Source organism: Chanodichthys erythropterus, chromosome 16 (assembly GCF_024489055.1).
Source record: "Chanodichthys erythropterus isolate Z2021 chromosome 16, ASM2448905v1, whole genome shotgun sequence".
Taxonomy (NCBI): Eukaryota; Metazoa; Chordata; class Actinopteri; order Cypriniformes; family Xenocyprididae; genus Chanodichthys; species Chanodichthys erythropterus.
In genome coordinates this window covers 36,119,033-36,186,268 of record NC_090236.1, presented here as the reverse complement: position 1 = coordinate 36,186,268, position 67,236 = coordinate 36,119,033, and the positions used below count along the sequence as shown (strand labels likewise).

The window sequence follows — 67,236 nt, the reverse complement described above, 5'->3', positions numbered from 1 at the left end:
TTCCACTCAAAAATGGGCATTTACAACATAGTATAATAAATTATCTGTAAGGTATTTTGAGCTGGAACTTCACAGACACATTCTTGGGACACCAGAGACTTAAATTACATCTTATAAAAAGGGGCATAATTGGTCCCCTTTAAGTTTACACTTAAAAAAAAAAAAAAAATTGCATAAACATGCAAATTGGCCTGCAGGGGTTTGACACTGGTTGAGTCTGATAGAGAAGAGAATACATGTAATTTGAAAGATGAAGTCATTGAATGTATTTTGTGCCACAACAATGGAAAATAATCCACATTTTAGCCCACATAGACTGCTGTTGTGCTCACAGTGTGATAAAAAGGTATTGAGAAATGAATGGGTCCTAGCAATTATAAAAACTGTAAAATAATATATGCTAATTTAGATCACCTATTCACAAGACACCAATAGTTTTACTGTGTAATTGTTTGTACAATCATTAAATATTGTATTATGCAATACGCAATGTTTCATTATGATACATGTGCATCACTGTAAAAGGACTAGAGAGAAAGTGATTGTTAAAAACTGTAATTGGACAAGAATCCCTCCACCATAGTTGTTATATAATCAGCTCAAGATTTCTGACCCATATAATGCTGGTCATGTCCTCCACATTTTGGTTTCATATGAATAGTATGTCTGATGCAATTCCAGGTTAATCTGTACTTTTTGATGGAAGTTCAGCAGAAATCTTGGTAACACTGTGGTAGTTTCATTGAAGTTGTCTCAGTATCCCTCACCTGCTAGTGTGAAATTGAGGTATTGATTACTGAGGATAAAATCGGTGTGAATTTAAAGCCTGGAAATTGTGTTCTTGCTTGCTTCTGCATAATCTTTACAAGATTCGATATGTGTTCTGTGTTTGTGATTCTGATGGATATGGTCTCTTTCTTGGGTAAATTATTCATGAGAACGCTAAATTGCACATATAAAAGCTTATTTAAAAAAATCTAAAACCCGTTTTACGCTCAGACGGATACATAGTGCTACCATCTGAATGCTAGTGTGCTCGGGAGCAGAAAACTGTTTAGAATGATTGTTTTGGCTCTAAGGCAATAAATAATGCACTGTTATAAACTGCAGTGAAAGCAAGAGAGTGTCTAAGGGCAACGCAGATACATTATGATGAGATGCATTGTGATTTCATAATAGCATGATGGATGACAAGGCTTATGTCTTTTGCTTCAGAAAAGCCACTTGAGTCCTGTCTAGAAGCAAAACATGTCTAAATGCGCTTGTGTGTCATACCTGTAACTTTGAATTAGTAAAGATAAATACCCAGTAAATAAATTATGATCATGTTAAATGTTTAAAGCATGACAGATTTAAATAGGACTTACAGTGTGTGCTGAATATGTGTGATGTGTTTCCAGTCACTAGCAATTTTTCTGTATACACTGAGCACGCTGTGTGACGAACCATACAGCCTTCCTAAAATCATCTGCGTGTCAAGTCAAGTCGGTGTCATGACAAATCGGTTCCTCTCTAGAAATCGGGTTTCCGCAAACTGTCAGTTAATGATTATCCTAAGTATATATGAATTACCCCTGCGTTCAATTCAGAAGGGCTCATCCCTATGCCCTAATCCCTTCAAAGGGTTTACCCTCCGGAGTGAGAGCTTTGAGGGGATGAAGGGTGTAGGGGTCAAAATAACTCTTTTTTTGGAACGCACTTCTGCGTCATCTTAACGGGACAATCAAGGAGGCTCCTTCGTCCCACATTTTTTTGTACGCTGATTGCCTCCCAAAAATGCTCTGAATGATGAGTAGATTGTGCAAGATGCTCCTTTTGTTTAACATTTATTTATTTATTTATTTTTGGTTCATCTCACCAAGGTGTTTTACGTTAAATATGTAAAATGTATATTGTATTTATGTATTTTAAACATTTGAATAGACTAATAAGCTGTAAAGTATTTTTGTTGAAGTACAATGTTGTTTTGACCATAATAATGTAACTCGTATAAATATTACAGTAGTAAAGAAAAATACTTTACATACATTTATAGGTGAAATCAAACTCCGAGCCTCCTGTACCCATTCTGTGACGCCTTCCCTTTGCAAAAGTTAATGGGGGCCCGAAGTGTCCATCAATTCCGAAGGACGCTTTGAAGTGGCCAGTTTTGAGCACTTTGGTTTGGAACGACCCTTCAATATGGCGGCCATGATTGTTTTCACTCCAAGTGCCCTTCGGAGGGCAATATATCCCATTTGGAAGGCACCGTACATCGGAAAGATCATATTTACGAGTTGAACGGACATGAACGCCACCACAATGTCGGTAATACGAGTGGGATGCTCAGGATTTTCTTTAAGCCCCGATGTTTGCAAGTTAGGAGCGTGCGAGTGAGAAACATGGTGGAATGCCACATTAGCAGTGATATTGTTGGGTTATTTACAATGAAGTAAGCTAATTGCCTGCATATAATATGATAGCATTGTAATATAACAATATAATATATTACAATTAATTTTACAGTGGCTTCATAAATTAATAAAAAAAAAAGAAAAAGCAAAACACACCTGATGCACATTCCTTGTTCTTTATTTTATAGAAGCATAGAGTTACAAACCTTGCTGTATTTTTGTGTAGTTAATTAAAAGAAGGTATACCATCATTCATAAAAATGACTTGAACGCACCTGACGTCATAAAAACAAACTTCCCAGGTGGACTTGAACGTACCATAACAACGTCCTTAAGGCTGCCTCTGAAATCACATTCTCTCTTGAGTAGGTACTTATTTTGAATAAGTACTTACTTAATGAGCACTTAAAAAGTATGTTCTAAATCAGGGATCTCCAAACTTGGTCATGGAGGTCCAATGTCCTGCAGAGTTTAGCTCCAACCCCAATTAAACACACCTGAACCAGCAAATCAAGGTCTAGTGAGGCATACTACAAACTTCCAGGCAGGTGTATTGAGGCAAGCTGGAGCTAAACTCTGCAGGAGAGTGGCCCTTCAGGACCAAGTTTGGAGACCCCTGTTCTAAATAGTATGAATATAGTCTGGATGTACTACATTCACCATGTTGTCATTATCATGAGACCTACCAGCGTCTGTTGCGTCACATCACCGCCATTCACAAATCCTCTCCCGTGGCCTCATGGGATAGTAAAGTGTCCATCGTATGCACACTTTAGGATCTCGCCAGAAGTAGTAGGTCATCCAAGTACTGGGAATTTGGACCTATTTTTTATTTTTTTTTGTCACATACTGTTTTTCCCCTACTATATAGTAGGGAAGTGGATGCAGCCTTAGTATTTTACAACGTGATTTCAGGGGCCGGGGCCACAAGAGTGTGCTAGAGGAATTGCGAAAAAGGATTTGTGAAAAAAATCACGAAATTAATTTTTAGGGTTTTCAAAATCAACATATTTACTTAAGATATTAATTAAAAATGGTTAATAACACATATACTTTGTTCATAAATCATGAGATTAATCAATATTTTATTCTGTTGACAGCATTATTTATTTATTTTTTTATAAATAAGAATTAAAAAAATATGCATGTAGTATTATGAAAAAGTCTTTATTTGTCCCCTTTATTAGCTAATGGGAAAATGTGAATATTTTTCAATAAATAATATTTTTCATATATTTAAATAATTAGCTTTGACAATATAATACTTTTGTCACAACAAGCTCTCAGAGAAGAGTGAATGCAGGATCCAAGTGCAGAGGAATTTATTAGAATATTAACAAACAAAATAAACCAAACACATACAGTGGGTACGGAAAGTATTCAGACCCCCTTAATTTTTTCACTCTTTGCTATATTGCAGCCATTTTCTAAAATCATTTAAGTTCATTTTTTTTCCTCATTAATGTACACACAGCATCCCATATTGACAGAAAAACACAGAATTGTTGACATTTTTGCAGATTTATTAAAAAAGAAAAACTGAAATATCACATGGTCCTAAGTATTCAGACTCTTTGCTGTGACACACATATATTTAACTTAGTTGCTGTCCATTTCTTCTGATCATCCTTGAGATGGTTCTACACCTTCATTTGAGTCCAGCTGTGTTTGATTAAACTGATTCGGACTTGATTAGGAAAGCCACACACCTGTCTATATAAGACCTTACAGCTCACAGTGCATGTCAGAGCAAATGAGAATCATGAGGTCAAAGGAACTGCCTGAAGAGCTCAGAGACAGAATTGTGGCAAGGCACAGATCTGGCCAAGGTTTCAAAAAAAAATTCTGCATGGAGAAAAGCCCGCATGGAGTTTGTCAACAATGTCAACAATTCTGTGTTTTTCTGTCAATATGGGGTGCTGTGTGTACATTAATGAGGAAGAAAAATGAACTTAAATGATTTTAGCAAATGGCTGCAATATAACAAAGAGTGAAAAAAGGGAGTCTGAATACTTTCTGTACCCACTGTATACACACAGGGTAATAGTCTAACAAGACGCACCTAATTGAGGGAACTAATCAAGCAAGAAATGACTACAAAAATGGCACACAGGACAGGAAACAGGAACAGAACCAGGGCAAAACGCAAATGAAAAGAACACATAACAAAAACACAAAACCAGAGAATACATAACAACAGTACTATTTTTGTATTTAAATTAATCAAATGAATTTATCTTAATATAAATGGGTACATGTAAATATATAACTGGTTTTGTTTTTAGGAAGAGGATCATATTTGGTGGTCAAAAAGTTTGAAAACCCAGGCTATACAAAACACAATCATCTAAATGTTTCTTTTCTCTCTATTAGGTCTAAAAAGCGAGCGGCTCAAGTGAAGGCTCAAGATGCCCGAGCAGAGCAACGACTACCGTGTGGTGGTGTTTGGAGCAGGCGGTGTGGGGAAGAGCTCACTGGTGCTCCGTTTTGTCAAAGGCACTTTCCGGGACACCTACATCCCGACGGTGGAGGACACGTATCGGCAGGTGATCAGCTGTGACAAGAGCGTCTGCACCCTGCAGATCACAGACACAACTGGCAGCCACCAGTTTCCTGCCATGCAGCGTCTGTCCATCTCCAAGGGTCACGCCTTCATCCTGGTCTACTCCATCACCAGTAAGCAGTCCCTGGAAGAATTAAAGCCCATATACCAGCAGATTCTCGCCATCAAAGGCAACATAGAGAACATCCCCATCATGCTCGTGGGGAACAAGAGCGATGAGACTCAACGGGAAGTCAAGACCGAGGATGGAGAGGCGCAGTCCAAGACCTGGAAGTGTGCGTTCATGGAGACCTCGGCTAAGACTAACCACAATGTCACCGAGCTATTCCAGGAGCTTCTCAACTTGGAGAAGAAGAGGAACATGAGTTTGAACATCGACGGCAAGCATTCTGGGAAGCAAAGCAGGGCTGACAAGCTGAAGGGGAAATGCAGCATCATGTAGAGGCGGAACCGGAACATAGCGGAGAGATAGATTAATAAAATGTCAGAGGAAAGTAACTGAACGAGGAGAAAAAAAACGAATGGAGATGGTGTTATTTGACATTTTATGCTCATTTTCACTCTGACTTCATAGATTTCATCCTTCACCATCAGTCTTCGGCCTTAACAAGCATGGGCCCATTCGTATTATTGCCTTGTCTGTTTCTATTACAGAGCATCAGCACCATCTCTCACATCTGAGGATTATTCAGACAGCAATCGGTTGCTAAACAAGTGAGTTCATAATGCAAATATTTTAATTGAATGTTTGCAGCTGTATTGCTAAAGCAGATACAGGCTTTATATGGGTGATGAGATGTTATCCAAACATAAGACTTTCCATATAACTTTTGTTTTTTCTTCAAAAGTTCTCGTCAGATTGAGGAAATAATGTCATTATATAACAATAATAGTCATGCCTCACTTTAATCCTTTGTTTTGGGTTGTGTAGAATCCACTTTTATTAGTTATTCTCATAACATTTTGATGATTGTGTCCTTATATCTTAAATAATGCCAATCAATATTTAAGACAATCATTTTAAAATGTTAAACACCAGAGAACTGTTCAATGCTTTATAAAATTATTACCTTCAGTGACATCAAGGCAGTTGTAAACTCTGAAAGCATATATAGACACTTCATTGTTCATGCAGATGCACTCATGCTTATCTAAAGCAGCAAGCACTCTTCATCATCATCATCATCATCATCATCATCATCATCATCATTGGCATTCAGCTGCTCAAAATTGAGACACTTATGGCTTCCCTATTAATTTGAAGTGAGCCAGAATCTCCATCTTCTTTTTCTATATTTCTCAAGATGAACTGCTCATATTTTCAAGTATAATTGAGACAATAACAAATGTAGCTCTCTTAAAGTCGATCATGAAATGAATGCATTTTCAGGTGGTGCGTTTTGGCAGCAAAACTAAATTGAGGCTTTACTAACACAAGCAAGTCGTCTCACCCTATTTATCAGAGACTAATGTTAAAATTGTATAATATGAAGAGTTTGTGAGAGTTGAAAAGTTTTAAGGTAAAGAAAAATTAATGAACCATTTTATTTGCATCACAGTCAGAAAAAAATAAGTTTTCGTGTCCTTCATTGCAAATCAGCCTTTGACAAAGAAACCTCTGGTTTCAAAAAGGGCCTTGATTGTGTATAGCATTTTATTTTTATTTAACCAGCCGATTGTCTTGTACAAATGATGCATGAAAGAGCCCCTTTAATATGTTTTCAGGTCATGCATTACAGCTCTAAGTATAAAGGCAGACAACATTATTTTATCCATGTTATGTAAAAAGCAAGTTTTTGAACAGGGTTCACCAGAAGTGAGTAGAGGTTTTTGAGGTTTATTTTGTTTGAACTGTACTGTAAATTAAGTTTTTTGGATGACACATATTATTATAATAACAGACCTGTATGAAAAAGTAACCTACTAAAAATAAGTATATACAATATATGAAACATTATATGCACCTACCTAAATTCAAATGTTAATTATATCTACATCTCAGAACCTGATTTCATCAAGTGCAACATGTTCCTGGATAAACAATTTGTTGATCCAGGAACAACATTCCAATTAAACAATCAGATTTGAGGGACAGTTTATGCTTGCAACCTGCTTCTACATCAGTAATTTTAACCTAGGCTATCATTTACCTCTTAACTTATGATAACTTATGGGTAGGGTTAGGATTAGATTAGATTTTGGGATAATAATGTTGTTCCAGGATCAACAAAATATGTCAACATATGTGACCCATGCTGGCAAAATGAGTATGCGCATGTACTGGCTAATTATGAGCTACAGGCAAAACCAGTATAAATGTCAGTTTTGAGGATTTCACAAAAAATAGTTCATTATGCCCTCGTCTATAGCGATCCCAATGCTGCAAATAGCAATTAAACATCTAAAAGTATCTTTATTTGTCGTTTACCGAGAGGAGATATAATTCCTTTGTCCATGAAAAGCCAATTTTTTCCAGTAGCCCCTCACTGCAGAACACACAAGATCCAGAGGGCGGAGACGGGTAGGCTACGGGATATGTAAAGTGGGAGGAGTTGGATCTAGATCCAGGACGTGGAGATGGGTAGGTTTAGGGATATGTAAAGTGGGAGGAGTTGGATCTAGATCCAGGGGGCGTGGAGACGGGTAGGTTAAGGGATATGTAATGTGGGAGGAGTTGGATCTAGATCCAGGATGTGGAGATGGGTAAGTTTAGATCAAGTGGGCAGAGATGGGTAGGTTTAGGGATAAGTAAAGTGGGAGGAGTTGTATCAAGATCCAGGACGTGGAGATGGGTAGGTTTAGGGATATGTAAAGTGGGAGGAGTTGGATCTAGATCCAGGACGTGGAGACGGGTACGTTTAGGGATATGTAAAGTGGGAGGAGTTGGATCTAGATCCAGGGGGCGTGGAGACGGGTAGGTTAAGGGATATGTAATGTGGGAGGAGATGGATCTAGATGTGGAGATGTGGAGATGTGGAGATGGGTAGGTTTAGATCAAGTGGGCAGAGATGGGTAGGTTTAGGGATATGTAAAGTGGGAGGAGTTGGATCTAGATCCAGGGGGCGTGGAGACGGGTTGGTTGAGGGATATGTAATGTGGGAGGAGATGGGTAGGTTTAGGGATATGTAAAGTGGGAGGAGTTGGATCTAGATCCAGGGGGCGTGGAGACGGGTAGGTTTAGGGATATGTAAAGTGGGAGGAGTTGGATCTAGATCCAGGGGGCGTGGAGACGGGTAGGTTAAGGGATATGTAAAGTGGGAGGAGCTGGATCTAGATCCAGGGGGCGTGGAGACGGGTAGGTTTAGGGATATGTAAAGTGGGAGGAGTTGGATCTAGATCCAGGGGGCGTGGAGACGGGTAGGTTTAGATCAAGTTGGCAGAGATGGGTTGGTTTATGGATATGTAAAGTGGGAGGAGTTGGATCTAGATCCAGGGGGCATGGAGACGGGTAGGTTTAGGGATATGTAAAGTGGGAGGAGTTGGATCTAGATCCAGGGGGCATGGAGACGGGTAGGTTTAGGGATATGTAAAGTGGGAGGAGTTGGATCTAGATCCAGGACGTGGAGACGGGTAGGTTAAGGGATATGTAATGTGGGAGGAGATGGATCTAGATCCAGGATGTGGAGATGGTAAGGTTTAGATCAAGGGGGTGGAGATGGGTAGGTTTATGGATATGTAAAGTGGGAGGAGTTGGATCTAGATCCAGGACGTGGAGACGGGTAGGTTAAGGGATATGTAATGTGGGAGGAGTTGGATCTAGATCCAGGATGTGGAGATGGGTAGGTTTAGATCAAGTGGGCAGAGATGGGTAGGTTTAGGGATATGTAAAGTGGGAGGAGTTGGATCCCACCCCCTGGATCTCGTGTTCTGCAGTGAGGACCATCTCTTTTTTTCTGCTTGCTTCTCGATGACTGAAGTTTGTTATAGTTCAAGTTCCAACTTTGTGACTATTCATAGCGAATTCTCGATGGCATGAGTCTGAACCAATGAAATGTGATTTTCAAACTCATGCTGATGTAAACAAAATGATCTTCTGACTGACACATCTGAAGCCGCGCACAAAGACGCCTCAGACAGCGCATGATCCCGATATAAACAGAATTACAATATTTCAAAATATCTGTGGTGAGTATTCACGCAAACATTATCTGTTATGTCTGAACGTTTGGCTAACTGTGGGGAAAAACATCTGATGTGTAACATCATATTAGATCCGTGCGGTACAGTAGCTCTTAATATATATGCTGTCTGTTTCATTAATGTTAATCAAACAATTGTGGTATCATGGGGAAAAAGTTGAATATACAGGCTTTTTTTCCTATAGATAATTGGTTTTGTCTTGGTTTGTGCCACATTTGGTGTTATTAACAGGGATTTTAAGGTATGGTTGCTTGGTGATTTTGTTTTGCAACCTTCTGAAAACTCGATTTTACTCAAAATTGACTTTGCTGACTCTATTGACTAAGAGCTCGTTCATTTTTTGACTGATTCCAACACATCATCCATCATTTTGAAGGTTTTTTAATAGGGAATGTGAAAATAACAATAGACTCACTGCAACTCATTTTCCAGCACAGGTCACATATTTTATTGACCCTGGAACAACATTCCTGTCCAAACATGTAGTCCCTACCCCTAATCCTACCCATAACCTATTCCTAAAATCAGAGGGAATAACACTAATGTACAAGCACCTAACCTTGCTACTAAGTCTAATTTCACATAAACTGTAAACTTGTCCCTCAAATCTGATTGGTTGATTGGAATGTTATTCCAGGATCAACATCTTTGTACTTTATATGACATTCATTGTTGCAACAGAACTGAAAACATCCTTCATTTATAGTTTCCGGTTTACTGTCAGTTAATATTAAGACAGCTCGTTTCCTCTGACTGATGTATATGATTAAAGTTTTAATATTAGTTCCCTGGATGCCCCACCAGCACATTCATCCTAAAAATGGTGCTATAATTTACCATCTCCCTACTGGTGACAGTAGTTCTGCTCTGCATGGTTTATATCATCATGGTAAAAAAAAAGAAAAAGAAATCCCTCTTCATCACCTCTTTGCAGAGTTTTGCTGATTTTTCTAAATTGGGGACAACGCCTCATCCATCTTGTGTTTGAAGTTCAGACTGTATTCAGTGCCACTATAACTGAATCTACGTGTCCAATCTCTATAAAGCCCACTCAGCTGGCGCATGAGTCACACTGCTGATACCATCAAGCTGCACGAGAAGAAAACTGCAGAGCTTCTTGCATTTTACATGCACGAGAAGTCTGAGTGTCAGCTACCTGCGATCCTTTTGGTTGGCTTGACAACATGGACTTGCCTACGCAATGCCAAAGCCCACCAGTTCTGTGTATAAAATAATTTTGTGAACCACATCATGCACTTTTTATTGTAAATACTTGTAAATTGTATGTAAGAAGAATCTAACACTACGTAAAGAAAACATCACTGAATCTCATCGGATGAGCCATGGACACAATTCTGTTTTAACCTCTTCATTCACTGTTCATGTGTTTGGCTGGAATCGCAGGGGACTTTCTGTAAATCTGTCTGGATTCTCATTCATGCATTTTTCCGCTGGTATCCTAAATCTGGTTTACGCATAGTGAGCACTTTAAATGCCTAAGGGTAATGGAATGTACTGTGAAACGTATGTAAATGATGACCTCCATTTCATAGTTCAGATACGCATGGTCCCACTTGATGTTAGCCAGCATGAGGGCGAGCAACAAAACTGTGAAGTGACTTTTCAACTTAAATTCTTTGCATTTGATTGACTTTTCAACTTAAATCCTTTGCATTTGTTTTGTACAATATTTTACAAAAGTTCTTTTTAATTATAGCTATTAGCAACTACTATGTATGATATGTCCTTTAGCAATAGTCTTCCTAAGACATGGTATGCTGTGCTCACGCATCCCAAATGAAGGAAAATACTGCGTACATGTACTAATATATGAATAGATATATAGCTGCAAATATTCTCTAATAAATCTGCAAATTGATTTTCATAATAAAAACATTTAAATCAAAACTATTGTTCTCCCTAAACCAGGTTTAGTCATCTGAATGTGCTAAACCTGGTTTCCATGGCAACATCATGAGGAGCGCTACACTTTCAGCTGACCCAGGTGTGGATACTCAAATTTACAAAGCAGTAATGCATAAAGCCACATTCAGTAAAGCCTAAACTGTGCTGCATGCAGTCAAGGGTTTTATGGGACAAAGAAGACTGAAAAGTCAGTGTAAAGCTATCTGAAAGAATCCTAAAAAAGTCTAAAATAAAAGTCTAAAGAGTCCTTTCTAAGTGTAAGTGCTGCAGAAAAGCGTGAAATGGATGCTATTAAGACAAATGTTGGCTAATTTAAGGAATCTAAAACGATTCCTATAATCATTCAATATAGGTTCCAGAAATCCAATGCTTACAAATACATTTCATATAACTAATATTATATATATATTTATATATTATTATCTCTATATATATATAGATAGATAGATAGATAGATAGATATATAGATAGATAGATAGATAGATAGATAGATAGATAGATAGATAGATAGATAGATAGATAGATAGATAGATAGATAGATAGATATTTGGGCAATGTAATTCTATTACTGTAGTAATTACTCTCTCTAAAAAGTATTGCATTACTTTTTAATAATTGAAGGTGCACTGTGTACATTTTAGGAGGATCTACTGACAGAAATGCAATATAATATACATAACTATGTTTTCAGTGGTGTATAAAGACCTTACATAATGAACTGTTATGTTTTTGTAACCTTTGAATGAGTCATTTCTATCTCATACACCGCGGGTCCCCTTAAATTTCAAGTTGGCATTTTGCGCCGGCATGTTTCTACAGTAGCCCTAAACGGACAAACTGCTCTACAGAGTGCATTTGCTTGTCTGGTTACTATCTGCTGTCTCAGATGACGACATCTTCGTCCTGTGTTGGCCACTGTAGGTTCTCTATATTGCAATTCCCAACCTCACAGCTAGATGCTGCTAAAATTTACACACTGCACCTTTAAATCCTATATCAACCTCAACCAGTTGAACAATACAATGACAGACATGAAACTGCTCTTTTAATTCTTTTAAATAGATAATATAAAACTGTATAGATTATTCTTGAACTGACCAAAGTATTTAAAGATAGAAGGTTACATTAATAACATAATCTTTAACATTAGATGTTAAATTTCAATGTTAAATCCACTATTGTTTTATATAGAATTGTTAGCCTATACAGTATTTCATGCAAATACATCAGAAGTAACTGTAATTCAATTACAGAAGCATTAAGAGATATTCCTTACTTTACTGTTTCAAGGGAAAAGGTAATAAAAAATGATTATCATTTAATAATTAAAGGGTTAGTTCACCCAAAAATGAAAATTCGAGAGGTATATGACTCTTCCATAGACAGCAATTTAACCACCACTTTCAAGGTTCATAAAGGGACGAGAATACTTTTTGTGCTCAAAAACAAAACAAAAATAATGACTTTATTCAACAATATCTTCTGTGTCATTTTCATACGCTGTACATTCAGTGCTTCCAGATTCTCCGTCAGACTCATTATTGGCAGAGGCTGATCACATGAGCAGCATGATGCATACGTGTGGAGCCGGCCAATAATGAGTCGGCGTTCTGGCGTAGAACCTGGAAGCACTGGACGTAAACAGCATATGAGAATGACACAGAAAAGAAGATATTGTTGAATAAAGTCGTTATTTTTGTTTTTGCCGACAAAAAGTATTCTCGTCGCTTCATAACATTAAAGTTGAACCACTGCAGTCACGTCGACCGTTTTAATGATGTACCTTTCTGGACCTTGAAAGTGTTGATTATATTGCTGTCTATGGGCAAGTCATCTACCTCTCGGTTTTCATCAAAAATATCTTAATTTGTGTTCTGAAGATGAACAAAGGACTTACAGGTATGGAATGACATGGAGGTGAGTAATTAATGACAAAATTTTCATTTTTTGGGTGAACTAACGCTTTAATAGTACATGACAATCTGATGTAGAATATGAAGGGGGAAAAACACATAAGCAACAAACAATTACTGTCTCATATACTGTATGCATATGGGCTTTGGGTGCAAACCCTACACTAATGCAAAATGTAAACTGAGTTGTCAGTTTCTTACCAATTGCAAAGATTTGAATGATCTACTGACTGTGTCAGTATCTCATGCAGGCAACCTGCAAGGAGGGAGCAGAAACATGGCAAGTTGAATCAGGAACTTCACTATATGTTTTGAGAATGAAACCAGCAGCACAGAACGAAAAAATATCTGCCAGGGAACCTGCATGAATCAAATCTCCTGTGACTGTGATCCACTGCTTCATTCTCTTTTCTCTCTCTCTCTATTTGCCCTCCGCCTCCCAACAGCTGCATCGCCTCATTCCTTTCTCAGCAGTATTGCAGTTTCTGTGAGATGGACTGCTGCTATCTGAGAGAGAGGAGAGAGAACTGCATGACTTAAAAGCATGAGAAAATGATATAGAAAATATACTGCCATCAGCAAAATTTCATGTTCCAGAGGACATAACGCCAATGCAGTAAAGTATTTTCCATCCCTATTTACTATTAATACATCCCACTATAAAAATACAGCAACTATGCTGTGCCAAGTCAAATGTTAGCACAAGTCATTTGGGACCTTTGAGAATCCAAAGGCACAATGAGAATCCTGGGGCTCCTAAGGGAGGCTGTGAAGTGAAGCAGAAAGAAGAGACAAATCGTCTGCGCAGTCCTTGAATAAAACAGTAGAGCGTCTCAAAGCAAACAGATAAAGCTAAACATCATTAACATTTACTAGCACAAAACTAGTGGATGGATATGCATGGGGCAGATTTTATGTGTTTCATAATTAAAAAGGCCTGAAATATTTTTTTCAGATTTCAAATCTGAAAGACTTCCTGTTTATCGGACAGTGAATGTAAACTCCCATTGGACACTCTTTCAATATTCTGTGCTTAAAAAGGTATTATGTTAGATTAACAATCCACCACACTATATTAGCTGCCTCACTAAATAATAATGTCTTTTTTAACTGCCACGGGGACCAGTCTACTCTTAAACTGCCCAGTCTGCATTTTTAAAGCTTTGAAAGGCCTAGTTCAGATGAGAACCGCAGGGCTTTAAGGCTGGCTCACTCTGATCCGATGCCAAGTGCCAAATTTGCCTGGAGGTGCAGATCCACCTACAGTATCAAACACATACCTAGGGCTTACTCGAAGAAGCAGAACACATCCCACTGAAGCCTGTATTTGCAGTTGTGTACGCAACAATAATACCAATGGAATAGCAATACACAAGGGAACTGCATTGAGAGGAGTATTTTAAAGGGATAGTTCACCCATCATTTACATCATTCCAAAGCTGAATGACTTGAAATAACATGTTTTGATAAATGCGTCAGTGTTTCTGTCCATACAATGGTTAGTCAGTGGCAACTAACAAGGTTTCTTCAAAATATCTTCTTTTATTCCACGGAAGAAAGTCATAGAGGTTTGGAACAAAATGAGGGTGAGTAAATGAGTTTTGGGTGAACTAACTTTTTATTTACTGCCACCAAGTGCAATTTTTTAGCTAGCATCTATTTTTGTTACTAAACGTCTTCTATAGTATCATTTAACTACAAAGATGGCCTACTAAAGTAGGCTACTTATTCCAATAGCAACAATTCTGAGTATTCAATTCTCAAGTATCTAATCAAAAGTACTAGTATATGGTGAAAAACGTAGAAATAAATGATTTCTAAAACAGTTACAAGTATTGGAAATTGGTACCAGCAACAACTAAAAAAACTAGATTGAATTCAACGAACATTCAAACATTTTTTGAATTCTAGCAATGGAATAATGACTAGTTGGTAAGGAACTGCTAGTATCTAATTAATAAATTCTGCACTCTAGAAAATGATGGGTTAAAAACAACCCAAGTTGGGTTGAAAATGGACAAACCCAACGATTGGGTTAAATGTTTGCTGCTGGGCAGTTTTATTTAACCCAACTATGGTTTAAAAATTACTGGCAGTCATAAAATGAACTCAAAATAGGTTGGAAATTAAAAATCAGACACATAATTACTAGAGGCAACAATAATTATCAAAAGGTGAACATTTATTAAGAAGCAATTTAATAAATGTTCATTTATTAAATATGTATTATTAAATGTTAATTTCCAACATACTTTGGGTTCATTTGAAGCATGCAATACAGTCATTTTTAAATAATAGTTAAGTTAAAGGGTTAGTTCACTCAAAAATGAAAATAATGTCATTTATTACTCACCCTCATGCTGTTCCACACTCGAAAGACCTTTGTTAATCTTCAGAAAACAAATTGAGATATTTTAGTTGAAATCCGATGGCTCTGTGAGGTCTGCATAGGGAGCAATAAACTTTCCTCCCTCAAGATCCATTAATGTACTAAAAACATATTTAAATCAGTTCATGTGAGTGCAGTGGTTCAATATTAATATTATAAAGTGACGAGAATATTTTGGTGCGCCAAAAAAACCCCAAATAACAACTTATTTAGTGATGGCCGATTTCAAAACACTGCTTCATGAAGCTTCGGAGCGTTATGAATCTTGTGTCGAATCATGATTCGGATCGCGTGTCAAACCGTCAAACTGCTGAAGTCACGTGACTTTGCCGCTCCGAACAGCTGATTCGACACACTGATTCATAACCCTCTGAAGCTTCCTGAAACAGTGTTTTGAAATCCGCCATCACTATATAAGTCTTTATTTTGTTTTTTGGTGCACCAAAAATATTCCCGTCGCTTTATAATATTAATATTGAACCACTGTACTCACATGAACTGATTTAAATATGTTTTTAGTACATTAATGGATCTTGAGAGAGGAAATGTCATTGCTCCCTGGAGCCATCGGATTTCAACTAAAATGTCTCAATTTGTGTCCTGAAGATTAATGAAGGTCTTACGGGTGTGGAACAGCTTGAGGGTGAGTAATAAATGACATTATTTTTAATTTTTGGGTGAACTAACCCTTTAAATAAACTACCCAGCAGGTTTGGTGAACATTTAACCCAATTGCTTGGTTAATACAACCCAAATTTGTCCATTTTCAACCCAACAGTTTTTAGAGTGTGGCTTAGCTAACAGCTAAGCTGTTCAAAAACTTAAAATGTCTTACAAAATAGATGCTATACTTTTGGAAAAACATTTTGTAGTCTAATAGTATTGCTACTATATGTTAGTTAATGTTAGTTGATATATATCAATAGTTAGGCTTACTAGTGAAATTAAAAAAGATACTAGCAGCAGTTACTTACTAGCATTAAAACAACAACAACCAAGTACTATAGTGACATAAAGAAAGGAGTGTTATTATAATTTTTTTGAGGACAAAATTGAAAGTGGCTCTACAACACAGGAAGGAAATATCAGAAAGAAAATATCAAAGAAAAAAGATCAGTGTAGGAGATATCTTAAGTAAATTGGTAATAATCTTAAAAAAAAGTCAGTAAGCATAACATATATAACTGGTTTCAGATCTGAGAAGAAGATTATTGAATATATTTTGTTTTCCTGTTGTCGCTCTTCCTCCATGTGTGAACAGACTTTGTGCACTAGCGCCCTCTTGGGCCAGTAGGCGTTACTGCATTCTGCGGTGCAAGACGGGCTCGAGTTCGGTGCGCCCAAATGTGTTGGCTAATGAAGACTGGGTCGATGAACCGCTGTGTAAAGTGTACTTCTTAAACCGCTCGGCTGCTCAAAACCCGAACAACCCCATCGAGCAGCGAAACAGTTCACCGACGGACGCAACCAAACCCGTTGGCACTCGATGAGGGTGGAGAGGGCGAAACTGATTGGTTTTCGATTATAACGAAGAGCCGCCTTATTTGACTCAGAACCGACTCAGCTTTTTCCCAGGAGAGAAAAGCAAGTTTGTGTGCGAGAACGCTGTCACCAGTGGTGGGGGGACTGACTGGGTGGACACTGGTGCACGGAGGGGGTGGTGTTTGTTTGGTAGGGGGGGTAACAATCTGCGCGAACCTGGCCCTTTAAATTACCTCCACAATCACTGTAGACGAGGTGAGTGTACAACAAGCTCTTATTTTCTTCCTTCCTTCCTTCCTTTATGTTTGTAATCGAGCATCCGTTTGCTTTGCCGAAACGCCCGTATTTTTCAATGCGTTTGCGTTAGGCAGGGCGCGCGGCGCTCCACTCCACCGGTGTCACGAATCCGAAACCGCTTGCGTTTTCTGAGCGTTGTTCGCTGGGGTGGGGAGTGGGCTTCGTATCAGTAACATTTAGTAGACTGTTACATTTTATATGTCTGCTTTAAAAAAAAACGTGCGGTTGGCATTTGGGTGTTTGCGTGAATCAAGCTTTGCGCTCTGGCTCAAACTAAAGCGAGAAAAAGCTTTCCTGCGCCTCCTGTCAACACCTTTACGCCTTACAAATGATCTAATTCTGTGGCAGATATTTGCAGCGCCGGGTCATTATAGGCTTGTGTACTGTGTATAACGTTTGATGGAGTCTTCAGAGCTCTAGTCAGGGAGGCGTACATAGTGTACCGTTTGTCAAAATGCCCGCATTGTCTTTCCATCAGTGTGAGCAAGGCCTACCAACAGCAACAGAGCTCAGGAGCAAAATACTGTGCGTTATGGTAGATCTGCAACTGCTTGCACTTCTGCATCGCTTTTGGCTGATTTATTGTGGCGATGTCATGATAAAATATTGGCTGAATGCACTCAAAAACAGCCGAGCAGCACCAATAACAGCTCCACAGGCCTGCTTTTCCTTATTTTCTTGCTGTAGTTCACTTATAAGGTTGTGCATGATTTAATAGGCATGTGCGTTTTCTTAGTAGGTGTACAGAATATCAGAATAGTGAACATCCCACTGTGGCAAGGGAACAAAACCTCCATAAGATGTTTAGATGAACGGGGAGGTTGGACCTTGAGAAGAACCAGACTCAGCTGGGAGAGCCCATCCTCCTTTGGCAAGACTATCACCGTGAATGTGCATATGCCAAATATGATTCAGTTGCATAGTATGGTTATTACTAGTTTTCAATACATATCGATACTGAAATAACTGAAAAGCTTTCAATATGCTAACCATTTTCCGCTGAATAGATACATGATACTAGCTGCACTTTCTCGCTCTCTCATCTTTCCGACAGCGAGTTGACACACATTTGCTCCGGATGAATATTGTTGGTGTTACAGAGCTTGAATTTCGGCGTGGGATTGCGCATAATTTTGTGCTCACACCTAAAGTGGGCACACATAAAGCCGACTCTAAGTACTAAATTGAGTTCTTTTTCACTGCTTATTGCGCTTAAATAGTCAAATACACACAAAATAATGTCAAAATGCTGGTCTTGGTGAGTATTCACGTAAACGCTGTCAGTTATTTTTTAAGTGAATGTAAACAGTTGCAAAAGAAAACGCATGTTTAACAGTATAATGGATCTGTGCGTCAGGTCTTAAAGTGACAGCAGCCTAATATACCTGCTGCCAAATTATGAGATAATATTGAAAATATCTATATGGCAGTTTTCTTTAATTACTTTAACTTTAATTATATATATATATATATATATATATATATATATATATATATATATATATATATATATATATATATATATATATAATATACATACATGCATATATACACACACATACATTTGATTCTAGAATTAAAGTTTTTCGTTAATGGTTCAGTGACGTGACGGGTCATTTTGTTGTCCAAAGGCATTAATAATAATAAAAAACAAAGATATGACATTCAAAGTATGTAAGGTAGTTCAACTTGATCTCTTTTATTGAATCTAAAAGGTTTTTAATTATATTTTGCTACATATAAAGGTATTTTAAAGGTTTTGAAGTGTCAAAAGGTCATTCGGTTTAACCACCCAAAGGTCAATACAGCCATTTCATTATTGTGATTAAAATATCTTAAAATTTAATAAATTTATATATTTTTTTATTCTGGCATGATTTTATAACATCATATAGCAACATAGTGCAAAATGGTATTAAAATTATGTGTAGAAGTCGTTGCTTTGTTATGAGAAAGAATGTCCGGAAAAATGAATTTCATTGATGTCATTCGGAGTAACCAATATAAATTGGATCAAGTCATGCAGTCAGTATCATGTGACAGGATGTGACATCATTCAGACACCTGCAAAGGACCACATGGTCATGAAACAAAGTAACTAAATTTGAAAAATGTTTTCACTCTCATACGCATGTCCCGAAACATCAGGTCATTCGGTACAACCGCTATAAAACATGGAAAATGTGGTAATATTTTAAAAAATGTATAAAATGTTTGATTGTCCTTTTGCTAGCTAGAGATCATCCTGTAAGCAGTGTTTGAAAATTCGAAATTTTGGTTATTTTGTGTCAAATCTTGTAAAAAAAATGACAAAAGCAGTGTTGATTGATTTATAAAAACCACATAATCTCATTGTTAACACTTAATAAAACTAAATTAATTATACCTCCATTGTTGTTTTTACACTTTTAAAAACCTTATTCGTCAATGACCCTAATACAACAATACAGCATGGCAATCTAGAAATACTTTACTATACCCCTTTGAGTTTGTGCTTTTAGCTAATGAAAAATATGATTTTATATTCAACACTTCTCCACTGTATAATAATGTGCATTTTATGCTGCATGTCAAGAAGTTTCTTTTTTGATTTCATAGTTCTCCTTTATAGGGAAACCTCTGAGTGGGTTTAAATAACTAGTAACAGAAAGAGCAAGTAGATTCAGCAGATAAAGTATTTGCTTTGCTCTGGTCAATGGAATGTATTACATTTATAGAGCTGATATATCGCTCCTGTTTGCCTATTATAGAAAGTGACCTCACGGTGAGCCGTTATCATGATTTTGGCAACATTACCATACTGAGCCACAGAATTCACAGTGTGCTAGAACACAGTGCACTGGGCCTGGTTAGATTCACTACAAAGTCCAGTTTGCCATGTCTTATCAATGTATCTAATGCTGTGTGCTATATACTCTCCTGACAGATGCTAAATGTATTTCAGGTCTGTTATGCGTCACATTGTCTAGTGCAGGTGCAAGTACCACCTCCCCCTCTTTTGTATGTACAAAACATAACAATATAAAGGCACATGCCCATATTGGTTTTGTTCCAGAACTCATACGTTGTAAAAGAACGGTTATTTGATCTGATAAAGCATCTGATAATGTATTTCACACACATTCTGCACATTATCAGAACAAATTGTGTAGTGTGTGTATATTAATGGTATTACCAAACATACAAAGTTTTTCAAATCAATTAGCTCAAGCTAATCAGATGGCTTGAAGCGACCCATATTTTTCCAGTGTGAAGTCTTCCAGGGATGCGAACATAATTACAGCTGGACCTGCTCCTGTGCACTAATTACAGAACCAGCTCGCTCACTTATTCCATAGGAACCCTAATTAAAACATACATTTCTTTTACACAGTACATGCATTTTCTGTGTACAGTTACAACAGATGGGTAGTGAAATGTCCAGCCACTTTGTGTTGCTTGGCTAGGATCATACTCAGAGCTCCACTGAATGAGATGAGATTAATTATTCATAGGTTTTGATTTTGCCGCCTCACATCGCTCTCTTTCTACTCTGGTTTGCCTGGTTGGAAATGTTTGTTTTGACAACATGAGTAATGGTTATAGCTGTAACGCACATTATTTCACCATCTCGTGTACAACTTTGAAACTGTATGATGAAAGTGCGGCCATTTATGATTAGACTGTAAATATGTTGGGTTATTCTATTTTTAATGCAGAATTGCATATTTATAGAATTGATTTATTTTGAAATGTTTATTTTTTGGTCATAATGCCATAGTGATATAATTTAAGTCAACAATTGGCAATAATAATTGCCAAAAAAAGAAGAGGATTATAAAGAAAAAGTTGTCACAGTTATGATACTGTGTATAAGGTGTACCAGTCCACAGTCTGTTACCCATGTGAAAATTGGGTAGAATTTACATTCTGTTTACACTCGCCTGGATAAAGCCTGTCTGAGCATGTTTCTGTGTCATGATTAAAGAGGGATAAAAACATCACAGATGGTGGTGGGCAGATTAATTCTGCATAGCTACTAAAAGTAGATTAAGATTGCAATAATGCTAATTCTGACCTAATCTGTATTATATGAATTATGTTAGTGGTCGTGCATCAGGACACTGATTGACACTTATTGAGTTCAATAAAGTCTTACCCTGTGTCTGAAATCGCCCCATACCCTTAAACAGGGCACTATTTGACTATTATTAGTGGTTTCTGAAACTTAGTGGACATTATCGAGTGCGCTCATTCAGTCGCACAATGCACCGCAATAACCACTGATGTACGCTCAATGGCTAGAGAATACCCATAATGCACTGTGAGAGTCACACGCCGAATGCATTCCCGTGTCTCGGCAGAAGATGGCGCCCGCAGATGAATAATCCATTCATTCATTTTACAAACCGCTTGTCTTCGGCGTACAGCGTAATATAATACAGGTATAAATTAATTTTTAATTGATTATTAAATCGTTTATCTAAGGTTTATACATAATTTACATGACATAATTCATTATGAATCCTTTTATTTTACTTCCAGTTTTCTAAGTGTGTGAGATCCGTGCATGTGCTTCAGGTCTTAAAGTGACAGCAGCCTAATAAACCTTTATTCAACTTCTAATTTCCTACCTGGTAGATCAAATATTTAAAATATACTTGTTGTTTCTACATTAATTCTGAAATTATTACAATATAAAAATATATTAAAAACTTTAATGTTAGGTGCAATTTACAGAAAAATGTGCGATTAATACATTTTTTAATCAATTGACAGCACTAATATATATATATATATAATGACAAATATAACAAAAGAAAAAAAAAAAAATATATATATATATATAAAATATATATATATATATATATATACTTTTTTGTTTATTTTATCATATACATAATATATATACTTTTTATGTTTATTTTATCATATATATATATATATATATATATAATATTTTATTTATTTTTTTCCTTATATTTGTCATTTTTTCTTTAAATTATATCAGTTTAAGCAGTACTTGCTTTTATTCACAGATCAAACACAATTTTATTACAGAATAAGAATATGTACTAGGGACCCCTCAAATAGACGGTCAAATAGGTAAATAACATGTTACAAGAGTGTTTTCTTGTTCTAATAATGATATGTGTATTGTGTTTGTGTTTTCTAGACAAGCAAACTTACCTGCATCTCCCTGAGCCAGTTTTAGTCTACAGCCTCTCCATCATCCAGGTAAGACAAAGTCTAAATACAAGTTGTATTGATCTAATTAAGAATGCAGATACAGGTTATGTTTGTACTTAGTTGACAGGGAATTTAATAAATAGGCCTACAGGTTATCTGATGCAGCTTGACCACTTTTGACCACACGGGGGTGTCAGTGTAACAATATTCAACTGATTCATGCATATACTCTCTGCAGCCTACAATGAGCTGTGTCCATAGCAACCACCCAGTCCACAGTTCAGCTTAACTTAACTATAGAGATAGACGAGGCCTCATTGTGCTGATATATAGACAGTTCATGTGTACATACTTCTAAATTGCATGTTGTTTGTAATTGACATGTTGTTTGCACATTTGATAGGAATTTGGTCTTTATGTATGTATGTATGTTTTTTTTTTGTGTTTTTTTTTTAAACAATTAAAAAAAGAGCTGCAATAATTTTTTTGCTTGCATTACGTTAACCATATTTCAACTGCATTTTTTTGTATGTATAGCTAAGATTTTGTTTGTAGAGTCAGGGAATGTTTACACAACAGTGATGTACTAATAATGGAAAAGGCAGATTAAGGTGTTTTCATGAAGGCTTTTCAGTCTGATTGAGCCGTCAATCTGATTATAAATAGATTATTTGGTTGCATGTAAATGTAACGGTTCAGATGTGTATACTTGATTCCACTCCATGAGTGTGACACTTAGTCAGGAGTTTCAAAAGATGACTGTTTTTGGTTTGGATTAAATGCAAGATAGTTACAGGAGTGCTGTATTGAATTTCTGAGGAAGAGTGTCTCAGTCAGTTGTGTGTTTTTAAAGGTCATGGCCTACAGAAATATCACCTACTTTGTAATTTTAAAAATTCAAACGTTGTCACCCAAAACATTTCAAAATACGGGTTCCTGTGTTCATAAAGTGTAATACTAAAGTCTGAGACCCCCTTGAAAAACTAATGAGATTCAAAATCTAATGAAAGTAAACATTTTTTTTTTTTCTTTCTTTTTCTTTTTTTTTTTTTGATTTAGAAAACTTGACAATTTTAAAGAAACATATAAAATACAATGAAAGCAAAAGGGACATATCAAATCAGGGCTTGATTCGTACTTTTCCCCAAGGCGCATTTTGAAAAATTTACACACAAATAACTTCAGGGAAGAAATTAATATATATATATTAAAAAACATTACTTAATAAAGAGATATGAGGAGACAATTAGTGGTTGAATGTGGCATCTACTTTTGCTTATCTATGCTTACATTCATCTAAAACATATTACAGTACTATAAATTAAACACTGTCATAATTCATTTACAGTAAATCATAAGCATAAATGTGTGGTATCACTGAGTGCGAACTGCTCTGAAACCTCGAACGTGTGACAGCCATGTTTTTAAATTTGAACATTCAGCACTCATATTTATTGAATTAAATCATCACCAATAATCATATTAAAACTTTTGTTATGCCATGTAAAGACATTTAAGAGTTTTTATGACATTAAATTTGATAAAACTGACTTTTTAATGAACTACTTTTTTTTTTTTGCACACATACTCCTACATTGTACAGTTCGCACACATCTATTTTAGTCGCAAATGTGAGTGAAATGCTTGCAGTGTTGAGCCTGAAAATTCAAGTTAATTTTTCAATTCAACTTTTCACTCAAATTGTTATGCTTAAAGAAAAAATTGTATTGGATTTATATATATAATATATATAATATATATATATTTAAAATAAAAATAAAAGCATTGTCACCAGTGTCGCAAACTTTTAAACCTCACTGTGCATATATAAAATTATGTCCACAGTAAATTTGCAGTTGTAAATTCACAGTTTTTTTTAGAATATGTTCATCTTAAAATCTTAAAAACAGTAGTCAAGGTGAAGTGTGCCACACATAAACTACACCACAGAGTGGCAGTATAGGGCTTCACTGCTGAGGCTCTGCGTTTGTTTTCCACTGTGTTTTCCATCTCTAGTTACATTCTGCTCGGTCTAGACGGGACAAAACCCCTGACCAGATTCCTGCTGTCTTGCGTCAGCTGACTGACTCACAGACTGTGGGGGGAAAGTATGGGGTCCTGTTTGGAAAAACATGCTTCAGGGAAAACACCTTCCGAGACATCAGTCTGAATTTCACACAAACACGGTGTCTGGTTTTATCTAGAGATGATTTTTTTTTTAGGCAGACAGGAAATATACCGTGGGGACTGTGGTATTTCTGTTTTTGCCATACGGTGACTAGACGCCTGTCAGTGACTTATAGACCGTCAAGCCTCAAGTCATGCATGCAACTTTCAGACTAAACATTGAGATTTTGGATAACTCCATATGTAACCCTGCTAGCATGTGACATAATTTGCTCAAATAATACATGCAGTAAATTCAATTCAATTTTGAATGCTCAAAATATCAGAAAGTGCAGTGCTGAAAATAGCTACAGAACATGTGATAGATGTTGTGGTGTTTGGCAAGGTTGTTAATCAACAGATGAAGTGTGGTGAATACCCCACACTTAAGTCCTTTACTGTGTCTGTGTTGTGAAAGAGCTGAACGTGTTATGAAAGGCTTGGCGAGAGAAACACTTCAAAAGTGCTGGGTCATGATGACTCTGCTATTTTTGTAGTGAGCTTTCAAAATATGAGTCAGCACCTCGGCCTTTTCTCTCCGTTTGCAGCAGAGTGGATGAAAAATGTTGACTAACCGACACGCACTTCATTTTATATTCCTCAGGTACATGACAGGTGCCGGTAGTTGTTGCATAAACAGCCGGTTGTGGATCTCTTGGGATTGCACTTGCCTTGTAACAGCTTATATCACATCCCCGGAGCCCCACATGGCAGGGTTATGTAGCAGGTTTAATAGCGTGCTATATAATATGTTTGCAACTAAGACAAAGAGTGGCATGCCAAGCGCAGGAGACGCGAGCACTCATAACAGCTTATCTAAAAATAAAGAGTGATTTGGACTCGGTAGCATTAGGAGTCTGTTGTTATTTTCACCAATGCCTCTTCACAATCTCCTTGGCATTCAGAAATCCCTATTCAGCTCGACAGTTGGCCGCATTCCTGCCGCTCTTTACTCGCTTTCATTTTTGGTCGTTGAAAGAGGAATGTGAGTAACGGTTGCTGATGCACTCCCTCCCTGCGCTGCGCTCACATACTCCCCAGCATATAGATCAGTCTCCCACTCTCACCTACATGTGCGGAGGGGGGGGTGAGCGGCCCACTCTGGCTCATGCATCGCAGCTGGGGGTTCAGTGCATTGCGCATAGACTACTTGCGCACTACCACCTCCATCACTCCTCCTCCTATAGAGTGTTTTATTTAGTGCTGTTTTAGTAGGCAAAATACATTGATATGCACCTTTGCAGAGATCTCATAGTTGCATTAATAATCGTGTACTTTCTGTTATTTTATTACGTTTAGGTTACTTTTATGCATTTAGCAGAGACTTTTTAAGGAGCATAATGTATTTGTCACAGAGCCAACATCACTATTCAAAAAATAACAAGCTTCATAATAATAATTTGGCATTCAGTGTGTAAATATATTTGCATAATCTGTGCACATTAGTATTTTAGTATTATTTATATACTGTTGTTGTATTTTTTTAATGTTTTAAATTAGCAGTTTTCCTTTTAATTTGTTTTATTGTTTTAGTAATTTTGCAATATGCTTGTCATTTTTATTATTACTATTATATATTAGTTAGTCATTAGCCATTTCAGTACTTCAACTTCATCTATCTATCTATCTATCTATCTATCTATCTATCTATCTATCTATCTATCTATCTATCTATCTATCTATCTATCTATCTATCTATCTATCTATCTATCTATCTATCTATCTATCTATCTATCTATCTATCTATCTATCTATCATTCTCCACAAATACCAATAGGTGATTATTCACAGTGATATCTGCCAATACCAATAACATTTTTAATTATTATATTTTGAAAGAAATGCAAATAAAAACTTTATTCTCTCCATTTCATCAACTTGTTTCAGAGTAACTGGTATCAGTTATAGACATAAACACATTACTCATTAATATTAACATGCATTAACTAAATTCTGAAGATTATATTAATTTTTCTTAACTTTCTGAATGTTGTTAATTCATATAACAGCCTGGTCTCATTGTTAATACGTAGTTATTGATACGTAACTTTAAAAGACACAAAACGTACATATTTGTACGTTTTGAATGGTTTTAAAATGTACAAATACTGACGTAATTATGGCACCAAAACGTAAACATACTTACGTTTTTACTGCGAATAAAACGTAAAATATTTACGAATCTTTCATGTCATAAAAATATATGTATAAAATATATATAAATGTTCCCTTTTTAACATTTTTAGATGAATGTAATATCCCTAAACCCCACCCCACCCCGAACCTAAACCTACCCATTTTATACATAATGTTAAAAGAATAAATCATAATGGACAGAAATGTGTAGGAAAATGACAATTTTAGTAAAAATATGACATTAAAACGATATTTTGAGCCACTTATCCTACACCTACCCCTAAACCTACCCATAACAATTTCTTAAAACTACATACTGTTAATAAATGAAAAACAGACAAACAAGCGTAACGTTAATCACAATCATTTATTTTTTGCAAATGTCAAAAGTGGTACCAAAAGTTAAAATGATGATGAGTTCCAGTCGCAGTCCTCTCTGGCTGTAACGTAATAGTTTTTATAGGGTACAGAGCAGAATATAATTTATTAATCTGTGAAATTATGAATCTGTCTTCTCTCCGTGAAAGCGCGCACTCATTTCAAATGTCAATCCACTGAAACACGGCATATCGCAATCTGCGACGAAGCAGGTGAGAACCAATGAGCGTTCGATATCAGTGCCGTAAACCATGTCGTAACGCTTCTCGAGGGTGGCGCAGGCGCACTGGCGCTATTTTTTAAATTTGAATCATAACGTGCGCGGGCTTTGACTGTGACGGTCGCTGTTGCTGAGAATGAAGGTGAAGATCGACAAATAAAGGGCTGAATTTGAATCTGTTCCTCGCACACATATGGATTCTAAAGATATGGAGTACAGCAAACAAATAAAATGGGTGTGATTTGTTAATTTATGTTGTGCTTTGGTGTATCTTATGGTTGTATTGTCAGTCACTGCATAGGAAAAAAATCGCACAGCAAAATATTACAAAACGATTATAGAAATGTTATTCATTTTAAGGTTTCAAAGTGTAGTCTCGTTTAACATTATGTAACGTTAATGACAATTGAACACAACATATTTGAATCATTAAAGCCACGATTTTAATATTAATACATGGTAATTCATATACATTCACACTTTACGTTAGATGTTTTACGTTTTTTAAGCTGCTAATACGTAAGTATTTGTACGCTTTAGTGCTATAAATACGTCAATGTTGTACGTTTTTGTGTGTATGAAAACGTTAGTAAATGTACGTGTGGTAGAACCACACTTCACGTAAAAATACACACGTATTCTCATGAGATCACGTTGCATATAATTACTATTAATATTGAATATCAAATATATATAATATATTAGTTGTTATATGATTATTATAAAACATTTATTGTTGGAATCTGTAAAAACGCAGAATGTATAGTAAGCAGTATGCTAGTATTTCAATAAAGCGTTAAAGCAAATAATCGAATATTTCCGTCATCACTTGCCCTGGGCTCTGTTTGCATTGCCAAACACATTTGCATGAAAGTTTTCATCCATGTCTGTACTACACTTCAGCTTAGAGGAAATACACATTGTTTGAATAGCTTTAAGTTCCAGTGAACTACTGAAGAGCTGCAGGAATGCTGTTCCCATTTGTAATGTTCATCTTACTGGAATTTTAATAATTATTTCTTGTAAACCTAAAGCTCAGCCAGTTTATTTGGTTTGCACACTGAAAGGAATTGTTCAGGAGGTGTATTATATGTTCTAAGTTGATGATTACATTAGAAACATAACAAACTGTGTTTATTCTTTTTCTATCCATGCACCAGCTGATTTGATAGCGTAATCAGTGTTCTAAACGTCTTGCCTGGTGTCTTGTCCTGCCTTCTAATCCTTTATGTAAAGCTTCTGCAGCATCACTGAACTCAAAGTTCATAAGCATTCATGTTGCTATCTCTTACCTTTCCGAGTAAGCCAGCTGTATAATGCGTAAGTCAGCTGATATCCAAACATAGGAACACAGGCTGTTTGTTAGTGTTTCACTTTTCTTGTGAATTCGGAACTGTTTTGCATCATGGCTGCATGTTACAGATGTGGGGGATGTTCAGAATTGCATGCCGTATTATAACTCGTTCTGCAGTATGCATACTGTTTCTGTATGCATAGAGTGCCTGGATTATATAATACATGCCAAAATGTGCATACAACCCTTACAATACTGTATCCCACAATGCAATTTGCTTGGCTCGGCCTACCATTGCTAGTGTAGCAAATTAACTGAAAGGGATATTAGCTGTTATGTTTTCTTCTTCATTATTGTATCAGGCTGCATAGAGTTAAGAAATCAGGACAGAAGTGGTCGAAAGTGGACAAAAGAGATGGATTAAAACACCAGGTGTAAACGGGAACATGTCTCCCTCATCTACTTGTGATCGGATCGACCAAACCACATCTTAATACCAGGTGTAAACAGGGTCCAAGACTGAACTTTGACCCAAGTCTGACACAAGTTGACCCTTCCTTTGACTAGACAGAGCACAATCACGGGTACGGGGTGCTGCAGCTGACACCTGGGTGTTTTGCCACCAACACACTTTTCAGTCATACAGCCAAACACTTGAAACAACAAACTCTCATATGAAATTACTAATCATACTCCTTTTCTCTTCAGCACTTTTAAAGGCTTGGCAGATATGTTGGTGAGGTGATAAATACAGTTTTCCTCTCATGCTTAAGCAAGTAGGTTAATCTCCAGGAGCGTTGACCTAATTTAAGGGCATTTCCACGCTCTGTGAACGTCCTCACTATGTGGAAGATTTGAGGGAAGAGGTGTGGCTTCCCAACACTGAGTCCATTCCTGCAAACCATGTAGGGCCAAAGGTTTAACACTCATACATAATTGCTCAAGAGAAAAAAAAGAAACAGTTTTAAGTTTGATCTGGGGCTGATTATGATATATATTTTTTTCTCCTTAATATTATGTTCTTGATTATTAAAGGCACAATATGTAGGATTTTTTGAGTGAAATATCTAAAAATCACTAGAACAGTGTTATATATTTTGTTGACTTGTGTACTTTATCCCAAATGTTTCCAAGAATGTCTAAATCCAGAGAAATAAGCAGGACACGGACTGTGTCTGTGCATTGCTTATCAATGACGTCGTATCCGCGTTACCATCGATTTCTGGTTTTATCTTGTAGAAACCATGGAAACACCAAAGACGCTTTAATATATGAAGTGTTTTATTAGACAGGCGAGCAACTGTTTGGATGCATTCATCGACAGAAAACGAATCATGTTATATTGCTCAACACATGTAGTCTTACTGTTTAAATCTTGTTTTCTTGATTTATGTTTTACCATGCCTAATATTGATCTATATTACTGCAATGTGCAACAAGTGTCTCATAGCAGCTGCCGAGCGAACGCACAGAGCAGCATTATAACAACTTTCAACACACAAATGTATCTAATATGATAAACAGAGCTGCGTTACCTCACATACGCTTGACTGGAAGAAGCGAAAGCACTCGTCTGCGGCATAATAAAAGCTCTTGAGCCGTGTGTTGCGCTTGTCTCTCATTTGCAATTGCTCCAGCGGCCTTGTTCCGCTCTGGCGGATTTCAGCCACACCCTGCTTAGTATGCTACAGTAATGTTAATAAATTTAATACATTAGCTCATCCATGAATATGAAGTCCCGTTGAATTCTTTTCCACCGGCTGTAAACGTGAAGACAACACCTCCCATGATTCTGCAAAATCAAGGCGTCATCAAGCTACGGCTTTTTGAATAAGCGACCTCTAGTGGTGAAAAATTACATATTGTGCCTTTTAATTTCAATTTGTAGAATTGATTAAAAAATATAAAATATTATAATATTCAAATATTTTAGTAATTTTTAATAATTTTAATTTATTAGTAATTCAGTTCATTTAATTTATAATTCAAATATTTAAATTTAAATTTAAAGAATTCTTTATAATAAAACATGTATGATGCTATACATTTAATTTATTTCTGCATTATTTCATTGCTGTTTTATCTATTAATCAGTACTATCAAATTATCATTATTTTTATAGTTAATTGTGCAATTTGATCGATGCAAGAGAAAGAACATGACATTTAAGATAGAATAGGTCAGTATCATGCATTTAAGAGAAAAAACAACAGCATTGTTGGCACTTGACCAGGCCTTTCCTTCCTTGAGGAAGAAGCTCAAAGAATGTTTCTCATTCGTTTACCTGCTTCAGCTCAAGGAAATGTGTTGCATGCATGATTTAATGTGTTTAAACAGTTACAGGAACAGTACTGCCTTCATTTCACTGCAACAACAACAAAAATACTTCACACCTAGTCACCTGTCCTGATAACATACCTAATTGGATCATCCTAGCAGCCTTTCCACATTGGTCCTTTGCATGTAAACAGTCCTGGTTCCCTGTGTTCTATTCAAACAGGCGGATGCATGTGTTAGAGAAGTCAGTTACACTCTTTGCATTGAGGGTGGCTTGTTTGGGAAAGCAGGAGTGAGATTTGACACCTGTGCAGCTGATATCTGCAACAGCCCTTCTCAGCAGGAGTCCAATGGAGACCAGGTCAGAAATCCTCTGCCATGCATGTGAACCGCCTGCTTTACGCAGTTTCACGGCAGAGGTGTGAAACGGCCTGCCGTATATCTCCCTAATGCCCTGCTGTTTTAGGTGGCGACAGACGCAGAGAGCGACCGTAGACCGACTCTAAACATTCCGTCTCATTCCCTGTCTCCCTCTTGGTCACCATTTATAAAACTGTGTGGCATTAGTGAATGGTCACTTTATTAAAGCTGCCTCCATTCCTGCTGTAGTAATTATCAAGATTTGTCTCCATTACAAGTCATGTGCAATTGATTCCATGTGCTTCAGTTAGGAAACGTCTCTGGTACAATAATAACTTGTTCTACCTAAGGGAAGGCATTTCAATCATTTTGTGACTCCACTACATGACAGATAAATCAGTTACTCTGGAAAGGGAACTGCACTATTTGTTGGTCTGTGTATATACGCAAGAGATGGATGCTGTAAACTGCTAACTCAATAGAAAAAGTCCACCACTATTTTTGTTGTGATTTGTTGGACTGGAGTCGCCATAAGCATCAGTAACATTTAGAAGACACCAAATATTATGGATATTATTCTTCCTTTATATTGATTGTACAATAATTTTAGCATTCAATGTGTAGATTATATATCAATATTTGCATAATCTGTGCACATCAGTGTTACTTTAGTATTATTTATATACTATTATAGTATTTTATTAATGTTTTGAATTAGCAGTTTTCATTTTTAATTTTAGTTTATGTTTTAGTAATTTTGCAATATGCTTGTCATTTTATTAATGTTAGTTATTACTATTATATATTAGTTATTAGATATATTTTTTATTTCAGTTTTAGTAATTTGAGTACTTAAACTTCAACTATGAGATGTATGTGTATGTATATATATATATATATATATATATATATATATATATATATATATATATATATATATATATATATACACACACACACACAAAAAAAAAAAAATATATATATACATATTTTTTTTTGTGTGTGTGTGTATATATATATATATATATATATATATATATATATATATATATATATATATATATATATATATATATATATATATATATATATATATATATATATATATATATATATATATATATATATATATATATATATATATACATATATATATATACATATATATATATATATATATATATATATATATATATATATATATATATATATATATATATATATATATATATATATATATATATATATATATATATATATATATATATATATATATATATATATATATATATATATATATATATATATATATATATATATATATATGTGTGTGTGTGTGTAAGATATAATTATAATAAACAACATTTATCATTTTTATTTGGTTTTCATCTAATATAGATTTTTTTTCAGCTAAATTTCAATTAATGAAATAATGAAAACAATGTTGAATAGTTTTAGTTTAGTTAACTTTTTCCCTGTCAGCACTTTTTTTTTTTTTTAAAGTGGCACCAGCATTTTTGATTTTCATAAATATTTTATGGCCCCCAGATTATTTTGTTGTATAAATATCTGAACATACGATATGTCAAAAGAAAGAACAGAGCCTCTGCTTTGAAGCCAACAAACAAACAAATAAAAAAAAACATTTTATTCTCGCGGATCGAATTCATGATGATCAAATTGGTTTTAATTTATATGCTGTTTAATGTTTTATGATCACATTATTTTACTTGTGCATAAGCAATGATTCTTTTGCTTGTTTCTGCTGCTGCTTCGCTTGTGTTTTGATCTGAAGATTCTGTACTCTTTCAGAAGATGCGTAATAGCGCCCCCTACCGTATAGCAGTGAAAACACAATTTTTTTTGTCAATGGCGGGGGAGCATTGTGTCATAAATGAATGAAAAATTTTGCCAATGGTGGGAAAAGAGTGAGTTTCCATCCAAACGTGAAGCAAATCTTTTCAAAGTTCGCAAAAAAGAAAAACAAACAAATGCAAATTAGTTGCTTTTCCATCAAATTGTTCGAGGGGATGACGGTGGTATTGGTAACCTAGTAACCATCATTAAATAAAACACCATCAGCGGAAACAGCCGATTAGTCATGCGAGTTTAATGTTCGCTAGGTCAGAATTTATTCGACAAATGCGTTTTCATCTCCTATTATTTGCATTAACGTCAAAAACCACCTCAAGCAAACGTAAGAACTTTTTTGTGAATTAAGGTTTTTTTTCTTCTTTTTTTTACATTTTCAACACTTGTTTCAGATGCAAAATGCACATAAAAGCAGGGTAATGGAAACATAGTTCACTGGTGCACATAAAACCATGGGACTTATTTGTTCTGTTTTATTATCAATTCACATCCCTATATATATATAAAAAATGTAATCTTAAAAAATGCATATTAAGACCCTCCGTTTGTTCTGTTCATTTATGGTTTGTGGGTTCTACTGGCATTGGATTGGCCTGAACTGTTTGTAAATTATGTAACACATCAATTATGTAAGTCATCATCTGTACTTAAAAACACAAATCACCAGTGTTTGTTTACAAAAGGAGAATGCTTTCCTTGAGTGGCTTCATTGCAGCTTTTCAGTGCACAGAGTGGGTCAAACTGCAATAAAGCACTAAGAGATTATTAGTTTGTTGTCCATGTCATAGTCATTGAAGAGGTCTGTATTTATATTTGAAGAAGGAGTGGAGATCATTAGCTGAACCGTGTGTTGAACCATGCTAATGTGTCTCTTGTTTGTATATATAGAGCTCGTCGGAGATGCGTGTAATGTGCGTCATGGAGTGCAGATTCAAGTAAAGCAGTGCAGCAGTCAGCGGGGGATGGTGTCAGCAGAACTTTGGCACTTGTAAGATGTCACAGAGGTCGTCACAAAGGTCATCTAATGTCCTGTTTGGAGAGATAGACAAGCTCTGTGGTGCTGCAGAACAACACGCTGTCACTTCCTGCAGTTGTAATATCTGATTAAAGAGAAAAAGGAAGGGTTTCCAAGAAAGAATGCAAGACTCTGGATCAAAGATGAAACTGGCCTTACTTGTAGCCTTGGACAGTTTGCATAGTCATAAATTACACTATGGCTTTGCAGGGGTTCTGCACAGGGGCGAAGGTTGGGATGAATGCAAGAAGGGCTGCATCCACAATGTCAAGTATAGGGATCGTAGTTGATCTGTGACCCGTACGGACGAGGCACCACGGTTTGAAACGCATGTGATTCTCGGGTTAATCATCATAAAGAGAAAGTTTATCATTTATACGTGTTTTAGGTTCTTTCAGTTTAAACATTCAAGCAATTTTAAGCCATTCGAGTGCACAAAGATGCAAAAAAGAACTCTCTTCGGAACTCTTTGAACACCGAATTCCGAATTCTCTTCATTTTATTGGATCTGTGCATTAGCTCTTAAAGTGACAGCAGACTGTCTGTGTCATTTGTTAATCAAACAACAAAATGCAAAGAGAAAATCACTTTTGTAGTACAATTATATTTAATTTATACAGTGAAGTCTATGTAGTTATTTTACATTTGATTATTCAATTACTGTACCAGAATACTGTTAGACTTACCTGAAAAACATAAAAAAAAAAATCTCATTTCATTTGTATATTTTGCAATTTGTTATTTTATAACAATGTAGGAATGCTGTCTGAAGCAATTTTTGTTCTATGCAGTTTCACTCCCTACTACAAAATAACCTCAATCATTCTAGAATGATTAATTCTTTCTAAATAGAGCTATTCAAGTCTTCTGGTGAAACTGTTTTCATATCTCAATATGTATCGCAGAAAAACTAAATATTGCATTATCTTTTTTTCTCCCCAATGTTGTGCAGCCCTAATTCCAGGTTGTGCAATTTAAAATATATATATATATATATATTTTAATGGTAGCTTTTCATTTTCTTTTTAACTTTAGTTTTAGTAATTTTATGTGCTTTTTGTCATTTTTATTCATTTTTTTTATTTCTATATATATTTAATTAATTTTTATTTCAGTTATTTAATTCAGTTAGTTGCCAAAGCAACATTTAAAAATTTCTTTGAAGTTTTTAAAGTTTTAGTTTTTCATCTAATATTTTCATTTAATTTTATTTTCATTTCAACTACTGAAAACGATTTTTAATAGTTAACATTAACAACATTTAGATTACATATGCTGTCATCTAACGCTCACTTGAACCAAATCTTAAAAAAAATTAAATAACAAAATTAATATGTATTTACATACTGTACATTAAAGGTTTAGTTCATCCAAAAATTAAAGTTCTGTCATTAATCACTCATGTCGTTATGTCGTTCCAAACCCGTAAGACCTTTGTTAATGTTCAAGATATTTTTGATAAAATCCGATGGCTCAGTGAGGCCTCTATTGACATCAAGATAATTAACACTTTCAGATGCCCAGAAAGCTACTAAAGACATATTTAAAACAGTTCATGTGACTACAGTGGTTCAACCTTAAAGGGATAGTTCACCCAAAAATGAAAATTTGATGTTTATCTGCTTACCCCCAGTGCATCCAAGATGTAGGTGACTTTTTTTCTTCAGTCGAATGCAAATTATGAATTTTAACTGCAACCGTTGATGTCTGTCAGTCAAATAATAGCAGTAGATGGGAACTTCAACTATAACAGTAAATAAAACTTGCTTAGACAAATCAAAATTAAAACCTGCGGCTCGTGACGAAACATTAATGTCCTAAGACACGAAACTATCGGTTTGTGCGAGAAACCGAACATTATTTATATAATTTTTACCTCTAATACACCACTATGTCCAACTTCGTTCAGCTTCCTGTTAGTGAGGTCAAAAAACGCGTTCTGAAGACGGAAGTGATGTCTCGCCCATATACTTCAATGAGTGTCAGACATTACTTCCGTTGTCAGAGCACGATCAGACCTCACTAACCGGAAGCTGAACGGAGTTGGACATAGTGGTGTATTAGAGGTAAAAAATGATATAAATACTGTTCGGTTTCTCGCACAAACCGATCGTTTCGTGTCTTAGGACATCAATGTGCCGTCACGAGCCGCAGGGTTTGATTTGGATTTGTCTATGGAAGTTTTTTCGACTCTTATTGTTCAAGTTCCCAATCACTGCTATTATTTGACTGACAGACGGCAGCGGTTGCAGTTAAAAATCATAATTTGTGTTCGACTGAAGAAAAAAAGTCCTCTACATCTTGGATGCCCTGGGGGTAAGCAGATGAACATCAAATTTTAATTTTTGGGTGAACTATCCCTTTAATGTTATGAAGGGACGAGAATATTTTTTGTGCGCCAAAAAAACAAAATAACGACTTTATTCAACAATATCTAGTGATGGGCGATTTCAAAACACTGCTTCATGAAGCTTCATGAATCTTTTGTTTCGAATCAGTGTATCGGAGCGTGTATCAAACTGCCAAAGTCACGCCCCCCAGTGGTGAACCATTGAAATTTTGAAACACTTATGACGTAACGAAGACTCGTTTACTGAAATCATGTGACTTTGGCAGTCTGATACACGCTCTGATCCACTGATTCAAAGCAAAAGATTTGTGAAGCTTCATGAAGCAGCGTTTTGAAATGTAGATTAATGCAAAATGTGTTTTCTGTTTACATTTGATTGATGGGTTGATGTCATTCCTTTGAAGTCGGCTTGAACCGAAAATTGTGAACATATTGTGACACACATCCGAGTGAAACAACTTCTTGAAAATAAAATGTTGGACAGGACCTTATTTTATCTCTCAGGAAGCGATTGCATCATTGGTTTGTTGTTGTTTGCTAACTGCTGCGATCTCATGTGAGTGACAGGTGGCTGGAGGAGAGAGGTTATTTCCCCGCCCTCATACAGTGATGTCATTGTAATTGATAGAGCATGGAAATAAAATAATGATGTGCACAGATAAACTATTCATAACAAACACTGCAATATTCCATTAAAAAAATAAGAATTGTCCATTTTGATTTCATTGTGACTTTAAGTTATCGGTGTTCCCAACAGTGCTGTAGTTTTATCAGGGGGCAAAAGAGGAAAGACATGCGCAGTGCTCTTGCGTCACAGGCTGCCTTGACCAGACACGTTTCACGTCATCTCAAATATCTCCCAACCTCCACGCATGTACATTCCCACAAGGACATATCCAACCAATTTGTCCCATCTAAGTCTCTTTCAGTCCAAACACGCTGTCTCCGCAGCAAGACATCGAGGAGAACATGGCAAATGTTTCCACAACACGTCGTCCTTCTCCACAGCTCATGATGATAAATGTGTCATATTTGTTGCAGACTTTCCAGTGCACTTCAAGGAGCAGGGAAACACACAGAAATGCTATATAAGGCAATGGACACGTCGACTCAGAATCCCCCAGACAAGTGCCAATCATACTTACTGTAAGCTGCGTCGCACCCCTTAGGAGTTCCCCACTTCAGTCTATTCAGCTTCCTTTGCCCTTATAAGGAAGCTGAGCGGGGGAGGAAGTTGGCTGTTGTGAAAGAGGCCGGTTAGTCACTTTCTCTCCTCTGCCCTGTATGCTTGTTTACTGCCTGATCACAATGGTTAATTGCTATGCACCTGGCTCCGATTCCCACCTCAAAGGCCTTGTTTGTGTGCGATATGTGCACACATCATGCTGGAACCACATGTTTGCATGAGTGACTCGGTGAGTGAACCAAGTCTCCCGCTTATAGACTCACTCAATCACGAAGGATCTGACCGGCTAACATTCTCCTGGAGTCAGTGAATCACAAAAAGGCAGTTATGATTTGTGCCATCTTGTAAATACTCAATTCTCAGAATAGGAAGAGGGCAAGAAACAGTATTTTTTATTTTTTTTTTGTTCCACTGCAGATGTTTATCAGCTTATGCACCTTCCTGAGTCACGTAGAGTTGCTCTTGTAGGGTTTCTCATGTTTCTAGATCGGATTTATTTCGTCACCTCAGAAAACCTGTTTATGCTTCAGTTTCTTTCCATTCATGAGTGGAAAGAAATATCACCTATGAAGTAGATCCGGAGAGTGTATGGCTCTCCCACACACGCTTTTTGTGTTTTGACTAGATGCACTTACTGACCTCATCCTTCTGTCACCTTCACTCCAGGTTTTGTAGGAGCAAGGTTATCATTCATCTTTCCTCCTGCCCACAGTTTAACCTCAACCTCACTTTGCTGAGTTGTCAAAATAGGGGCCTCCTCCCAAGACACTAGAGAAACATGTTTCTGTGCTTTTCTGGCATTAGCTGCCTGCCTGTAGATGGGGTGTTGTGCATATTCAACCTTGCCTCTATGTTCACTATCTGTCATTGGTAGAGTGAACCTTTCACTGTGCAGTTTGACAGTGGCTGTCGGTTTGCATGTTTTTGCATACAAATTCACTTGCAGATTGCAAGTAAAAAATTAAAATTAAGCATATTGCATATGTTGGTTAGTTAGTTTTGCATGCATATAGCCTTGCTCTCTATCAGTGTCTGTTTTCATTCTGTTTCTGCTGATCTAAGAGAATATTCCAAATGGTTTTATGCAGGTATCTGCAAAATGATAATAAGGCTAACACTGATGACGATGTAAATCGAAAACTTTTTGTCTTCTAAATGAAGGTTTTTTGTGTGTGTGTGTGTGTGTTTGTAATAAATTTCCTCTTCTTGTTTAATTTTGATACATTACATCCATTAAAATACTTTAAATATCCACTACCATTAAAAAGTTTGGGGTCAGTAATATTTCTTTTGAAGGAAATTAATACTTTTTTTTTTCAGCAAGGACATATTTGATTGATGAAATGCGACAGCAAGGACATTTATAATTGTATAAAAGATGTCCATTTCAAATCAATGCTGTTCTTCTGAACTTTCTGTTCATCAAAGAAAGTTCATCATAATAATCAGAAATGTTTCTTGAGCATCAAATCAGCATATCAGAATGATTTCTGAAGGATCATGTGACACTGAAGACTAGAGTAATGATGCTGGAAATTCAGCTTTGACATCACAGGAATATATTACTTTTTAAAAAATATTTATATTATATTAGAAAACATTTATTTTAAATAGGGATACACCGATACTAAATTTTTCTACCGATAGCCGATTATTCAGAGTGATATCTACCGATAGTTTGGGGGTTCTGCCTTTTATACCTTCTTTTAAATTAATGGTAAATTCACTAGAATTAATAATGAATTATTATTTTTTGAAAGAAATGCAAATAAAAACTTTATTTTCTCCATTTCATCAACTTGTTTCAGAGTAACTGGTATCAGCTATAAACATAAACACATTACTCAAATTAATAAACACACATTAACAAAATTCTGAAGATTAAATTAATATTTCTTAACTTTCTGAATGTTAATTCATATAATTACTATTAATACTGAACATCAAACTGGTTTCTTAGTGTTTTCTTTACACAAAGGACAAATTCAGTGCATTTTCCTGCCCTCTTTTTATTGACAGGATATATTGGCACTGACTAACGGCTGTTTTTAAAGTGTTTTTTAGTGTGAAAATTTATTGGCTGATAAATCGGTGCATCTCTAATTTTAAATTGCAGGAATGATTCACAATATCGCTGTTTTTGCTGTGGTTTGGATCAAATAAATGCAGCCCTGGTTGAGCATAAGAGACCAATCCCAACTTTTGAATGTAAAATAAAAATCTAAAGCACACATACAGTATGGCTGTACATCAGTTCAGATGGCAATTCAATACAGATACAAATCAGGCTAAAAATGCAACTCTCAGTTTTCGGCACCATCTGTCTTAAAGACCCCTGTTTTAAAGTATGTTCACTATTGCATGTTGCATTAGTATCCCATTAAGAGTATTTACGGCTTACATGTGTTGTGAAAACTGGATTTGTGGTCACAATAGCTTCTCGTAACTTTTAACACAAATTGCTTCGGACAGCATTCCTACAATTCCTCCGATTATTAAACAAATGCTTAATGAATTCCTTAGCAACAATTTTTCACTGTATGACTATTGAAAGGTATTATCGTAAAGTGGCTATTCAGGCGTTTTCAAATCCCTCTTTTGTCTGCATTTTTTCTAAAAACAAGTTTGTAACAGGGTGGTGTCGGTACCACAGAGTGATGCACACACCGGCAATGCCAGCTCCACCTGTCTGATCAAACATTTCATTGGGGTGTTGGAGATGTTGCACCGGTCCCTGACCTCAAGAATTCAACTTAGTCATCATCATTATAATTCATTTGTAAGCTCATTATATTGATGCTAAGAACCTTTTTATAAACAAAAGGCCATAATTCTCATTTTTACACTATCAGGTCTTTTGTATTTTTGCATGCCGCATGTGTCTGCCAAAACTGTATCAGTAATGGTTCTGCAGGGAACATGTTGTGTAAGCCTGTCCAAACAATTTCCACCCACTTCAGTCATTTGCCCCTCTGTCTATTTTTCTGTCTGCCTGGTCACGAGTCTGTCTGTCTCGGTGTGTCTCTACAGATCCGTCCCCACTGGTCACACCCTCACGCACAGACACAAGCTCACGAATGTTCTGTGACCCCTCTGTGCATATGCATGCTGACGTGAGCAAACACTCCCTCACTTGATCTCAGCTGGGAGATGAGAAATCCCATTCATTTCCTCTCGTTTTCCTTCCATGCCCCTCGTTTCCCTCCCCCTTCTAGTGTGCTGCTCTGCTGGAAAGTCCTGTAAGCTGAGGAAAACACTTCTGGCATTTCTGTTGGCAGCTGATCAGGCTGTGTATTTTCAGTTTCTGATTCTTGTAAGAAGCTTTGCAGCAGCTGACTGAGCCCGTCAGGATCGAGGAAGGGTGTGGAAGGTAACCGTCATTAGGAGTCACAGTGGTGCAGCGTTGCTACTCTGTGAACTTGCCATGAACTCCCTGCTCTTATATAGTGTGCATAAAATATAGTGTTATTTCAGCTCCACTTAGTCAACAAACAGAAGGTGACTGTAGGTCATAATTTCTTAGGTTTATAGTCTTTCTGTCTTCAAATGTTTGAGGCAGGGCTCGATAATAAAGTCTGCCCGATGGCCCATGGGCAGTGTAAACGGTGCTCTGGAAATTTGACGCAACTGTCACTTGTCACTGTGTTGTCACGAAAGCACATGTTTTTAAGCTTTGCCAGTTTAAATATTCAAGCGCAAGAAGACTCTAAAGAGAACTCAATTCAATATTTGCACGCTGTGTAAAGTTTTGTGTGTGCAACAGACATATGAAGTGTGCACACACCTCTCAAATGCTGAATTGATTTCTCCTTGTGCTTGAACGGATATATTCGTACAAAATAATGTCAAAATGCCCATATTAGCAAGTATGCTTGTAAACAGTCTATTATGTCTTAAAGGGTTAGTTCAACCAAAAATTCTGCACTATTCAACCAGACTTTCATTAATTACTCACCCTCATGTCGTTCCAAACCTGTAAGACTTTTGTTCCTCTTCGGAACACAAATGAAGATCTTTTTGATGAAATCTGAGATATTTCTGTCCCTCCATTGACAGTCTATGCAACTACCACTTCAACGCTTCAAAAAGGTCATAAAGAGATTGTAAAACTAATCCATATGAATTGAGCGGTTTAGTCCAAATTTACTGAAGAAACACGATCACTTTATAACAGATTGAATTTAGTCTTTTATTCATATAAACATTTATCCGCAAACATAAAAAGAGCTCAACCGAACTTGTTTAATGCTCGAGAGCAAACCTCTTGCGGAAGCTCAGGGTGCGTTCACACTTGTCATGTTTGGTTCGATTAAAACGAACCCTGGTGCGGTTGCTCTGTTAGTGCAGTTCATTTGAACATATGTGAACGCTGCCATCCGAACCCTGGTGCGCACCAAACAAGCGGACCGAGACCGCTGAAAAGATGGGTCTTGGTCCGCTTCCAAGCGAACTCTGGTGCGGTTCGAATGATATATGAATGCAACACGGACCAAAGACATGTAACCGAACCCAAAACAGGAAGACGAGACCCTAAAAAGGACAGAATCCTCACGCATGTCGGTTTTTCTCGTCATAGTCGTGAGTTTGCCCAGCACAGGCATCAGACGCGCTTCTCCACGCAGCAGATCATTTGTGTTTGTGACGGATGGATTCCCGCCGGTGTTTTGACTACTTTACACATTTTATAAGCTCTTCACGAGTTCCCAACTGGCCAAAATACCATCACATGCAGGCTACGCCCTGCTACGCACACACAACGAGCGCATTTACCTCAGAAAACAGCATTGTTACATGTTCGGTAATGTCATGTTGTGAATGTATCCCTGTGCCTTTAGGTTCGGTATCTTTTGGTTCGGTGATAAAATTGCTAATGTGAACGCTAATCGGACCAGGACTAAATGTTTTTTTTTTTTTCTTTGGTACGGACCAAATGAACCAAACGAACCGAACTACAAGTGTGAACGCACCCAGACGTGCTGCGTAACACATGAGAATGAACCTCATTGGTTCTCTCTTGCTTTAAGCAAACATGAGTGAGCTTCTGTTTACCACAACTGATGTGTGAATTGTTTATATGAAAATAGTTATTTTAAATTGTAATAATATTTTAAATAATATACATATGATCAGGCATAACATTATGACCACCTTCCTAATATTGTGTTGGTCCCATTTTTGCTGCCAAAACAGCCCTGACCCGTCGAGGCATGGACTCTCTGAAGGTGTGCTGTGGTATCTGCACCATGATGTTAGCAGCAGATCCTTTAAGTCCTGTAAGTTGCGAGGTGGACCTTAGATTTGTTCAGCACATCCCACAGATGCTCCATTAGATTGAGATCTGGGTATTTTGGAGGCCAAGTCAACACCGCAAACTCGTTGTTGTGCTCCTCAAACCATTCCTGAACCCGGCCATCCATGTGATGTAAAAGAAAACGTGAATCATCTGACTAGGCCACCTTCTTCCATTGCTCCGTGGTCCAGTTCTGATGCTCACTTTTGGCTCTTTCGGTGGTGGACAGGGGTCGGCATAGGCCCTGACTGGTCTGCGGCTCCATACACAACAAACTGTGATGCACTGTGTATTCTGACACCTTTCTATCAGAACCAGCATTAACTTCTTGAGCAATTTGAGCTACAGTAGCTCATCTGTTGGATCGGACCACACGGGCCAGCCTTCGATCCTCACGTGCATCAATGAGGCTCGGCCGCCCATGACCCTGTCGCCGGTTCACCACTGTTCCTTCCTCGGACCACTTTTGATAAACACTGACCACTGCAGACCGGGAACACCCCACAAGAGCTGCAGTTTTAGAGATGCTCTGACCCAGTCTTCTAGCCATCACAATTTGGCCCTTGTCAAACTCGCTGAAATCCTTACGCTTGCCCATTTTTCCCATCAACTTTGAGGACAAAATGTTCTTTTGCTGCCTAATATATCCACCCACTAACAGGTGCCGTGATGACGAGATAATCATATTCACTTCACCTGTCAGCGGTTATAATGTTATGCCTGATCGGTGTATGTTTTTGGATCAAATAAATGCAGCCTTGGTGAGCATAAGGGACTTCTTTAAAAAAAAAGAAAAAAGTAAAAACGCACTGACTCAACTTTTGCATGGTACGTAAAATATTTTTCCATCAAACTACCCATTTACTGCTACTCATTGAAAAGATGATGAATTTGATTGCATTTTTGTTCTAAGCTATTTTAAGTACAATTATAACAACTTATCTAAGTACAGCATAAACTAGTATTAGCAGCTATTATTTTCACATGCTTAAGTAATGAGCAAGCACAAATGCCAATGACCTAAATAATCACCAAGGCTCAAATTTTATTGGTATTCCATATGAGGCATCTTTCCCGGCCAGACTCAAAGGGCCGTTGGTCAGCTCTTGTTGACGGCCAGAACACTCTATTTTCCTCTCCCCCCCTCTTTTCCTCCCTCATGCTCCTTGTTTAGAACAGTAATACACGGTATTCCCGCCGAGCACTCAAAAAGCGGGAATGTAGGAAGCATCTGGTGCCTGGTGAGATTACCCAGAGAGCCGGCATGTTGCCACCAGGTGTCCGTTAGAGGCAAGGGCTTTTTGATTTAATGCTGCCGCTTGATTGGAGAGCTGGCGGGAACTGCCGCCTCACTTTGAACTCAAGAATAAAGTCTGCCTCCAAAGCTGCACATATCAGAGCAGACTGTGACCAAACAGAATGATGCATACTTCAGATTCTCACTTGACCACTGTTTACATGCTGCTTCCTGGATTTATCAGTGCTTTTTAGATGCTTCAGGGACATACCAAAGAGATCAGAAGGAAAAAGTATGGGAAGTATGCATGTTTTTTTTTTTTTTTTTTTTTTTTGTGTGGTCTGTTAGTGAATAAGTTCAGTTTGTTAAAGGGTTAGTTCACCAAAAGATGAAAATGATTACTCACCCTCATGCCGTTCCACACCCATAAGAACTTCGTTCATCTTTAGAACACAAATTAAGATATTTTTGTTGAAATCCGATGGCTCCGTGAGGCCTGCATAGGGAGCAATGACACTTCCTCTATCAAGATCCATAAAGGTACTAAAAGCATATTTAAATCAGTTCATGTGAGTACAGTGGTTCAATATTAATATTATAAAGCGATGAGAATATTTTTAGTGCGCCAAAAAAACAAAATAACGACTTATTTAGTGATGGCAGATTTCAAAACACTGATTCAGGAAGATTCAGAGTGTTATGAATTAGTGTGTCAAATCAGCGGTTAATATATTAGTATATCAGTTAGCATATTTTTCATTGTTAATTCATTTATATTTATAATACTAATATTAATATAGTCGGCATGAAATCAAAATTGACCCTATTTACTTTGTTAGTGCACATTACTAGTCTTGTGGTTCATCCGTGCAAGTTGATTCACAATTTTTTGTCTTTGTAATCTTTAGATTAAAATCTGAAAATATACTTCCGTACTAGATTGGCCTTCCTATGAAGATATCAGTTTGGCAGCTTGGGAAGAACATCCCCTCCAACTGTCAGTCTGCTGTGAGCTTTGATCGTGAGCTAAATGGAACACCCACTTTAATAGATCCAATCAAATCCCAGCAGGAAAAAAACAAGCCACGCCCTCTATTTTTCTCATTCAAAATTCTTTCATTTGGAAAATACGTCACAATACTGAAATAAAGTCGGTCGCAGCTCCCGGTTTACTGCGACTTTAAAAATACATTAGTGTACTGTATATAAAGAAACGAACGTTTACCTAGATTAATAAATGCTGTAAAAGTGTTGTTTGGTGTTAGTCAACTAATGTTAACAAATTAAACCTTGTCTATTCACTGAATACATTTTTATTGTTGTTGAATATGCAACACCTCAAAGTGGCATAAAATGGAGCACAGGGACTCCGGGGTGGGATGCAGTTTTCCACTGCCCCCCTTCCTCCTCCTCCTCTTCCTCACTAGATCAGAATTCCACAGAGTGGAGAAAGAGACGCCTGTTTTGGAGACTCTCCTTGGTGCTGCAGACCGCACAGTTATGTGAAAGATCAGCGTGCGATTGCAGCCTGGAGTGTGTATGTGTGTGTTTGTAAGTCATGGATAAGGGTTAATAATCCTGACTGACTCTGAGGAGAAAATAAAGATCCATAGGGAGTTCAGCACACTGCCTTGTGACACGGTCTAAACCTCTTTGATTTAACCCACTTTTTGTAGAGTAAGCGTGTTGTAAAATGCCAATAAATGCACATCTGTGACCACACATTGGCAACCCTTTGTGAAAAAGAAGTACACTTTAGCATACTTTTAAAAAGAGTACTTATTCTGGATATAATAATGTACTAAGGAAATACTTGAGTGCCATCTGATTGTAATGTTTTCAGACTCGTAATTGCAAGTTAATTGCAAGTAAATGAAAATATCTTAGTAATATTTATAATTAAATGCAATTAGATTTAGAGTGCTTTTTAAAAAGCACTTAAGTACATTTCATAGGCAATACTTCATAACACACTACAGTTGAAATTATATTTAAGGGTTAGTTCACCTTCGTTCATCTTCAGAACACAAATTAAGATATTTTTGATGAAATCCGATGACTCAGTGAGGCCTGCATTGACAGCAAGATAATTAACACTTTCAATGCCCAGAAAGCTACTAAAAACATTTAAAACCGTTCTTGTGACTACAGTGGTTCAACCTTAATGTTGTGAAGCGACGACATTACTTTTTGTGTGGCAAAAAACAAAATAACGACTTTATTCAACAATATCTAGATGGGCGATTTTCAAAACACTTCGAAGCTTTACAAATCTTTTGTTTCAGATCAGTGGTTCAGAGCAGGTATCAAACTGTCAGAGTCACATGATTTCAGTAAACGAGGCTTCGTTATGTCATAAATGTTTCGAAACATTTCAAAATTTCACATTTTTTTTCCATTACTAGATATTGTTGAATAAAGTCATTATTTAGTTTTTTTGGTGCACAAAAAGTATTCTCGTTGCTTCACAACATTAAGGTTGAACCACTGTAGTCACATGAACTGTTTTTGTCTTTAGTAGCTTTCTGGGCATTGAAAGTGTTAATTATCTTGCTGTCAATGGAGGCCTCACTGAGCCATCGGATTTCATCAAAAATATCTTAATTTGTGTTCTGAAGATTAACAAAGGTCTTACTGGTGTGGAATGACAGAAATTTTCATTTTTTGGTGAACTAACCCTAAAGTACTTTAAAAGTGCTTCAATATGTTTATCAACACATCAGAATACTTAAAAAAAACAACAACAAAAGATTAAAACATTGATTTAAAATGTACTTTTTAAACTGACAATTAAAAAGTGCAAAAGTGTGCTTATTGTGTTAATAAACAGTCATGAAACTGTAAAAAAAATATTTTCATGATTTATAATAACATTTTTTGACATTCTTTTGTCAAAGCAACTTAGATAATATAGTTCAGATAACATAATATTTTGTTTTTATTGATTAAACCAATCGCTTTCACTGTATTAACTCAAATTTTTAATTTCAATGAACTCAAAATTTCAAGGCAACCAGGTAACTTACTTTTTTAAGTTAAACCAACAATCTTTTTTAATGTACTCATTTTAAGTACAATTAAGTGTTCTTTTTTCATTAATATAAGATTATCTGCAAGTATAGCTTTTTCAAAATGTGTACTTGTAAGATGTCAAGTGCACATTAAATGCAATTAAGCGCACTTCTTTTTCACAAGGGTAATCCAATAGAAATCGTATCCGTTTTTCAAACTAGCAGATCTAGATCATGCAATTGCACATCGGATATGCATTTCATCCAAATATTTGTGTCATGTATACTTGGGCAGTAAATGAAGACTGTACATCGACTATGCAAAACCCAGCTGTAGCTTGATGATAACTGCACATGTAAACGTACTTTGCGTAATGCACCGCCTTGTTTTAATCTACACTGGTGCAGTATTGAAATTAGCTGCAATGCAGTCTGTTTATTGTAGAGTAAGTATAATGCATCTGTGTAGATTCACTTTTTCTAGCACATTTCTTCGACGACAAAAATAATCTTACTCGAACTGAAATTTGTATCTGCATATTAAAATCAAATGACCAAGTATTCAGTTGCAACATTCTTATCTATACCCAAATAGACTGAAGCTAAATGTTTCACTTTTGTGCATGCAAAACTTTTCAGTAGACGAGATTAAATTGCAGCAGCCTACATGGAGCCTACTTAGTACACACTATGGCTCTGTGTATCCAAATATTGTGCCTTTTAGCAGTTTTCCTGTGAGGGTTTTCTTTTTAAAAAAAGGAAGATGTGGTTGGAAAAAATTGTGAAGGGAGACATCGTCCTTTATGAGACCTGTATGTTTGAATCAATATGCCAATGTATTCTAAGAGTGCTGCAATTATGTATGCAGGGCTGCTGTGCCCATTTCCTGGAATGCAGCACACGGAGCCGTGAAAGAGACTGTGTTTGCTGTGAGAAGACAAAGCCCAGGCACTAAGCAACATGTGTTTAGAACTACGGCCCCTTCTAGGAACGTCCTGGAATGCCAGGGGTGCTGCGCTGGTTTGGGAGCGCGTGCGTGGAGCAAAGTGAGGGGGGCGTATAAGGAGTGTGTTTGTCTCCAGAAAGAACCAGACCTTTCACTGCCTCCAATGTTTCCTCTGTTTCTGCGGTTACTTTGATAGTCACCTCTCTGTGGGTGTGCTGATATTAAAATTGACTTGGTGTTGCTAAGTGGTTTTTCAAATGACCTTTTGGAGGATGTTGTTGTATGAAAGGCTTGTATTTAAAGAGATAGGGATCATTTTTTCACCCTCATGTTGTTCCAAAGTGTGACTGAGTTTCTTCTGTGGAACTCAAAAATATATATTGTTTTTCTTTAAGGACAATGGGGTCCAGTATTGTTATGGATCCCATTGAAAAACAGTTGAAACATTCTTCAAAATCATGATGGAAATGTTCTGAGTCTTATTTTGTTATCCCTTTTTAATTTAAGAGTGCGCATTCTTCCCTCATGCGTTTTGTTTTCAGAACACTTGGTCCTAAAATAAGGAGGGAGGAGATAAGCCGGTGTGCTCGGCCTCAGAGGACAGCCGCACCTGTTTTCAGTTGTACCGTTAGACTGATTGATGGGCCCCCTGAACTGGGTGGTCTGGACTGATGCTTCGGGGTAGTTGTGTGGTCGGAGCTGTCTGACAAATATCTTGATTGACATATAATTTATATAGACTTTCTCAAAAATAAAGATTCTGTTTACTTGCCCTCATTTTGTTCCAAACCTGTACTACTTTCTTTTTTCTTCTGAACACAAAAGAAGATACTTTAAAGAATGTTTTTGTTCTTATACTGAAAGTTAGTGTGGTTTAGGGCTGGGCGATATATCGCATACGATTGTCACACGCATTTCGTCAGTAAAGCCGGTTCCCTGATTACCGCTAAATCACCATCACCTGCTTTCAAATGGAGCGTCATTTAATAGACAGAGCCGTAGATCACTGACAAGCTACGCAATATCACGTTCATTATCGAAGGCAATTCATCTGCGATATGAACGCGATAATGCGTAGCTTGTCAGTGAATTACGGCTCTGTCTATTAAATGCCGCTTCATTTGAAAGCAGGTGATGGCGATTTAGCGGTAATCAGGGAACCAGCTTTACTGACGAAATGCGCGTGACAATCGTATGCGATATATCGCCCAGCCCTAGTGTGGTTCAAAATAGTGTTGTTAAAAATGTATCAGTACTGAAATATCTGAAACGGTATATTTCTGCCATATCGATACACTGATACCAGCTGCGCGTCGTCTTTCTGATGGCAAATTGACACACGCCCGCTTCCTGTCACTCTTTCATCTCATTCGCTCCGGTTACATAGCGCTTGCACGTAATTGTAGTCATTCACACAGGTTTCGCGCACGCACCACTGAAATATACAGTGGGTACGGAAAGTATTCAGACCCCCTTACATTTTTCACTCTTTGCTATATTGCAGCCATTTGCTAAAATCATTTGTTCATTTTTTTTCTCATTAATGTACACACAGCACCCCATATTGACAGAAAAACACAGAATTGTTGACATTTTTGCAGATTTATTAAAAAAGAGAAATACTGAAATATCGCATGGTCCTAAGTATTCAGACCCTTTGCTCAGTATTTAGTAGAAGCACCCTTTTGATCTAATACAGCCATGAGTCTTTTTGGGAAAGATGCAACAAGTTTTTCACACCTGGATTTGGGGATCCTCTGCCATTCCTCCTTGCAGATCCTCTCCAGTTCTGTCAGTTTGGATGGTAAACATTGGTGGACAGCCATTTTTAGGTCTCTCCAGAGATGCTCAATTGGGATTAAGTCAGGGCTCTGGCTGGGCCATTCAAGAACAGTCACGGAGTTGTTGTGAAGCCACTCCTTCGTTATTTTAGCTGTGTGCTTAGGGTCATTGTCTTGTTGGAAGGGAAACCTTTGGCCCAGTCTGAGGTCCTGAGCACTCTGGAGAAGGTTTTCGTCCAGGATATCCCTGTACTTGGCCGAATTCATCTTTCCCTCGATTGCAGCTGAAAAACACCCCCACAGCATGATCCTGCCACCACCATGCTTCACTGTTGGGACTGTATTGGACAGGTGATGAGCAGTGCCTGGTTTTCTCCACACATACTGTTTAGAATTAAGGCCAAAATGTTCTATCTTGGTCTCATCAGACCAGAGAATCTTATTTCTCACCATCTTGGCAAACTCCATGCGGGCTTTCATGTGTCTTGCACTGAGGAGAGGCTTCCGTCGGGCCACTCTGCCATAAAGCCCCGACTGGTGGAGAGCTGCAGTGATGGTTGACTTTCTACAACTTTCTCCCATTTCCAGACTGCATCTCTGGAGCTCAGCCAGAGTGATCTTTGGGTTCTTCTTTACCTCTCTCACCAAGGCTCTTCTCCCCCGATAGCTCAGTTTGGCCGGACGACCAGCTCTAGGAAGGGTTCTGGTTGTCGCAAACGTCTTCCATTTAAGGATTATGGAGGCCACTGTGCTCTTAGGAACCTTAAGTGCAGCAGAATTGTTTTGTAACCTTGGCCAGATCTGTGCCTTGCCACAATTCTGTCTCTGAGCTCTTCAGGCAGTTCCTTTGACCTCATGATTCTCATTTGCTCTGACATGCACTGTGAGCTGTAAGGTCTTATATAGACAGGTGTGTGGCTTTCCTAATCAAGTCCAGTCAGTATAATCAAACACAGCTGGACTCAAATGAAGGTGTAGAACCATCTCAAGGATGATCAGAAGAAATGGACAGCAACTAAGTTAAATATACAGCAAAGGGTCTGAATACTTAGGACCATGTGATATTTCAGTTGTTCTTTTTTAATAAATCTGCAAAAATGTCAATAATTCTGTGTTTTTCTGTCAATATGGGATGCTGTGTGTACATTAATGAGGAAAAAAAAAATAACTTTAATGATTTTAGCAAATGGCTGCAATATAACAAAGAGTGAAAAATTTAAGGGGGTCTGAATACTTTCCGTACCCACTGTATAAGTGATGCTCTCATAAAGCCACCTCTCAAACAGTTCACGAGTACCAAATTCATTTCTTTTTCATGGCTTATTGTGCTTAAACAGTCAATTACATGCAAAATTATGTTAAAATGCCATCTTGCCGAGAATTCAGGACAGTTTTGGAATGTAAATAGTTGAGAGAAAACGCATTTTGTGTAACAGTATATTGTATCCACGCATACGCTCTTAAAGGGACAGCAGCCTAATAAACCTGCTGCTGTCTGTCATGTTAAACAAAGAACAAAAGAGAAAATCACTCTATGCTCTTGACTAAATAAGTTTTAACTTTAATTGTAAGCATTAATCTTTATTTAATTTTTACAATGAAAACTATTTAGTTTTATTTTACTTATTTGATTGATTAATTTCTATAGTAGTCTGTTTTGTTTTTGTTTTTTTGCAAATGTAGCCTCCCTGTTCTGTGTGTAAGCTATTACAACAAAATCACCCAAATTATCGAAAAATTATGAGATATTAACAAATTATCTGTACCTTTTGCAAGGTATTGTAAATTTCAGTATCGTGACAACACTAGTTCAAAACAACATTGTAACACTGACTTTAATTGTATGGACAAAAAAATTATAATAATACGATGATGTCATCTTTTGAGTTCTGCAAAATACATTATAGTTTGGAACAACATAAGGGCGAGTAAATGATGACCGTTTTTAATTTTGGGTGAACTATCCCTTTAATTATGACACTTTTATTTGTACTCCCTGCATGCCATTTTGAGATTTTGTTCAAAGGCATGTAGTGAGTTTGAAAGCACCTCAAGAAGCATTTTATCTCATTTATTACATAGATTGTCCATAGGTCATACTACACATTCTTTAAATGCTGCTTCCATTTTAATATTGTTGCATCTGTGTTTTCTTGTAGAATTTTCTCCTTTTACTTGGCACGATAACCGATGGCAGAGAATGTCGACGACTAATAACATAGCCCAGGCCAGGAAGTTGGTGGAGCAGCTGAGGATCGAGGCAGGCTTCGAACGTATTAAGGTACATAAGGTTTCATTGTTTGGTAAAACATGTTTGCATAGCAATAGCTTTTTTTTTTTGTTTTTTTGTTATTGATCCGTTGGAGGCATGACAAAGTGGTTACTACCTTGGCTTGAACTGTGGTGCTCATATGAGAAAAACAGTTTGAATACTACACTGTAAAAAATATCTTGTTATTCACCAATAAAAATGCTTTGACAATGAATCTGATATTACGGGATGCTTGTTTATTTTACAGCTTATAACTGTATATTTTATGAGGTGATGTAATGTTAATATACAGTACCTATCACCTGCTTTTTACATTAAAATATACTGATACCCACCATAATAATAGAAAGCAACATGATGAATCAGAGTTCATCATAAGCAGCCTGTCCCCAACACATGACCAATACTCATATATAGATGATGCACAGGCTCATACACACAAGTACAAAACAAATAAACAAAAATGCAATAAACATGAATTAAACACAAAAATGTAACACAAAATACCATAATGTATATTACTGATAAAATATGATGATATGTGAAGTGTCATGCAGAGACTTTTGGGAATGTCCTTTTACTGTTTTTCAAACCATAAATTTGACATATTTAATTTGACATATAATGAGATATTAAACCTTTTACAACTTTTCACTCTATATGGTAAGATAACAGGTATTTACTGTAGCATTTTAAAGGCCCTGATATACTTCAAGCTAAATTGAAGAACAAATGTCATTTCAAACAAAATCAGGGAAGTTCGATTTGGGAGTTTGAAACAGCTTGTCAAAGTGAATTCTACTGAAAAGTTTGCTACGGCTGGTAAACACCTTCGAAAAACCATTGGTCCGTGGTGATTGCCTTCTTTCACGTGGAAATCATTTCCGGTATATTTCTCCTGTTCAGTCCGTCGAGGTCAGACGTCCGCAAGTGAAAACATGAACACACAGGATAGTAGTAATGGGAGAAATGAAGCTTTTCAAAGCTTCAAATTAATTGAACCAATTTCTGCACAAAATAATTCAGTTTCGAAGCGTTCGAAATGCCACACACTGGAGACCCCTGCTAGGCACAACAGTGTAAATATGCACTCCAAACCACTGATTCGAAACAACATATTCATAAAGGTTTCAAAGCTTCATGAAGCAGTGGTTCGAAAGTGCCCATCAATATTAGAGAGCCGCTTTATAGTAGAAAATGATGTTGTACTTCTGATTAAATGAGACACTTACACTGTTTTTCTTGTTTAATACAGTAAAGCTGCTTGATTTTAAGCAATCTATTGTGTAAAGTGCTATATAAACAAACATAACCTGACTACTGGAGTGCAGCGCATATTTACATATTCATCTAAATGTCTCTCTCAGGGTCATGTGTGTCATTAGATGTTCGCCAACAGTATATCATTGCTCATGTATTTCGGACTTCGTTTTACCCCTAATTAAATAATGAAAAAGAACTTCGCCATGAGTATATCAGGGTGCAATGTGTACATTTTAGCAGCACCTAGAGTTGAGGTTGTGAACTGCAACTAACGTTGCACACCCCTCGTACCCCTCCCTTTCGGAGAAGCTACGGTGGCCGTCTGGCCGACACAAGACAAAGATGTCGTTGTCTGAGACAACAGAGAGTAGTCTTTGTGAAGCAATGAGGTTTCTTACTTCTAACAAAGAATGGTCTCTGCTTCTAATAAACCAGACGACTACTACTACTACTTTGTGTTTATTCAACGTAGTGATGATGCAAGCCTCTAAAAACACTAATGATTTAGAAGAACAACAACATAGTGACGAAACGCGCTCTGTAGAGCAGTTTGTCCGTTTAGGGCTACTGTAGAAACATGCTGGCGCATAATGACGACTTGACATGGAGGGGGGACCCGTGGTGTATGAAGATAGAAGTGGCTCATTCAAGGGCCTGTACACACCGGGACGAATATCATGCACGATTATCGCCTTGTGACTAAACAAAAGGGCGCCAATGTGAGTGAAAAACGGCACAAAAAACGACAGGCGTAAAAGCGTAATTTTTTAAAAAACGCCTCAGGTTCGTTTTTTTGGTTTGACGTGCCACGTTAAAAACTGGCAGACCAATGAGATTGGTGGATTTGTTCATGTGCCTGGAGCTGCTGGAGTTACAGTAAAACACCACTTGGTGACGCTCAAGCACAAAACGGTCTTGCCTAGCATAGATTGGTACCAAGACGACAAAGAGGAAGTAAGTAGACGAGGAAGACCCATACAAACTATCTCTGCGTCTCAAACAGCTCCCTAGCTTCCTAGGTCGGTGAAATGAATGTGGCCGACTCCCTGATCAGTGCCCTGACTACTGAACTAGGGAGCTGATTGAGATGCACGCTATAGGTACTCTGCCAGTTCTTGGCCACACCAATAGATGTGTATTATTTCTGTATTTTTACTGTTTTTTTTTTCCCCTTTTACATTCAAGAAATATAGTTGAGAATGTCTGTTTCATAAATCTGTTTATTTGCACTACCGTTAAGTACAAGCGCCATATACTGTCAGGGAGTGCACGTCCTGCACATCGCCAGTGAAAATCGCTTGGGTATGAACACAAAAAACTTCTCGAAAATCGCTGGCGATAAACGTACAATATTCGTCCCGGTGTGTACAGGTAATAAAAACAATGATTCATTATGTAAGGTCTTTATGCACGACTGAAAACAGTTTATGTACAGTTTATGTACAGTACAGTCCAAAAGTTTCGTCTGCTCACCAAGGCTACATTTATTTAATTAAAAATACAGTAAAAACAGTAATACTGTGAAATATTATTACAATTTAAAATAACTGTGTACTTTTTAAATATATTTGACAAAGTAATTTATTCCTGTGATGTAAAGCTGAATTTTCAGCATCGTTACTCCAGTCTTCAGTGTCACATGATCCTTCAGAAATCATTCTAATATGCTGATTTGCTGCTCAATAAACATTTATGATTATTTTCAATGTTGAAAACAGTTGTGTACTTTTTTTTTTCAGGATTCCTTGATTAATAGAAAATTCAAAAGAACAGCATTTATCTGAAATACAAAGCTTCTGTAGCATTATACACTACCGTTCAAAAGTTTGGGGTCAGTAAGAATTTTTATTTTTATTTTTTTGAAAAGAAATGAAAGAAATGAATACTTTTATTCAGCAAGGATGCATTAAATCAATCAAAAGTGGCAGTAAAGACATTTATAATGTTACAAAAGATTAGATTTCAGATAAACACTGTTCTTTTCAACTTTCTATTCATCAAATAATCCTGAAAAAAAATATTGTACACAAATATTTTGTACAATTGTACACATTAAATGTTTCTTGAGCAGCAGATCAGCATATTAGAATGATTTCTGAAGGATCATGTGACACTGAAGACTGGAGTAATGATGCTGAAAATTCAGCTTTGCATCACAGGAATAAATTGCTTTGTGTAATATATATTTAAATAGAAAACGGTTATTTTAAATTGTAATAATATTTCACAATATTACTGTTTTTACTGTATTTTTAATTAAATAAATGTAGCCTTGGTGAGCAGACGAAACTTCTTTCAAAAACATTAAAAATCTCAGTGGTTCCAAACTTTTGGACTGTACTGTATATTATGTTGCATTTCTGTCAATAGATCCTCCCAAATTTTACACATAGCACCTTTAACAGTATTCTTCTGAAAATAAAATAGGAAGAATGATTTTTATCACTTGCACTCAGATTTTGACGATAGTCTTTCACTATGTATCAACATCTCTCTCTGTCTTTTCCCCAGGTGTCTAAGGCTGCTGCAGACCTCATGAGTTACTGTGAGCAGCATGCCCGCAGCGACCCTCTGCTGGTTGGGGTTCCCACCTCAGAGAATCCTTTCAAAGACAAGAAGCCTTGCATCATTCTATAGCTACTCTGTCTAGCCCAGCTACCCCAGTCCCACTTTAACCGACGCCCATCCCCAGTCAATGGGCAATTCAGTCCAACACTTCTTTTTACCTGGTATTCTCCAGAAAATAAACGCCACATTCTCTCGGTAAAAACAAAAAGGGGCGATATCTGTATACCTAGCGTCATGTAGCCCGGCGTTGAGTGAATCTATATGAATGAATCTGCACAGCGCGCCTGTTTACGTTCATGCATATAGACGCACTTAACAGGAGGTGGCAGATTTGGAATTTCTAAACTGTTTCAAAAGATTACACAGAGACTGAGAGATCCTCCAGCATGTTTTTTCAGTGCAGCAGCTGACCTTGTTACCATAGGTGATGGAGGAGAGTAAAGGAAGACAGTCATGGTTACGCTGACTGACTAGCTGGCTAGCCCAGTCACACTGTGGTAAACGGTTGTTCAGTATTAACCCTGCATTGTTACGTCGAATCCGCAAGCTAAAGGTTCTTTTTAGATTTGTATGGCCAAAATTGAATCCAGGTATGCTTATCTTTATCAAAACCGCACATTTCATGTTCTACAAAAGGGATTCAAGACATTAACCAGAGTTGCCAATATTTTTACATGGTTTTTTTTTTCTTCCTCAGTCCGTTTGTGAGCTGTAGTTTTTCTTTTCATTGATTAAAACTCATTAGGATTAATTCTTTGTTTTTTTTCTAATGTTTATACTATCCTCAAACACTAAGTTATAAAGGAATGATTTTATATAATGCAGAAAATATATTTACCTAATACTATCCTTCCCAGCCCCCTCCTAAAGTGCAGTTCTATATAAAAATGTGAGCCCTATTATTTGTGAAATACAAGCTGAAGGCCAAAATTTGGTATCAAATAATAATGAATATTTACTATCCTAACAGCAGAGGCTTGGACATGCCCCATAACATGTAGTCGTTTTAAAGTCGAAGCCCCTGCAAAGGCCGTTTTTGTTTTTCTCTGAAACCAAACTTGATTGTAAAATCCATACAGAAGGAAAAAAAAAATGTATAAACTTTCTTTTGGATATGTTCAGAGGTGTTAACTTTGAGAATAGCTGTTTGGATTTGTTTTTGTTCCAATTTCTTCTTTCTATGGAAACATGGAATCTGGTCATTGAGTATGAAACTGTACAGTGTTTGATAACTAAAGCGCATTCATTTTTTTTTCTTTTTTTTTTTTTTTTGTGGATGTTTTATCTTTTTGTAATCTTTGTGTAATATTTCAGTTTCTTCCATCATTCATATTTAACCATCGAGTTTGTCCTCTTTAAGGTGAGGCAAAAGACACGAGCGAAGGATTTGATGGACTGCTTCAGTGCTTGCACATGTGATAGTAAAAGGGTTACCTGCTCCCTCTGAGGGAATGTGGAACAGATTGTTGACACGATGCCCACACAAGGTGCTTAAGGCGTTGTTCGAGGCACGCTTCATGAGGTGGTCCGTGTTGTTAAGTCTATCTAAAGGGCAGGATGTTCAGTGTTATGCAACCGGCCGTCGGGTTTGGCTCGACCTAAAAAGTCACATGCAAAAGATGAGTGGCATGGTCAACCCACAACTCTGAATGTTCAATGTGTACCCACTGAGAGTCTTTTGGGTCACCAAAAGTGACGGTTTTGCATGTGACGATCCCGGAACGGTCTTCAGATAAGTGCTAAAAACAGAATTCCCCCATTGTCCCGCTTCATATGCTGGAAAATAACAACAGAGTGCAGGAAAAAGGGTCCCGTAGTGGGACAGAGGGGGTTTGTGCTGTTGAACTGTCATCAGCTCCTGTATTAAGAATGACTAAGGCATGTGGAGGTCACGAGATGCTATGAGTCATCCAGCAAACAACAGAATCGCTCGGTGGACAGAGCTGCTCCAGCGACATCACTTCCTGTCAATCCTGAACAGAGCAGTGTAGTGGCTTTTTTCATTTAAAAATAACTTGAGAGAGATGGAGCAAAGCATCGTATTATATAATGAATGATTAGAATTGAATCGCTTCAAGTGTTGCATTAATTCTCTGACTTTTCCATTGCTAGCCATGTTATTGCAAAGGAAGAGCCACACTGAAGTCCGCATTTCAGGCCAAGTGCGAAGTACTCGAAGCTAGCACTACTTTTGACCAGTCGCCAAACTCGCTGTACCACATGTGATGGTATTACACTGGAGCAAACACTGTGAACGTCTAACTAAGTTAGCTTGTAAGCATTGCGTTCTCCACCATCTTGACTCACAGTGTCGGGATACACTTTAAGCGCTTACATCCTTGAGTAACACCCCACACTTAGGTGTAATGAGAAAAAGTCTTGCTACATTGTGAGACCCGTTGTCTGCGAGCGCCAGGACACGTGAGCGTTGCGCGCAGCGAGAACACTTAAGGTGCTCAGAAGGCCGTGATACCTTAACCTCAATTCCTCGTTCCCAGACGTTGTTCGACTTCACACACCATCGAGCTCTTTCATGACCATGAGAGGTGAGATTTAGGCTTTGTGTGGGTAATATCTGTAGCCGAGTCCTTAGCCAGTAGATTTCAATCTCAGCCTGTCCCATTAACTTTGTGTTTTTTCCTGTGTATGCATATGTATCTTTCTGCCTTGATTATGAAGAAATATATCTATTTTTTGTAATTGTTCTTCTCGGATGTGCCATAAATCATGTTTTCTTGCACAATGTTAATATTTTGTGGATATTGCTGTTTAAAAATGATGATATCGGAAAAAGTAGATGAAATAAAATAAAGACAAAATGTTACTCTGCATTGATGCGGATCTGTTTATTCAGTGTGTTTGACTGATTTGTTCTAAGCAAATGGTGTAACGGTACAATTTATGAAAACAGATGTAAATTACATAATTTTTTAAATTATTAAATATGTTGTGCAAATATGTTTTGGGGTATTTTGCTGTCCCATTTGCATTAATTTCTGCAAAACCAAATGAATTTGCAAAAGTAATGATTGTTTTCTAACAGGTTTCCTATCTATCTATCTATCTATTTATGCATTTTATATCTACCCTTTATCTTATTTCTTTTTTTTTTATTGCTTTTACTGCTGTTTTCTGCATAATAATTAGATGATTATGGCAATAAGAACATAATGTTTACTAATAATATGAATACTTATAAGAATAATATTTTAGCTCAAATATTACAGTACTGTGCAAAAATCTTAGGCCACCCTTAGATGTTGTTTTAGCAATGATAAATACTGATTTTTGCAACGCAATCTCATACCAATTCGTACGTATTTTACGAGGTGGCTAATTTGTACAAACTCATTTGTACGAATTCATATGATATGTCTAAACCCCAGTGACGGGTACACTGTAAAAAATGACCGTGATTTTAACAGTAAAAGACTGTAAAAATGCTGCGGTGAAAAACTGTTGATTGGTTTACAGAAAGTTTCCGTACTATATACGGTGAATAACTGTAATAGATCTAACGGTACATTTAATGTAATTTTACGGTAAAATACCGTTAAATTCACAGTTTTTGGACGTGAAAAATAACAATTCATTGTAAAATTTACAGTGAAAAACCGTAAATTGACATTCCCACAATTCCCTGTGTGACACTTCACATTTGATATATTTTCATTGAAATAACTCTGTTTCTTCTTAGTTTTTCTCATTTTTTTCTAATCAGTTATGTACATTAGGGTTTTATGTTACATCTAATGTTGTTAAATTAATGTTTATTGCATTTTTAAAATTTCATGCATGTTACCATGATGGTGTTTAGTGTGTGTGTGAATGACACTGTGTGCACCTTCTATATATTAGTATTGTGCTTCTCAGCTTGTGGAAAAGCTGCTTGTGATGAACTTTGATTCATCATGTGACTCTCATCACCACTGTGTTTGGTGACTGTCAGTGTATTATAAAGGTACAAAACAGATATTAGTACTTCATTAGGTTGGTAAATTAACATTATATCAGTTAATGAAATACGTTATTTTACCGTAAATTTAACAGATTTAAAATGTAAAATTCACATGTAACTCCGTAAGTATGTTTACGGTTAGATGTCATTTTTACAGTATTGTTCTGGTAACCACAGCTGCCGGTATTTTTCCGTAGAAACAACGGGATTTTTTTTACAGTGTAGGTTTAGGGCCGGGGTTAGGGTAGGTCATTCATACGAATTCATTCGAATTTGGCAACTCATAAAATATGCACGATTTAGCATAAAATCTACGAATTCGTACGAATTATAGGATTAGTCCACTTTCAAATAAAATTTTCCTGATAATTTACTCACCCCCGTGTCATCCAAGATGTTCATGTCTTTCTTCAGTCGAAAATAAATGAAGGTTTTTGATGAAAACATTCCAGGATTGTTCTCCTTATAGTGGACTTCAATGGGCACCAAACAGTTGAAGGTCAAAATTACAGTTTCAGTGCAGCTTCAAAGAGCTTTAAACGATACCAGACGAGGAATAAGTGTCTTATCTAGCGAAATCATCGGCCATTTTCGAAAAAAAATATAACTGTATATGCTTTATAAACACAAATTATCTCCTTGCACGTGCTTCCTCTTTCCACATTCTTCAAAATGCTTACGCTGTATGTCCTACGCCTTCCCTATTCAACTTACGGAACGAACGTGGCGGCAGTTTCATTTTTTTCCGTAAGTAGAATAGTATAAATATGGAATAGTCATTAAAACATTGCTAAAACAAAGCTGGTGGTGGCCTAGACTTGTGCACAGTACTGTATATCATCTATTTTTGTAACAATTAAAGCATGAATGGCTTTTATGTAAAACGTCAAATAATTCCATAGAAATATTACATTAATTCACTTACCAATGGCATACTAGATGACAATGTTGTGAACCAATATTGCAGTATCTGTGAAAAATACCAGTAAGTAAAAGAAAATAAGCCCTGCACACTTAAGATTTAAGGGCACAGGCTTTGCTATGCTTTTTTTTATGTTATTCATGCTATGCACTTTTGAAATAGATGAGATCTTATATAATACTGTTGACTTTTGGTTTTCATTTTAGACTTGCATAAATATTCCTAAGGACAGTGTCTATACAACAAATCTGCCAATCTGTTTTTGTGCTCTATGTGGTAGGTCATGTAAGTCACTGACTGTTCTACAGTACATCTATATTTATAAAATAAGACATGAAAGAGAATAAAGGGTGCAAAAGTGAAATTGGAACAGTCTGTTACAATAAAGCCAGAGTGACTAAACTGGTAGATGGTAATAAACCTGGAGCTGCATGTGAGTAAGAGTGTGAGTATCTTGTAGTATTCTGCCCTGACATGTGAGTATGGAGGGAGTGGAGCCTGAGCATGTGTCAAATACACATTAGGGTAGGGCCAAAACAACTCCCAGCTCAGCTGCTCTTTTCAGGGGAGGACAACAGAGCTCAGGGTGGTACATGAAACTGGGGATGTTACATAAGTGGAGAACGTGTGTGCAGACATTGACAACCATAGGACAGAGAGAGAGAGAGAGAGGAAAAAATGTTCTTGAGGTCAACTATGGGGACATTTGTCCTCTGTTTTGTTTTGGCATACACTTACTCTTGCAATCGGCTGCGGGTGACTAAACATCCATGCAAAAAATTCTGCAAAAATACCTGATCTTTATGTACAAGCTTAAAGAGAAAACATGCAGCAGGGTGGGGCAGAAAAAACAAGGGGGATTATGAGGGACAGGCAGTGTTTTTGTGGTGGAAAAATGACAGTGACCACCATCAGCTGTTGTTGTTTTGCACGCTGCAAAGGTGTTGGTTTTGCTAGGATCGAGTCTGTATCATTAACACGCAGTTGCAAAGCAATAGTTAACGTCTTAAGGGCTTAAGACTGATCCGTGAGCATGTGCAAGTGTATGCATGCTTGCCTTTGTTTACTACGGCAAGTGTGCTGCAGACACTGGAAAAACTGCCTGTCGGACTGAGCAGCCAAAACAGAGCAAAACAAAGTTTCAGCCAAGCAGAGGATTGTATAATTTTTTTTTTTTTTTTTTTTTTTTTTTTTGACAGTTATTAATTTCTAAAACATATTTTGTCTTGATTCAACTTCAACAACAAGAGAGATCATAAGAAATATTTTACAAGTGTTGAGATAAATATTTCATGATTGCATTATCATACTGAGGTACAATGGATGCATATTGCTAATCAGTCAATATTATTATTATTATTATTATTTTATTTTAAATTATATATTTTTAATAATATTATCATTGTTTATTTATATATAAAAACCGTAAAATATTAATACAATTTAAAACACCTGTTTTCTGTTTGAATATATTGTAAAATGTAATTTATTTCAGTGATGCAAAGCTGAATTTTCTTTCAGTCTTCAGTGTCACATGATCCTTCAGAAATCATTCTATTATGCTGATTTGCTGCTCAAGAAACATTTCTTATTATTATCAATGTGCTGTTTAATATTTTTGTGGGAAATGTGATCAGTTCAATGTGTTCTTGCTGAATAAATGCCTAATTTCTTTCTTTCAAAAGAGAAAAAAAACCCAAAATGACAAAAATTTGAATGGTAGGCATTTCATTATTGGATATATTGGTTGATATTGAATGTTACACTTATTTAAAGTTAATCTTTAAAAATGTGTAGATTGTAAATTTTAGCATCTCAAAATGAATATATATATTTCATACTGTACATTATAAATATTTTAATTTTTGATGTTTTGGGTTTTTAGAGTTTTTAGAAAGTTTGAGGTTTTATTATTATATTTAATTTTATTTATTTATTTTTACAAAATGGTATACCTGCCATTAATATCAGCCATTTATCTGTAATCATCCATGACATGAAAATAATTCTTAGCTTATTAATATCAGCCAATTTTAATATCGGTGCTTCCCTATATAATGCAAATATACACTTTACAGAACAGCAAAACATGGGATCATGCAACGGGGAACAATAACAGCAGCATCAGTTGTGCACAGACGCCCTGTCTCTCGCACTGCAAATGTTCAGTAATGTTGCCTGGCAACATCACTCAAAAGGTTGCCATGTTTATCGACAGTATAAAGATTGATGATGATTCATACTTTCATTGCAACCAGCAGAGCGTACAGTAAGTGATACATAGATATGTACAGCATGACTAAATCATTCAGTCAGCATTCTGCATGATTTTATCGGTGGTGGTATTTTGAATGGCTTTACGTCAGCCGTACACAGAGTGTGCTTTTATTATGCTATCAGATGATCAAAACAGACGTTCCCTGAGCCTGTTGTCTGCCCGGCCTGCACAAACCTGATGTTGGAGGGGGTGGATGAGACTGGATGGGGGGACAGAAATGAAAGACGGTTGCTTTCTGTCATGCCACATTCCACCACCACCTACAGCTTCCTATGGAAGACGTGTTATGAATATTTTACATTGTAAGTTCTGACACTCCCCATAAAATCCGTTTAGTCTCGTGACAAGAAATGCACTCCTGGCACCCGTCGCTGTCCTGCCCTGGCTCCTCAGGAAAAACTACTATCCTCTACAGCCTTAACCAGTCATGCATTACTAAAGTCATTAGTAAAGGATGGGCATGGGTAGATGCTGGCAACAAAAAGCTTTGGAATTTAGATTTGCTTGCTGTCTCTCCACAAGTTATGCTAGTTTTTATCACATTTCTTCTACAATGGGCCTTCCTCTATTTGGCATGCAGGCACATTCTCCACTACAAACTGATTTTCTCCTTAACACTAATCCTGTTCTCATAACTTTGGCAAAATAACATGTTTTACCTTGCCTTGACTGAAAGTCTGAGATTATAAATGTGCATCTGTGTGGAAAATTTTAATTAAGGACACTTACTCAAAGATGCTGCATGTAATTTTTTTTGACTGTATTAAAGCATAAAAATACCATAATATGCTTTCAGAAGTTCACATACTCTTTTTCTATGAAAAACAATGCTACAGCAAGTTCTTCTACTTTGAAATGCACTGTAAAAAAAAATTTGTTCACTCAACTTATATTTTTTAGTTATCTTTTTGCTTTGACTCAGTGAAGTTTTATTGACTTAATCTACTAAGTATGTTCAACTTAAAAAATTTAGTTGACACAGTTAAAATAGTTGGCCCAACAACCTATTTCAACTAACCTGGACTTGTAAAGATTACACTCTAAAAAATGCTGGGTTAAAAACACCCCAAGTTGGGTTGAAAATGGACAAACCCAGCGATTGGGTTGTTTTAACCCAGCAGTTGGGTTAAATGTTTGCCCAACCTGCTGGGTAGTTTTACTTAACTCAACTATTGTTTAAAAATTACAGTATTGCTTAATTAAAATGAACCCCAAATATCTTGAAAATGAACATTTATTAATATGTTTAATAAATGAACATTTTAATTTCATTTTAGATTCATTTTAAGTCAGCCATATAGTCATATAGTCAAACAATAGTTGGGTTAAATAAAACTACCCAGCAGGTTGGGCAAACATTTAACCCAACAGCGGGTTAAAACAACCCAATCGCTGGGTTTGTCAATTTTCAACCTAACTTGGGGTGTTTTTGACCCCGCATTTTTTAGAGTGAAGTTGAAATACGATAACTTAAATTTTCAAGTTATCTGTACTAAAATTTGTTCATTCAACTAAATTTTTTTCTCAACTTGCAACAGCACATTCAACCAAATAATTAGATTTTTCCATACAAACGATTTTATTTTAAATAAATTCACAAATATGAACGTATATTTACTTACCAGAGTTGATGATGATAATGGAAGATAAATCTGCCGCGTGCCGACAAACTCTCCAGCTGCCAGTCTATGCCAGCAATGCCGATGAACGAACGAGACCTTTTTCGCGCTTCAAGTGATCTCGCGATAAATAATGAGAACTTATATCTTAATGGTTCAGCATATGTTTTTAAATTGAGGCGACACATACTCTAGTTCAGTGAACTTACAGACTAGTTGAGATAGTAAAAACCTAACATGTTAAGTTGAACAAACAAATTCAGAAACTACAAGTTGTATCAAATTACAAAATTACATTGAACAAACTAAAATGCGGAATCATTTTTTGCAGTGTGTGCGTTGTGTGTCGGAGCTTCTGTTTTTGTTTTGGTACATGTGATCCCACCCACTGCCAATTTAGTACCCAAATAGTACCCAAATACCTAATAGTATTTCGACACCCTGGGTTGCCAGTTGGCAGAAAACACAGCGTATTGTAGCCACAGAAGCCAGCAAACAAACTAGGTCAGAGGTCACAGATTCTACCTGACCTAAAAAGCTTCGCCATCCATCTAAAAAAAAACTCTATGGCTCGATCGCCTTCCACTGTCAATTGCGCTTGCCCCTGTTGTGTGTCCTCAATCTGGCACCCTGTGTGAATATCGAGTCTGAGGAGGAGGAACTCTCTCCAATATTTTAAAGTTGGACTGCAGTACCCATTTCAACCACTAGTGGTCAATATTACATACTGCACCTTTAAAGGAATAGATCGCAAAAATGTGTTTTCATTGTTTACTTGTTATTACCTCTCATGTTGTTCCAAAACTGTATGACTTTCTTTATTTTCTGCAACACAAAAGAAGCTAGTTTAATAAATATACAAAGTTCTAGATAGCGCAGGCTGGTCCTTAACTCAATCTGCTTGCAAGCACATCATTCTGTATAGGGCACAGCAGATCGGTTCCTGCTGTATCAGTTGTGTATGTATTGGCAGTAGCAAGTCCCGTACTTGCTCTGTAGCAGCAGAAACAATCACAGCAGCAGCAGTAATAGCAGCAGCAGGAGTAACAGCAGTGGCAGTCAGTGGCGGTTCTACATTGAAATACACCCTGGGCGAGACCCCTTTCGAGCGCCCCCTCCCCCCCCAACCCCAATTGCACAAATCCTTCATTAGAAAGCCAGACTTAAGAGAATTAAGTTATTAACTATTGCAATTTAAACAGCAAACACACTTTTTAAGGTGCACAATTTCCACCTCCAACATTACCAAAGGACAATGAACACCATTCTGCACAAAATATGAGTATAAGTTATCAGAACTTAAATAAATATACACTATATTAATATGCCAAAAATATATACAATCAGATATATAAATAAATAAAAAGTATAACAAAAAGTATAAAAAGTAACAAAAGCAGAGAGCAACAATATTATTATCAACAAAAAATATTAAGAATATTATACAAATAAAACATGTATTATAACATTATGAATGAAATGTGCATTATTTGGAAGAAAGTCGAAGTGTGTGACTGACTTTAGCCTATTATTAATTATATTACTGGGCTGCGTTCCAGTTCGGTTTTAGACACGTTCTCGCGAACTTCCCTACACACTTCCCCTCGGGGGAATCCCTGCCGCCATTTTGAAGTGCGTTCCACTTCGTGACCGAGGGAGCGAGTCTACTTCATATGTACACTTCAGGCAGCTCCATAACCCACAATGCAACACGATTGTGACGTCACCACATATCGCGTTTATTTTACCCCACCACAAACAACTCTATGATATATTAATTATTTTTTAAACATTTAAAACACACATATATACATATAGAATGCTGTATTAAACAATTTTGTAAGGGGAAAAAATAAATAATAAATCAGCTCCATTGCGGATTCCAAGTGATCAAGGGCTTAGGACGTTCCAGTTCAGCCCATACAAATGTTCCGCCTGAAGTGGGCACTCGTGCAACGTAAGCAATGACGTACATCCGAGTCAACGAGACCGAGTGAAGTTAGCGAGGGAAGGGCATTTAAAAACCGAACTGGAACGCAGCCCAGTTCGGTTTTAGACACGCACTCGCGAACTTCCCTAAACACTTCCCCTCGGGGGAATCCCTGCCGCCATTTTGAAGTGCGTTCCACTTCGTGAAGTGGACGAGGGAAGTTTATATGGACAGACCCTCGCTCCCTCGATTTTGACCGAGGGAGCGAGTCTACTTCATATGTACACTTCAGGCAGCTCCATAACCCACAATGCAACACGATTGTGACGTCGCCGCATATCGCGTTTACTTTACCCCACCACAAACAACTCTATGATATATTGATTATTTTTTAAACATTTAAAACACACATATATACATATAGAATGCTGTATTAAACAATTTTGTAAGGGGAAAAAATAAATAATAAATCAGCTCCATTGCGGATTCCAAGTGATCAAGGGCTTAGGACGTTCCAGTTCAGCCCATACAAAGGTTCCGCCAGAAGTGGGCACTCGTGCAACGTAAGCAATGACGTACATCCGAGTCAACGAGACCGAGTGAAGTTAGCGAGGGAAGGGCATTTAAAAACCGAA

The 67,236-nt window shown here is 36.9% G+C and overlaps 2 protein-coding genes across 6 annotated transcripts; both read left to right on the top strand.

Moving 5' to 3' along the window:
• Positions 1-4,801: 4,801 nt before the first annotated feature.
• Positions 4,802-5,398, top strand: diras1b (DIRAS family, GTP-binding RAS-like 1b). The gene has a single exon (XM_067363772.1). The coding sequence runs from the start codon at positions 4,802-4,804 to the stop codon at positions 5,396-5,398; it is 597 nt and encodes a 198-aa protein (XP_067219873.1).
• An 11,254-nt stretch (positions 5,399-16,652) lies between these two features.
• Positions 16,653-58,719, top strand: gng7 (guanine nucleotide binding protein (G protein), gamma 7). Of its 5 annotated transcripts, XM_067362165.1 has the most exons (5): positions 16,653-17,061; positions 22,259-22,320; positions 47,933-48,110; positions 51,951-52,072; positions 55,838-58,719. In XM_067362165.1, the coding sequence occupies exons 3-5, from the start codon at positions 48,065-48,067 to the stop codon at positions 55,961-55,963; spliced, it is 294 nt and encodes a 97-aa protein (XP_067218266.1). In that variant the 5' UTR covers positions 16,653-17,061; positions 22,259-22,320; positions 47,933-48,064; the 3' UTR covers positions 55,964-58,719. The 5 variants fall into 5 exon arrangements, with proteins under 5 accessions (XP_067218266.1, XP_067218268.1, XP_067218270.1 ...); XM_067362167.1 differs by lacking the exon at positions 47,933-48,110; XM_067362169.1 differs by lacking the exons at positions 16,653-17,061; positions 22,259-22,320; positions 47,933-48,110 and adding an exon at positions 40,763-40,896.
• The last annotated feature ends 8,517 nt before the right edge of the window (positions 58,720-67,236 follow it).

Bases quoted from the DNA above. Each gene is read 5' to 3' on its own strand.
- diras1b (XM_067363772.1), top strand. From the start codon at position 4,802: ATGCCCGAGCAGAGCAACGACTACCGTGTGGTGGTGTTTGGAGCAGGC.
- gng7 (XM_067362165.1), top strand. From the start codon at position 48,065: ATGCCAGGGGTGCTGCGCTGGTTTGGGAGCGCGTGCGTGGAGCAAA. The intron at 48,111-51,950 runs GTGAGGGGGGCG...GTTTTCTTGTAG, and splicing joins GAGCGCGTGCGTGGAGCAAA to AATTTTCTCCTTTTACTTGG. The intron at 52,073-55,837 runs GTACATAAGGTT...TCTTTTCCCCAG, and splicing joins CAGGCTTCGAACGTATTAAG to GTGTCTAAGGCTGCTGCAGA.